The sequence below is a fragment of the Schistocerca serialis genome, unplaced genomic scaffold (genome assembly GCF_023864345.2).
Source record: "Schistocerca serialis cubense isolate TAMUIC-IGC-003099 unplaced genomic scaffold, iqSchSeri2.2 HiC_scaffold_1420, whole genome shotgun sequence".
Lineage (NCBI taxonomy): Eukaryota > Metazoa > Arthropoda > Insecta > Orthoptera > Acrididae > Schistocerca > Schistocerca serialis.
The window spans coordinates 5,976,067-6,048,155 of record NW_026047648.1 but is presented as its reverse complement, the minus strand read 5'-3'; positions in this window follow the sequence as shown (position 1 = coordinate 6,048,155).

Genomic DNA, 72,089 nt, shown 5'->3' with positions numbered 1-72,089 from the left:
TTTGTGATTTCTGATTTGTTTTTATGGTGCTTTCTAAGACCGTGTAATACTAAACATATGAACACATGTTAGTGTCCATTTGAGGATGAGTAAACAGTTGAATGTGATCAGCAATGCAAAAATATATTTTTTCTTCAAATTTGGTGACAGCTTTAGCAGAATAAATGGTTCTTTTACTGATCTGCTTTCTGTGGAAAACAATGTTTTTCTATGACAAGACATTTCCACACCTATCTGGCACCTTCTCTCTAGGCTTTATGCTATTTCTAGGTTTGTTTTTGTGTTATATTTACAGAATGGTGTTTGTTGGTTATTTATAGATTGGCAGTGGTTTATCACATGACTTAGTATTCTTCTCCTGAAATAAATTTAAATTTCCAGTTGTGCAGTTTCTTGGCTTCGCAGATCCTTACCAATTTTTTTTTATAAATTCTGAAATTGTCCTGAAATAACTTATTGTCTAGTTCTGGTGCATACAAATAATTGTATTTTATTATTTTTGCAACAAATTTGTGATCCTTCTTAGTGTATTTCTTGCATTGATGCTGCGAATATGTAAACCCGATTCAAAATATTACACTGTTGCCAACTGAAACCGTATGGATTGATATTAAACTTACAGTGCATGTCATGACATTATAATTGTGACAATTTATGGTAAATACATCGAAGACAAACCCAAATGTTGGATCCAGAAATAATTTCATTCAGAAATAAGTCAGGAGCCCCAGACACATTTTTTATGAAAGTAATGCTCGAAAATTAGAATGCCGTCTGCTGTGGCAACATAATGAACATCTGGCATGTAAATATCTGCAGACATGGCACTCTTCCAAGAATTTAGGATCTTAATTCATTTGTTGATGTGAGCATTTCAAGTAATTAATCTTTAGTGTTACAGCAGCTATTTCACACAAATAATCCACAACTTAGCCAGTGGCTCGTCTCAATTTAATGGCTCACTTTTTTCGCTACAAATTAACTTTATTTATCCACCCAACATCTTTGAAGATTGTGGGATAGGCCTACGTTAGTGGTTTGCGAATATTGCAGATGTGCCCCCCCCTCCCCTGCACACACACACTCACTCACTCACTCACTCACTCACTCTCTCTCTCTCTCTCTCTCTCTCTCTCTCTCTCTCTCTCTCTCTTCTGTGCTGCTGTTCTTGTTCCAGAAGCTGTGAAAGTGTACCTACTGGCCACTGTTCTCTAACATTTTTTTCAGTAATAAAATGGGAAAACATTGAAGTCAAATGAAGTACTTCATAATGGTTCCATGCAAACTGTGACAAAGCTTGTGTTTCGAAGTACAGCCTCCAGGGACCAGTGATAGAAGGAAGTTGGGGTAACAATGTACAACCAAGTTGAAATTTTTGTGGCACAAGAAAAGTTGCACCACAAAGTGGGAGTTTCCACTTGCAAGTGCAATATGTCACTAGCTGTCTCAACACTTGTGTTGCATGTGAATCCGGCTTTACTGTCAACAACCCAGGCACTGTAAACAGTGTTATGGGGTGACTGTGTGAAAGCTGCAATATTGGTCCTGTTGCCTACTGATGCATAATTTTTTTTATACATACTAGTATGTGTGTCCACATATTGTTGTTTGACACAATTACATTAAATATCTAACGATTATGAAAATCTGCTGATAGCAGCGGAACTAGTAGCAGTTATTTTTGTTGCTTAGTGCTCAGTTTCTGCCCATTTGAGGACACCAAAAAAAATCTGCTAAGTCACCACATAGAAAAATATTGAGATACTTTGAGGTGTAAATCTTCCGTTATTAGCCACCCACCTCCCTTTTTGGTAGTTCAGCAGAAATAATTAACACAGCGGCAGCCTGGAAGGGAAAAGTAGGCAACTTCATCTGTGAACTAGTGGTCTGCTACACAGAGAAACTCTACGTTTTCTGAGAATATTTGAAGGTCTAAACTTCTTTAATGTTTTTCAGCTTTTGGAAGAAAGCACAAAATTATAGTATTTTGTGTGTATGCAAGAGGAATTGTTTTGTGCTCTAATGCTGAAGTGACTTTGTTCAGTAAAACGCACATAGACCCGAAAAGTTCAAGTAATTTTTGTCCTAAATTTTCAGGGATATTAAAATCTAAACACCGCAGTAGTAGAAAAATGACTAACTTTGGAAACAGTGCTTAATTAACCAGTCCTAAAATGAGAATACAGATTCCTCAGCCCCTGCATATCCGTGCTGTGGGGACAGTGAAGACAGCTAATTGCAGCACACACAGTCATTTATACAGCCATTGTTCCCTGGGCACGGGGAGGAGACAAAATTCTGTTAGAACTATTGATAGCCTTGGGAGAGCCAACCATGACCAAACTCTTCCATGTGGTGGGCAAGATGTACGAGACAGACAAAATACCCTCAGACTTCAAGAAAACTATAATAATTCAAATTCTAAAGAAAGCAGGTGCTGAAAGGTGTGAAAAGTAATGAATTATCAGTTTAATAAGTCACAGTTGAAAAATACTAATATGAATTCTTTACAGACAAACGGAAAAACTGGTAGACGCTGACCCTGGGAAGATCAGTTTGGATTCCGTAGAAATGTAGGAACATGTGACGCAATACTGACCCCACAACTTACTGTAGAAGCTAGGTTAAGGGAAGGCAAACCTATGTCTATGGCATTTGCAGACTTAGAGGAAGCTTTTGGCAATGCTGACTGGAATACTCTCTTTAAAATTCTGAAGGTGGCTAGGGTAAAATACAAGGAGCAAAAGGTATGAAAGGGAAGCAGTGGTTGAGAAGGGAGTCAGACAGGCTTGTAGCCTATCCCCAATGTTATTCAATCTGTACATTAGAAAAGCAGTAAAGGAACAAAAAAATTGGAGTAGGAATGAAAATCCAGGGAAAGAAATAAAAACCTTAAGGTTTGCCAATGACATTGTAATTCTGTCAGGGACAGCAAAGGACTTGGAAGAGCAGTCGAACGGAATGGACAGAGGCTTGAAAGCAAAATGAGGATAATGGAATGTAGTTCAATTAAATCAGGTGATGCTGAGGGAATTAGATTAGGAAATGATTTGGGCAGTAAAATAACTGATGTTTGAAGTAGAGAGGATTTAAAATGTTGGCTGGTGATAGCAAGAAAAGCGTTTCTGAAGAATCAAAATTTGTTAACGAGTTTAGATTTGTCAGGAAGTGCTCTCTGAAAGTATTTGTATGGACTGTAGCCATGTATGGATGTGAAACATTGACGATAAACAGTTTAGACAAGAAGAGAAAGCAGCTTTCGAAATGTTATGCTACAGAAGAATGTTGAAGATTAGATCACATAACTAATGAGGAGGTACTGAATAGAATTGGGGAGAAGAGGAATTTGTGGCACAAATTGACTAGAAGAAGGGATAAGTTGGTAGAACATTCTGAGGCATCAAGGGATCACCAATTTAGTACTGAAGGGAAGCATGGAGGGTAAAAATTGTAGAGGGAGACAAAGTGACAAATACATTAAGCAGATTGAGAATAATGTAGAATGTAGTAATTACTCAGAGATGGGGAGGCTTGCATGGGATAGAGTAGCATGGAGAGCTGCATCAAACCAATCTTTAGATTGAAGAAAACAATGGGCTATAACAACTGACAGGAGTTTAAATTATGAAAAATATGGCAGTTTAAGGATCTTACTGTATCAATTAATGAAGTATGTGATCTGGTGCGTAAAATTCTGGCCTAAAGAAATGACGACAGAGGTTGGAGTTTTATAAGCCCCGAGGCAATGTCTGCAAGTGAAGATGCAGCTATTTCTGAGATAGAATATCTTGTGAATTAACGAGTCTATCAGAATGTGGAAAACATTATTTAGAAGTTGAACCACTAGTCCTTATACCTAATGTTATAGCTGTGCCCAGGAATACGTTAGTTTGTTTTTCTTATGTTACGTATTAGAATTTTCATCTGTTTAACTGAGGTCTCAGTAAAGCTATGACCAGTATTAGAATAAGCACATTGTAAATAATATTTTGAACAATGAATCTAAGAGGTAAATGATTTGATGTTTTGGAGAATCTGAACACCTTGCACATGTATACTATTTAGAGAAAGTACAAAATTTGAGAAATACACAAAGGGGGAAAAACCCAGATATTCTCAGGAGCTGAAGTCATAACAGATGGAATTGTTCCAGCTTGCTAGCCGGCCGCTGTGGCCGAGCAGTTCTAGGCGCTTCAGTCCGAAACCGCGCTGTTGCTACGGTCGCAGGTTCGAATCCTGCCTCGGGCACGGATGTGTGCGATGTCCTTAGGTTAGATAGGTTTAAGTAGTTCTAAGTCTAGGGGACTGATGACCTCAGAAGTTAAGTCCCATAGTGCTCAAAGCCATTTGAACCATTTTTGTGCCAGTTTGCTATCTCTCACTGGCTTTCCTAAGGCTGCCAATAATTCAGAGGGGACGTGATCTACTCCTGTGCACTTACTTCATCTTAGGTCTTCCAGTGCTCTGTGAAATTCTTGAAGTATCAAGGTTCCTCCTTCATGCTTACCTACTTCCTCTATCGGGTTAACAGTATTATCTTGTAGTTTTGTCTCCTGACATAAACTGTGTATATATGCCCTGCACTGTCCAGTCTTCCCCTCTTTGACTGGTAATAATTTGCTGTCTGAGCTGTTAATATTTATACAGATGCTTCTATTTTCTCAATTTTGCAATTTTTGGGATCTTCCAGATTTCTGTAGGTGGAATTTATCATTTCCCTAGACAAGCATGTTTCTACACAATTGCATCTGTCCTCTAGCCATTCCTTCTTAGTTGTTTTGCATTTTCTGTCTTTTTTTCCCTTTCATTTGCTTTACTTCTGTGTTTTTCCTTTCGTGAATTAAATTCAGTACCCCCTGTGTTATTCAGCTATCCACTGTGTACCGTAAACACAAACCAGGTAGTCCCTGGTGCAGGCTACTGGCTGTTTGTGGAAGTCATTCCCACTTTCTGCAGGCAATGTTTCTTCACATCTCCCTGTTTGCTACTGGTCTATACAAATACAATTTGTCACGGTCTACTGTAGTACATTGCATCACTTCAGTTACGCGAGTACTGAGAGGTTTTACTGGGTCCAAGGTACAAGTGGACATTTTATTGACTTTATGTTCACTTTGTTAGAACAATTCATGTGCTTGCTGGTTGAGAATATGGCTCCTTTTATAATATTTGGGATATATCTGTTCAATCTGATAAAAGTTACCTGTAACTGTTAAAATTTCATTCCATTCTGAGTTGTGTTATTCAGGATTGACAGACCGGATGTTAAGTTTTACTACCGACTAGTTTGTGTGAGGCGAGGTACAGTATTCTCCTCTCCAGTACCAGTTAGGAGTACAGCTTTGTAGACATCTCAAGTATGTTATATAGTTTGTTGTTGAGCTGTGTGTGTTTGACAGGAATCAAAATACTCTACAGGGACTTGTCTAATATGTAATACAATTTACTTGTATTGTGCAGTTATTTGTAATGTAAATTGTATTATAAATGGAATTCATCCACGTGTGGTTTGTGTAATTCACCAAGATGGAAAACCTTCGGAGATGTAACAATAGTGAAAGCATATACGGAGGCTGTTCGTGGGACACCTCTTAATATCGTGTCGGACCTTTTGCCGAGCACAGTGCAGCAACTCGGAAAGTGTTGTCGTTGCAGAATTGTGCGCGAACTGACCTCTCGAATAGATTCCATAAATGTCTGATGGAATTCATACTGGACAGTCTGAATGGTCAAATTAGTTTCTCGTATTGTCCAGAACAACGACGCATTGTCATCCATAAAGATTCCACTGTTTGGGATTATGAACAGGGTTACCACAAGTTCTAGAAATCGGGGAATTTCAAATGTCAGGAAAATCAGTGAAATTTGAGAAGAGGGAAAAAAACATGGGAAAATTTAGTTTTTGTCTCAGTAGATGAAATGATTTGTGTACTGAGATATCGTGCACTGTCACTGCCTGGGTGCCACTTGCCTTCTCCCTCATTCTTACAGCTTCTTCCCTCCTTACAGCTTCTTCCCTGCTTACAGCTTCTTCCCTCCTTACAGCTTCTTCCCTCCTTACAGCTTCTTCCCTCCTTACAGCTTCTTCCCTCCTTACAGCTTCTTCCCTCCTTACAGCTTCTTCCCTCCTTACAGCTTCTTCCCCCCTTACAGCTTCTTCCCCCCTTACAGCTTCTTCCCTCCTTACAGCTTCTTCCCCCCTTACAGCTTCTTCCCTCCTTACAGCTTCTTCCCTCCTTACAGCTTCTTCCCTCCTTACAGCTTCTTCCCTCCTTACAGCTTCTTCCCTCCTTACAGCTTCTTCCCTCCTTACAGCTTCTTCCCTCCTTACAGCTTCTTCCCTCCTTACAGCTTCTTCCCTCCTTACAGCTTCTTCCCTCCTTACAGCTTCTTCCCTCCTTACAGCTTCTTCCCTCCTTACAGCTTCTTCCCTCCTTACAGCTTCTTCCCTCCTTACAGCTTCTTCCCTCCTTACAGCTTCTTCCCTCCTTACAGCTTCTTCCCTCCTTACAGCTTCTTCCCTCCTTACAGCTTCTTCCCTCCTTACAGCTTCTTCCCTCCTTACAGCTTCTTCCCTCCTTACAGCTTCTTCCCTCCTTACAGCTTCTTCCCTCCTTACAGCTTCTTCCCTCCTTACAGCTTCTTCCCCCCTTACAGCTTCTTCCCCCCTTACAGCTTCTTCCCTCCTTACAGCTTCTTCCCCCCTTACAGCTTCTTCCCTCCTTACAGCTTCTTCCCTCCTTACAGCTTCTTCCCTCCTTACAGCTTCTTCCCTCCTTACAGCTTCTTCCCTCCTTACAGCTTCTTCCCTCCTTACAGCTTCTTCCCTCCTTACAGCTTCTTCCCTCCTTACAGCTTCTTCCCTCCTTACAGCTTCTTCCCCCCTTACAGCTTCTTCCCTCCTTACAGCTTCTTCCCCCCTTACAGCTTCTTCCCTCCTTACAGCTTCTTCCCCCCTTACAGCTTCTTCCCTCCTTACAGCTTCTTCCCTCCTTACAGCTTCTTCCCTCCTTACAGCTTCTTCCCTCCTTACAGCTTCTTCCCTCCTTACAGCTTCTTCCCTCCTTACAGCTTCTTCCCTCCTTACAGCTTCTTCCCTCCTTACAGCTTCTTCCCTCCTTACAGCTTCTTCCCTCCTTACAGCTTCTTCCCTCCTTACAGCTTCTTCCCTCCTTACAGCTTCTTCCCTCCTTACAGCTTCTTCCCTCCTTACAGCTTCTTCCCTCCTTACAGCTTCTTCCCTCCTTACAGTCTCTTCCCTTTGGCTTGCAATCAGTGATGGCACCACTTGTTGCCACTAGCCTAGCAGCTGCCAATGAGAGGCAGGGAAGTATGAGGAGGGCTTCGTTTCAATCTGATTTTCAGATTGTCGATTCAGTGGCCATGTAAGATGGATGTGTGTGGACGAGTTGTCTGAGTGATTGTCTGAATGTGTGTGCGCTCTCGTTTCTGAAAAAGTATATGGTTAAAAATTTAATTGAGAGGGTGTGGTTGTCTTTTCTACGTGACTGTAAGCGGCTCAGCAGTCGTCTTTACGGTGAGTTCCCCCTATCCTCATTAGTACTGATTCTGAGTATTTGTGCAAGTTCTGCTGCACGGGTTGACCACTGCAGTCTCACTTCGACACGGTGTCTGTGACGTGTGAATAGTTGGCCACATGAGTGGACTTTGACAACGGGCCAAAACTGCAGGACGTTTCGGCGGGTATCTCTAACGGGTCGGGGCTGCCGCTCTGAAGCCCACCGTTTCCCCGTAATGTGCGAGCCCTGGCTGTCGGATCTGGTCTCGCCGATCCACGCACAGGCTGGGTCTGTTCGTGTGTGGCATAATGTGGTGGATTTTCGTGGTTCATCTGTGGACCTAGAACTGCGGTGCTCCTCGGCAGGCCGGAGGCCGTGGGCGATGGAGTTCGGGAATTGAGGCGCTCTCACCCCGAGTGCATTGTACAGTGCAGTGTTTCGTAGATATTTTATTTATTATAGTACATTTTGGCACCTCAAAAGTAGTTTAAATATTAGAAAATATGGATGGTAAGAAAAAGAAAATGTGGCAGTCACTGGAAGTTTGTATGCTATTTACTCATTTATTTCTCGAAAAAATCGCACAATCCCTGTAAAATAATAGACATAACAGTGTGTAATAACTGACAATTGTTGGTTTACACAACTCTTCCCCATGTTATACACTTCTTTAGACACGTGAGGTTCTTTCTGAAATCAGTGAAAGTATTTTAAATCTATTTTGCAATTCCAAGGAAATGTCTATTTTTCTCACCAAATGTATTTCATGTCATTGAAATAAAATAAGTGGTCTTAATGAAACACACATACCATTTGGCTTGCTTTCTGCATCTAAAAGTAGTTCATTACAAAAGATTTTGATGTTAGTACTTAAGATATTTGCAGGAGAAATACAGAAGTCCTAAAACTTTTTGTCAACTTAGGTCTTTACTTACCATTGAGATCTCAGAATTTGTCAGGGGTAAAACCCCCCGTGAACCATGGACCTTGCCGTTGGGGGGGAGGCTTGCGTGCCTCAGCGATACAGATGGCCGTACCGTAGGTGCAACCACAACGGAGGGGTGTCTGTTGAGAGGCCAGACAAACGTGTGGTTCCTGAAGAGGGGCAGCAGCCATTTCAGTAGTTGCAAGGGCAACAGTCTGGATGATTGACTGATCTGGCCTTGTAACAATAACCAAAACGGCCTTGCTGTGCTGGTACTGCGAACGGCTGAAAGCAAGGGGAAACTACAGCTGTAATTCTTCCCGAGGACATGCAGCTTTACTGTATGATTAAATGATGATGGCGTCCTCTTGGGTAAAATATTCCAGAGGTAAAATAGTCCCCCATTCGGATCTCCGGGCGGGGAATACTCAAGAGGATGTCGTTATCAGGAGAAAGAAAACGCGTTCTACGGATTGGAGCGTGGAGTGTCAGATCACTTAATCGGGCAGGTAGGTTAGAAAATTTAAAAAGGGAAATGGATAGGTTAAAGTTAAGTTAGGTATAGTGGGAATTAGTGAAGTTCGGTGGCAGGAGGAACAAGACTTTTGGTCAGGTGATTACAGGGTTATAAATACAGAATCAAATAGGGGTAATGCAGGAGTAGGTTTAATAATGAATAAAAAAATAGGAGTGCGGGTTAGCTGCTACAAACAGCATAGTGAACGCATTATTGTGGCCAAGATAGACACAAAGCCCATGCCTACTACAGTAGTAAAAGTTTATATGCCAACTAGCTCTGCAGATGATGAAGAAATAAATGAAATGTATGACGAGATAAAAGAAATTATTCAGGTAGTGAAGGGAGATGAAAATTTAATAGTCATGGGTGACTGGAATTCGTCAGTAGGAAAAGGGAAAGAAGGCAACATAGTAGGTGAATATGGGTTGGGGGGAAGAAATGAAAGAGGAAGCCGCCTTGTAGAATTTTGCACAGAGCATAACTTAATCATAGCTAACACTTGGTTCAAGAATCATAAAAGAAGGTTGTATACCTGGAAGAATCCTGGAGATACTAAAAGGTATCAGATAGATTACATAATGGTAAAACAGAGATTTAGGAACCAGGTTTTAAATTGTAAGACATTTCCAGGGGCAGATGTGGATTCTGACCACAATCTATTGGTTATGACCTGTAGATTAAAACTGAAGAAACTGCAAAAAGGTGGGAATCTAAGGAGATGGGACCTGGATAAACTGAAAGAACCAGAGGTTGTAGAGAGTTTCAGGGAGAGCATAAGGGAACAATTGACGGGAATGGGGGAAAGAAATACAGTAGAAGAAGAATGGGTAGCTCTGAGAGATGAAGTAGTGAAGGCAGCAGACGATCAAATAGGTAAAAAAACGAGGGCTAGTAGAAAACTTGGGTAACAGAAGAAATATTGAATTTAAATGATGAAAGGAGAAAATATAAAAACGCACTAAATGAGGCAGGCAAAAAGGAATACAAATGTCTCAAAAATGAGATCGACAGGAAGTGCAAAATGGCTAAGCAGGGATGGCTAGAGGACAAATGTAAGGATGTAGAGGCTTGTCTCACTAGGGGTAAGATAGATACTGCCTACAGGAAAATTAAAGAGACCTTTGGAGAAAACAGAGCCACTTGTATGAATATCAAAAGCTCAGATGGAAACCCAGTTCTAAGCAAAGAAGGGAAAGCAGAAAGGTGGAAGGAGTATATAGAGCATCTATACAAGGGCGATGTACTCGAGGACAATATTATGGAAATGGAAGAGGATGTAGATGAAGATGAAATAGGAGATAAGATACTGCGTGAAGTTTGACAGAGCACTGAAAGACCTGAGTCGAAACAAGGCCCCGGGAGTAGACAACATTCCATTGGAACTACTGACGGCCTTGGGAGAGCCAGTCCTGACAAAACTCTACCATCTGGTGAGCAAGATGTATGAGACAGGCGAAATACCCTCAGACTTCAAGAAGAATATAATAATTCCAATCCCAAAGAAAGCAGGTGTTGACAGATGTGAAAATTACCGAACTATCAGTTTAATAAGTCACAGCTGCAAAATACTAACGCGAATTCCTTAGAGACGAATGGAAAAACTGGTAGAAGCGGACCTCGGGGAAGATCAGTTTGGATTCCGTAGAAATGTTGGAACACATGAGGCAACACTAACCTTACGACTTATCTTGGAAGAAAGATTAAGAAAAGGCAAACCTACGTTTCTAGCATTTGTAGATTTAGAGAAAGCTTTTGACAATGTTAACTGGAATACTCACTTTCAAATTCTGAAGGTGGCAGGTATAAAATACAGGGAGCGAAAGGCTATTTACAATTTGTACAGAAATCAGATGGCAGTTATAAGAGTCGAGGGGCATGAAAGGGAAGCAGTGGTTGGGAAAGGAGTGAGACAGGGTTGTAGCCTCTCCCCGATGTTATTCAATCTGTATATTGAGCAAGCAGTAAAAGAAACAAAAGAAAAATTCGGAGTAGGTATTAAAATTCATGGAGAAGAAGTAAAAACTTTGAGGTTCGCCGATGACATTGTAATTCTGTCAGAGACAGCAAAGGACTTGGAAGAGCAGTTGAACGGAATGGACAGTGTCTTGAAAGGAGGATATAAGATTAACATCAACAAAAGCAAAATGAGGATAATGGAATGTAGTCGAATTAAGTCGGGTGATGCTGAGGGAATTAGATTAGGAAATGAGACACTTAAAGTAGTAATGGCGTTTTGCTATTTGGGGAGAAAAATAACTGATGATGGTCGAAGTAGAGAAGATATAAAATGTAGACTGGCAATGGCAAGGAAAGCGTTTCTGAAGAAGAGAAATTTGTTGACATAGAGTATAGATTTAAGTGTCAGGAAGTCGTTTCTGAAAGTATTTGTACGGAGTGTAGCCATGTATGGAAGTGAAACGTGGATGATAAATAGTTTGGACAAGAAGAGAATAGAAGCTTTCGAAATGTGGTGCTTCAGAAGAATGCTGAAGATAAGGTGGGTAGATCACGTAACTAATGAGGAGGTATTGAATAGGATTGGGGAGAAGAGAAGTTTGTGGCACAACTTGACCAGAAGAAGGGATCGGTGGGTAGGACATGTTCTGAGGCATCAAGGGATCATCAATTTAGTATTGGAGGGCAGCGTGGAGGGTAAAAATCGTAGAGGGAGACCGAGAGATGAATACACTAAACAGATTCAGAAGGATGTAGGTTGCAGTAGGTACTGGGAGATGAAGAAGCTTGCACAGGATAGAGTAGCATGGAGAGCTGCATCAAACCAGTCTCAGGACTGAAGACCACAACAACAAATGCTAAAACTTGTGTGGAAGTCGGGGAAATATCAGGGAATTTCACTTGTGGCAACTATGAAGTCCACAAATGGCTGCAATGATGTAAGTATCCAAACATAAGTATTTTTAATGATTGGTTCCATCTTATGAAAATACAGCCCACACCACTATGCAGCCACCACCAGGTTGCTCGGGTCCACGGCTTCGTGGGGTGTGTGCCACATTCGAACCCTACTGTCAGCTTTTACCAACAGAAAGCTGGACCCATGTGACGAGGCTAGTCCGCCAGTCTAGGGTCCAACTGATACGGACACGAGCCCAGCAGAAGTGCTGCAGGCGACGTCACGCTGTCAGCAAAGGAACTCGTGTCGGTTGTCTGCTGCTGTACCCATTAATGCCAAATTTCACAGCACTGTCATAACGGATGTGTTCAGTCATATGTTCTGTATTGGCTCCTGCAGTTATTTCACGCGGTGTAGCTTGTCTGTTACCATTGACAACTGTACGCAAATGCCACTGCTCTGTTACTAAGTGAAGTCCGTTGGCTGCTGTGTTGTCTCTGATAGCGGTAATGCCAGAAACTTGATAATCTCGGCACTGTAGATCTCAGAATATGTAATTACTTAACAATATCGAAAATAGAATGTTCCACTTGTCTAGCTCTGACTAGAGAGCCTGTATAGGGAGAGAGTGACCATAGGTGAAGTTGCCCGTGATGGGTTGATTAGCTTTGGCACCATTTTTCTGCCAAACATCTCTCACGCTTCCTACGTTCGCCGTGCTTTTGAGTTGAATTGAAGTCCAGAGGACTTTTGGAAATGATTAAAAGGTATTTGAATTATTGAGAGACTTATGCTCTGTGCATGCATGTTAGATTTAGTTGTATATCGTTTTTAGTACATAATTAGTGTTTGTGTGCATACTAGTAGCATCACAAGCTTTTCTCAAGCCAATATCTGACAGTGCTTGCTGGAAACTGAAAGTTCCTTTAATTGTTGTGCCGTGCTCATTCGACTTTATAGCGTCAAACTTTATTTTGTTCCGAAACAGAACACTAGGCATTATTTTGGTTTCGGTATTATCGCCCGACTGTTGACGCAGGCAAGTTGTAAGCACGTTTTCCGCGGTAGTCGTGGTTGCTGAAACATTATTCGTAGTACATAATTGTAGGTACTCTTGAAGACAGTTTTTAATAGGCCTACTTACTGTGGGGTATAAGGGATAATGTTATATTTGGTCGTTATTACAGTAGCCTACATTTAACATTACCTGATTTTTGTAATCTTTTTCGTTAGTTATCTAAGAGAGGTATTCCGGTTGTTTACTTGTGTCTTGCACTTTTTGCATGTCACAAGTAAACAACTCCTTATGACTTTCATTAACGTTAAATCGTTAGCGTTATGCACTTCCGATACAAAACAAATGCTATACACTATATTTTTTTATTTACGTTACTTTCATTGCTATATGTCTAGTAAACGAATTTTAAAGGAGATAGATGCAAGTAACGAATAATTTTTACAATCACTGTATCAAATTTTCCTGTGCTGTACGTAGTTGGCTACTACGAGTACATTATAGCTGTAAAGAAAGGCATTTAACGAATGATTTCGCCATATTGTCTTTGTCTTGTGCTTTTGATTTGGTGAGTGTGTACTCCAGTACTCCACTACGGGCCATTCAAAAGTCCCGCCTGCAGTTTGGCAGAAAAATGGCCGCCGTATCGTCCGGTTGGCCACTCTCTGCATATACAGGCTCTCTAGCTCTGACTACCCCTCCACATTCAGAGTCTGTCAATTCTCATTGTATACAGTAATGAGACAAGCAAATCATAGAAAGTTGAGTATGTACTGCATTAATAACACTCACTGTTCGCAGTCTTTCTTCTCGCTTTCTCTACCGGTCGGCAGGGTTAAGTACGGATTTGGCACGGTTAAGGGGTGGCTGGATGCCCCCCCTGCCACCACCCCGTACCGCCAGAGACGGAAGTAGTGGACCCCGGCTGTCTGCTTCTAGTGTAAATCGTGAAATAGTGTGAATGTGTTTCAAATGTCTGCGAGTCGTGTAACTGAGGGGGGACGTGGAGACCGGCCCGGTATTCACGTAGGAGGATGTGGAAAACCGCCTAAAAACCACATCCGGGCTGGCCTGCACACCGTAATCTGCCGGGCGGATTCGATCCGGGGCCGGCGTGCCTCCCCGAGCCGAGGAAGCAGCGAGTTAGCGCTCTCGGCTATCCTGGCAGGTAACACTCACTGTTCGCAGTATGCCGACTAAATATGAATGAGTGAACTGGACAGAAAGCTGCTACTGCTGTCTGCTCACTTCCGTTAAATAGCAGCCATTCCATGTGCTGTTGGCGGCTTAGTATTTACTTCATTACAATGGTATTCATTGAAGTAAGTATGTACCTGTATCAGTAAACAGTCCTTTCCACAATACGTTGTTACTGGTTGAGAAGGTTTACAGTGAACACTGCTACTTGCCGTGCAGCTAACAGAACTTTCCAGTCCCTCACTCTAGATATTTGGGTAATTTGTGTGAAGAGTGATGAGGCACGTATCTGGTGTTCGTCTGAACCGGTAGGGATTCCAAATTGCTTGCTTTGTGTGTGATGGGAGTGTGTCTGAGGTCTTTCTGCACTGTGAACATTAGAAACAGGCACGGCCTCTGTGGAAATTGTCTTGCACTGTGATTTCGACCATCATTGTTAAGCAGAAAATTACTGTCAGTGGTAACAAACAGCATTACGGAGTAAATGTGATGGGAACAGAGATGTATCTAAGTTTGGAACAGCCTGTACCAAAGTGCTTGGTAAGTTTGTGCAGAATCAAGATCAGTGTAGACCTGCAATGCTGTTACCATAAAATAGACTTGCTTAGCTCACAAGGAATATTGGGGACCCTGTTTCTGATTCTTAATTTCTTGACATATTGATTTACACGAAATACGATAAGTTGTTAATGTAACATTTATTTTCCGTGTCGACCCATTACGAATGGGTGTGAAGAATGCTGTACGAGAGCCAGACAGTTAAGTTTCTGCTCGGTGAACGAGTGTGTGTTCTATCACAGGCCGTTCTCAAACAATCTTTTCAAAAGACTTATAGGTGGCTGTCATTACATGATACTATGGCCTGTTAGTTATGCCTACAGTCATACTGGACACACCTTAACATTAGTCCTAGCAACCTCCACAACATTTTAAATCTGCTACGAACTCCATTACGACTGTCAGAATTGCAATACTTTAGTTGCTCAATGTCATTTTGAGATTAACTGTTGACAGTGCATGCCCTGTGTCAAAAGTAAAACTAATGCATCAACACATCTGCAATTGTCAGTTTATTACTGGGTCCATTGCTTGCCACCATGTTGAAGTAATCGTGTCTTTTTTGGCCAGTCATTTGAATTTTCACTGTTTTTGGCCGAGCTATTGTCTTTGTGTCAGTTTTATTTGCTTTGCTGTTTCCATTTCTTGTTTAATAACGTTCTGAACGGCTTGTGCCTTAAACTGGAGAATTATACATGTTGAATATGGTATGTACATTTACCTTTCTTGTAAAACTGGAGGATTTTTAGATTTGTGGTGACAGTGGTCTTTACAGTGGATTGTCATCTAGCTCCAGAATCATCAGGACCTGTGTAATTTGCTTTGTGACTTTAATTTAACTTGTATGAAGAATATCATACGTGTAAAATTGAAGTGTAATCATCGTAAATAAAGTCGGTGGCTGTACCGAGTAGTGTGAAGTGACTGTATCGGAAATTGGGCAGCTTTTAATGTGTTTTTTTTTTCTTTTTCCCCTTGTAATTTCAGGTGCCTGAGTGTGGCAGAGGGGAAAGGGAACTCGATCGGTGCGGTGTCGGAGCTCCTCGCGTGGGGCACAGGTGCCGATGTTAATGCTGTGTACCGGAGGTGGTAAAATAGAGCCACACGGTGTAATACTGGCTGCCATAAACCCTGTTGTCACAGCTGTGCTGGTGTGGCATGACACAGCAGAAACTGCCAGTGACTGTGTCCACATACTGGACATAGAGACCACCGCTGTGAACCACCTTGTCCGTTACGTGTCTGTGGTACAACTACTGGCAGCTGCAGACAAATATAACCTCCATCTCCTTAAGGAGCCTCGTAAAGACAGGTTGGTACAGGAACTGACACTGGAGAATGTGGTGGAGTGTGCGGCGTTGCTGCTCGTGCCTGCCGGACGCTGCCGTCGAGCTGCTGGCGGGACGGAACGGAGTAAAGTTTTGAGAGAAGCTAAGATTGAAACAAACCTTCATGTTTGATAAAGAAATCGAACAGCATAATCCTGGCACATTGGATCAGTGAGCACAGCTGTCGGTTAAAAATTTACAGCGATCGGCAGAAATTTTATTTGCACCCGATTTCGTCACGGTAAATATGAAATGCCAACTACCTTTAGTGCATCAAAATATTTGAGGGCTTCGAAGTAAAATTAATGAACTACTTATGTGCATTGATGAATTAGTCATCAAACCCAATTTTTTATTTATTTATTTGTTTTCTGTCCATATAACAGTTTTCGGACATTGTCAGGAAAATTTAGATTACATTACACATATACAGTAAAATATTTACATTCTTTCATAACAACATATTGAAATACGGCAATCCAGGCTACAGTCCCCAGTTGAAATACGGTCACTATTTTTTATAAACTTAAATTTGCCATATTTCGTGACAGTACCTTTTCCATTAGACTTTTGCAAGGCGAAATAAGTCTTGGCTTCAGTTGTCTAAGTACGATTCCACAATGCATCGTTGTTGGCTGCAGGAAAGACGTGGTTCAAAGTGTTTCTCTCATTTTGGTGTTTCAAATACAGCTTCTTCAAATGTAGTTTCTTCCTTTTTTAATCAATACAAAAAATAATAGTATAATTCCAAATTGTTTACGACTTCGACCTTCACAATGTTCTTCCATCAACACACACACAGAGAGTTAGCTGCCGACTGCCTGTAGTCAAAGACGACTCTAGCGTCAAAGATACTTTACACTACACACAAGCTTACACTTGTAATCAGTCTCTTTGCTATTCTTTGATATATTTTCTAATAGTAATCAATATGCTTTAACTCTTAAAAACAGAAGTAAATTAACATATAATAAGACAAATTATAATAAATTCTGACAAAAATATAAGAAAACATTTACACTTCGGTATCGAAAAATATGGTAAAAAAAATAACATTTCCCAGATCCATTACAACTGCTCCCCAGGGCTTTTGTTGTTGTGGACATATACAACAAAATCCCGACCACTCTCAGTAATGGATCTGTATTACACAATTAGTACATTAATGATGCAGTCTGATAACCTCTTCCAAATTTGGACTCTTTGAATCTGTGGACTTGTTACTGGTTGTTGTTGCAATGATACTTCCCCATCAATCTCATACACAAAAAAAATTTAAGTAAAGAAATTATTTGACATGATAAATATACATGGTATAAAACATACATGAAAAATATTCTAACATACAGCATACAGATTGAAAATAATAGTAAGGTAAAACTCCTTTGCTAGAATAAGATTTAATTTTTTTTTTTTAAGTATTAATGCTATTTCATTATGCTTACATATTGTACAGTAAAATTAATACTGGACATATATAGTGTAGTGTGTTTTTTTATTTGCCTTTTATATATATATATATATATATATATATATATATATATATATATATATATATATGTTTTTTTAACCTCTGATTTTTTTTATTAGTCATGGTTTTTTGTTTTTGTTTATTTTTTTTGCTTGTGATTTTCTTTTTTTTTTTAAGTACAGCTAAAGATACATCAGTATTATCTAATTTTTTTTTCAATTATTTATGTACACTTGCCTCTCTACTACAATATTACTACAAGTCACATTCCTATGAAGAGTACTTTTGCTCCCCACAACATCAGTATAAACAACAATAAACTGCTCATATATCATGAGGCTTTATCTAAAATTGGTTTTGAAACTTATACCTTTGCATGCATGTCCTCACATGCATGCCTTCACCCACAGGGAAGACCTAGCTTCCAAAAATTAGAAAAATTCAGAAATGCTCACTAGGGAGACTTTTTTTTTGTAAAAAAAGTAAAAATAAATCTTTCTCTCATTCTTTGCTACAACAGTGTTTTTTTTATCAATTTCAATTAACATGTGACTTCAAATTATTAATTTATACATGCAAATATACATACTTGGTTGTACAGGTAGTTTTTGTCCTAACAAGCATATTCCAGTGGAGGACTTTTGTTTTTGATGATAATAGATTATTTAAATTTTGAAATTATGATTTCTGTTTATACAGTTTTAAAGAGACAACATTCCTGAGACCAAATAATTTCTTTGACTTAGGATACATCAAACGATAAGCATTAGGGTGTGGATTTTTTATGACTTCAAAAGGCCCAATATAGATATCAAAGAATTTTTTAATTTCTGAAGTTAACATTTTTGATTTTTCATGAGATTTGACCAAAACAAGATCCCCAATTTTAAAAGTGGTTAATCTTACCCTATTGTTATGTCTTTTATTCCTCTTTTCCCCTTGTTTCCTCATAGTTTCCCTGACAATATCTTCTCTTTCTTGCATAGTTAAAGGTGTACATTTAGGAAACTCAATAAATTCTGATATAAGATTTGGAGGTCTAATATTAAACATAATCTCATACGGTGAAAATCCTGTGGAACTATGTTGTAGGTTATTCATAATATCTTGAAAATTTCGAATGTGTTCAAACCAGGTTGGATGTTTATGGCTACAATAGGTTCTACAAAGTCTCCCAATTTCTCTCATATATCTTTCTGCAGGATTGGTGGACGGAGAATAAACAGATATAAGTATATGCTTCAATTTTGATCTTTCAATAAATTTTTTCCAAATTTTTGAGGTGAACTGTGAACCATTATCTGATAACATAGCTTTCGGTTTACCCACCTGTGCGAAATAATCTCTTTCAATTTTTATTATAATTTCATGGCTAGTAGCTTTTTTTCACTGGATATAGTTTAATTAATTTTGAAAATACATCTACCATAACAAATATGTAACAGTGACCACCTTTACTCTTTGGTAACATTCCATATAAGTCCATTGCGATAAGATCTAAAGGTTTTTCCGGAATAATGTTTTGCATCTCTCCACCACATCTTTGATTGCTCACTTTAACTCTCTGACATTTGTCACAGGTTGCCAATTCTTTTCTTACCTTCTTTCCAATATTGTAAAAATAAACATTTTCTTGTATCTTTTGAATGCACTTCTGTATCCCACAATGACCAAAACTTTCATGTATGTAAATGATCAGCTTATCAGCATCTGCCTCTGGCCAACACAGTTTCCAATTATCAGAATCTACATCTGTTCTCCGAAATAAAATCCCCTTATGCAATTTGTAAAATATATCAAGTTTCTCATACCCCTTCTTGCCTAAACATTCTTTGATTAATTTCCAACTCTGATCCAAATTTTGATTTTTTCTAATTTTGTTACACATAGCTCTAATTGTTTTCTCATTTTCCACCCCTTTCAAGTATCTAATTTTAAATTGCTTTTCCTCCTCTTGTTCAAAAATCTCCTTTTCTCCCCCAATTGGTAACCTTGAAAGTGAATCAGCTACTACATTCTCAGAACCTTTTATGTGTTTGATTTCAAAGTCAAACTGTTGCAGAAAAATTGCCCATCTGGTCAATCTACTGTGGTATAATTTGCACTCTTGTAAGTAACTCAAAGCTTTATGATCCGAAAATACTATGGTTTTATGTCCAATAAGGTAAATTCTAAATTTTTTAAAAGCCCAATGAATTGCCAAAAGTTCCTTCTCTGTGACTGTATAATTTTTCTCATGCTTGAGCAACATTCTGCTTGCAAATGCTATGGTACAATGTATCTTAACTCCATTCTCTACTCTTTCTTGAAATAACTCTGCTCCAAGCCCATAATTACTGCTATCAGTGTTCAAACAAAATGGTAAATTATAATCAGGTCTGTGTAATAAGTGTTGCTTCCTCAACTCTTGCTTAATTTTGTCAAACTCTTCCTGACAACTTTTATCCCAAACCCAAACAGTGTTTTTCTTAAGTAACTGACTTAAACATGGTGCATTCAGACTCTGATCACTTACATGTTTTCGGTAATAACCGCATAACCCAAAGAACGACTTTAATTGTTTTTTAGTCTTAGGAATAGGAATTTCTGAAATTGCTTTAATTTTTTCTGGATCTGCCAAAATTCCCTTGTCTGTGACAACATGACCCAAAAATTTTAATTTAGAAACTGCAAATTTACATTTCTCTAATTTCAATGTCATCCCCCCTTTTCTAAGTTTTTCACAAACTGACTTCAATATCAAAAAATGTTCCTCCCAATTTTGCCCTGTAACCAAAATGTCATCTACATAGATTATCAGTTTAGACGCAAGTTCTTGCCCCAGTACATGATCCAAAGCTCTTATAAATTCGGAAACAGAAGAATTTAACCCAAATGGCACAACACAATATTGGTAACTCTTACCATTGTACAAGAAAGCAGTATATTTTCTAGAATTAACCGAAAGTGGTACTTGATGAAAACCCGAAGTTAGATCCAAACTTGACATATATTTTATATCTGTAAATTTATAGAGTAACTCATCAATATTTTCAGGATGATCTGTCTGTCTGAACAAAATTTTGTTTAAGTGTCTAGAATCCAAAACCAATCTTACTCCACCATCTTTTTTCGAAACTACTACTAGAGGATTATTATATGCACTGATACTCCTTTCTATTATATTACATCCTTCCATCTTTTTCAGCTCTTTCTCAACGGCAGGTCTTTTTGATATTGCAATACTGTATGGTTTTACGAAAAATGGTTCATGAGGTTTTACCTGAAGCTCACACTGGTAACCCTTTACCCTACCAGGTATGTCACTAAAAACATCACTGTATTCCCACAGCAGATTTCCTAACTGTTGTTTTTGCTCCCCAGATAAATTTTGTGTTTCTGAAATTTTCAAATTTACTAAATTCTCAAATTCAACTTCATCAGTATCAAATCTATGAGTTTCAATATTCTCCAATCTATTTTCTTTTAGTAAATTGATACTGTCAAAATTTCCATTACTCTGATCACCAAGTGGGTTCACAAAATTTGTCTGAATGTATTCCCTTTCACTAGTTTCTATCAAAAGTTTTCTTCCAACCCAATCAAATGCTGTATTTACTTTTACTATCCAATTCATACCCAAAAGAAAATCCTCATTAAATTCCTGAATTACAAAACATCCATGTGTGAACAACTTGCCTTCAATTAAGAATGTCACTAAAGCCTGGCTTTTTACCAATTTACTACTCCTCCCAGTAGCACCTTTTATCTTTACCCCAACAACTGGCATTTCAACATAATCTTTCCCCACTTTCAATTTTTTGCTTAACCTTTCAGATATTCCCGAGATCTCACTTCCTGTATCGATTAAACATTTACCAATCCATGACCCAATTTGAACTTTTATATAAGGACTGCAAAATTGATCACTTTTCTCAGAACTTGTATCCTCATGTAATAAATCACTTTAAATTTCCCCAAACCTATACTTATCAGAATCATGTGGTATATCATTACATGTATTATTTGTCACAGTTATAAAATTTGCACAAGATACAAAATTGTCATTAGTACTCTCTATTATCTCAAATAGCCAAGAATTTTCATCCAGATCACATTGTATACTATTGAAGTACTTATCCTTCAGCTTTTCAAACATAAAATATCTCATCTTTTTCCACCACTCAGGACATACAGTTTCACATACATTAATAAGCATCTTTCTAAAGTTCTTGTCAAAAGAAACAGTTTCACTGTTCAGCCATATATTCATAAGAAATGTGTGTGTGTCATTACTATCTGTAAAAGTTTCACTTAGGCTAGAAGTTGTACATGTGTCATCATTATTTGTGTAGTCACATTCTTTACCAGCAACATCTAAATTCACACTTTTACATACACCCAACTTGTGAGCCTTATTCATCCTGGTAACATCCCTGGGAATTTCTATAATATTCTCACTATTTAATCCATTTCCAACCATGTGTATACCCAACTCCCTATTTAAACTAATAAAACACCTTTCCTCAACATCATCATCAATACCATTACCATCATTATCATTACACATATTCAGGTCATACACATTCGAATTATCCCCCAAAATATTATTTCCCCTTTCTAAAGTTACCAGATCCCTTTCACCAACATTTCCATTCTCACAGCATGCATTCTCTCTTTCATTCACATACATCTCTGAACTACTACAAATTACACCATCTGACAAAGTGTTGTTCTTTTCTGCCCAAGTGTAAAACTCTGTTAAATTAAATGAATCACAATTGCTTTTTTCTACTGTATGTTCTTGTGTATTGAAAATGTTATCTTTATCATCATTATTTTCCTCTTGAAATTTCTTCAATAAGTAACAACTAATGACCTCATGTGATAGCTTAGGTTTGTGGAACTGTCATGTTTGGGTTTATGATAGTCACATCCATTGGTCCTTTCATCATACCCACCTTCTGCCTCAACCTTGCGGACCTTCAAGGGGGCGTCTACTCGTTTTTATTTCCGGTTCCTGTTTGAACTGCTGATTATGGTTCTGCCAATGTCTTTGATCAACATTTCTGATCCCATTCCTATGCCAAACATTACCTGATTGTTGGTAGTTTCTATTGTACTGACCTCTATCAAAATTTCTGTGATTTTGATCCCTAAAGTGTTCTCTATTTTGTTGATTATTAGCGCGAAAATATTGTTCTTGTTTTGGATAAAAATTATGGTCCTTCTTTTCAAAATTGCTATATCCCCCTGAATTTTGACTGACGCCATGAAAATTGTTTTGTTCCCTTTTTTGAAAGTTGTCATTTCCCCAATTTTGACCATTACCTTTCTGAGTAAACCCACTGTGTGTTCTTGTTGTTACCCTATCCAACTTTTCAATATAATTGAGAAACTGCTCTACATTACTATCAGGACAATGAACTAAACTCAACTGCATTGCTGATGGCAATCTTCTCTTTAATGTATCAATTTTGATCAAGTCATCTAAAGGTTTTGTTAAATGAATAAGTTTTTGAAGTTCACTTTTGCAAAATTGTTTCATGTTCCCATCTGATTCTCTATAGTTTCTCCCATTCAAAAATTCACTTTTGATTCTAGTTTGTTTAAGATCATCCCAATAATATTCCAGAAATTTTGATTCAAATTCTGAAAAGGTCATCCCCAAAGTTACAATCTGGTTTGCCCAAGTCAAAGCTTCCCCTTCCAAGAATTTTTTCACAAATTTAATTTTTATTTCATCTGGTGAGTGAGGTAAAAAACAATCCTTACAATACTGTATAAAATCAACGGGATGTAAGGGTCCATCTGCCGAAAAGTGCTTCACTGGAATATTAGATACAAGATTACATGTGTTGACATTGTAATTTTTTCTTTGAAATTCAATGTCAAAATTTTCAATTTTTTCGCTAAGTTCTTTGACGGATTTTTTGTTTTCTAAATCATTGCATTCTACTTTTTCTTCTAGAGTAACCAAACGATTGTCAGTTTTTTGTTCTACATGTTTTACTAAAACTTTTGTATTCTCATCCAAATTTTTAATTTCCCCTTTTATCTCATTAAATTCAATTAAATTTCTTTCCCTATCTACCAGCAACTCATTTTTTACAGTATTAATGTCACCGCTCAATTTAACATCAATTTCATTTACTTTTGCTTCCACAGATTCAATTTTTTCCTCAACACTGCCAACTCTGTTCGAAAGCTCACCCACTTGGGTATTGACTGCTTGGACTTGCAACAAAATGTTATCAATTTTTTCATCCCAGTACGTCTTATTGTCGTCAACTGATTGTCTAATTTCATCCCAGTACGTCTTATTTTCGTCGACTGATTGTCTAATTTCTTTCGTGAAATTTACAAGAAAACTTTTCAAATCAAATTGATGGGTTTTTTCTGTTTCATTTGACCTGTCCTGATGTTCGAAGTCTATTAAATTACTACTTTCTACTTTAGGCACAATACTCTCGAAAATCTCGTAAGTCATTGTGAAGAACAAAAATTTATACACAACAATACAAAACAAGATAAAAATATTGTTTTACCAAAATACGAGGGTTTCGTCACTTATCTGGAACATTCTTCTACTGTTGCAAAACCACGTTTTCCATCCATGTGATTGTTGACCAAAATTCTTGAAGTATTTTCTTCTGTCGAAAATTATATTTTTTGCCGAAACATTTCTTCTCCAAAACTTTTACTTCCCGATGAACACAAACACTGTAACACACATTCTGAAGAAACTGGTATTAACACACAAAAATTTTCTTCCTCGTAGCACTGTTGAAGATCTCGTGAACACAATATCCTGGCTCTGAGCCCCCAGTTGAAATACGGCAATCCAGGCTACAGTCCCCAGTTGAAATACGGTCACTATTTTTTATAAACTTAAATTTGCCATATTTCGTGACAGTACCTTTTCCATTAGACTTTTGCAAGGCGAAATAAGTCTTGGCTTCAGTTGTCTAAGTACGATTCCACAATGCATCGTTGTTGGCTGCAGGAAAGACGTGGTTCAAAGTGTTTCTCTCATTTTGGTGTTTCAAATACAGCTTCTTCAAATGTAGTTTCTTCTTTTTTTAATCAATACAAAAAATAATAGTATAATTCAAAATTGTTTACGACTTCGACCTTCACAATGTTCTTCCATCAACACACACACACACACACACAGAGAGAGTTAGCTGCCGACTGCCTGTAGTCAAAGACGACTCTAGCGTCAAAGATACTTTACACTACACACAAGCTTACACTTGTAATCAGTCTCTTTGCTATTCTTTGATATATTTTCTAATAGTAATCAATATGCTTTAACTCTTAAAAACAGAAGTAAATTAACATATAATAAGACAAATTATAATAAATTCTGACAAAAATATGAGAAAACATTTACACTTCGGTATCGAAAAATATGGTAAAAAAAATAACATTTCCCAGATCCATTACAATATGGATCAGACACATGTCTGTACACATTATCTTTCAAAAGGGCACGACAAGTAGATTCTTCTATAGTGTAACACAATTTAGCTTATATTTATAATAGTACAGTACACGTAATACAGTGTACAATTACATTCTTTCATAACACTGATAGATCGGAGACATTGTCCATATACACTGTATTCCAAGATGGTACTACAACTTAGTCCTCTATAGAGTAACAACACTTCTCTATTAATAATTGCTTCAGTCTGCACTTTAGCATATTTAGATTTACTTTCTTGAGTTCACAGGGTAGTGCATTGTAGAAAATTGCTCCCATTCTGTGTGGGCTGTGGTCAGTTGCCTTTTTATTGGTCACAATTCTATGAAAATTTTCCCTTCCCTGTGTATCATAGTTGTGTACATTACTTTTTCTCATATTAAATTCAGGATTTTGTTTCACGAACATGACTGTCTGCAGTATATACATATAGTACACCGTAAGAATTTTATATTTTCTAAAGATGTCTCTACAAGGCTCTCTCTTCTTTACCTTGGCTACCATTCTTTCTTCCTTTTTTGTAATCTAAAAGGTCTATCTATATGAACTGCTGATGCCCCACCCCATATCTCAATACCATACTGAAGGTGCGGATGAATTAACCCAAAATATATTTGCCTTAAAGTGTCGTGGTCCAAGAAGGCTGAGACCTGTTTCAGTAGATACATTTCTACTGATTTTCTTGCAAATATTATCTACATGGTTTTTCCATGATAAGTGTTCATCAACAACGATGCCCAAAAATTTATGTGAATTTGCATATGCAAGACCCAATGGGGATGTAAATACAGTATCAGTTATGGCAGCATTATAACTGAGGGTGAACTTCATTATCACCGTTTTGTCTTTATTTACAAGAAGCTCGTTTGCTGTAAGGTATGCGGACAGAGTATTGAAACTGATCTCGCTACTGTTAGCTGCAGGCTGCATATCACTGCCACGGCTGATGAAGGATACGGCATCGGCATAGCTTACAACTGTGCAAGTTTGGGGTTCGAATAAGTTATTTACATATACGAGGACCAGAAAAGGCCCTCGTATGCTTCCTCGAGGCACGTCACATTGAATTGTCCTGAAGTTTGATTTGGTTGTTGGGAGCTCATCATTATTTTGATAAGTTAGCTTTACACTCTGTTTCCTGTCTTTCAAATAGGAGGTAAGTAGTTCCAAGGCTAGTCCTGTCAACCCGTACTCTTATAGCTTACACAGAAAAACGGTATGATTCACAGTGTCAAAGGTTTTACTCATATTTAGGAAAGTGCCTATTGCCTTGTTGATATAATCTGCCTCTCTGAACATTGTGTGACCACTGGTATAGATATGTTACACCTTACAGAATTTAAGTTAGCCTCCTACTTCTGTAGACAAAAGATGGAGAAAGGAGGAGTTACCATGTTTGTTAAAAAGTTTTAAATTTAAGAATATTGATGTTAATAAATTTTGTTTAGAGCAGCACTTAGAAGCATGTGCAACAGAGATAGAATTTCATAATATGTTCTTTATAATAGTAGCCATATACAGAGCACCTTCATGAAATTTCAACCTGTTTATAAATGGTCTTAAAGATTTATTATCTCATCTAAAATTGAAAAGCAAAGAACTTGTGGTTGCTGGTGATCCTAATATAGGTGTCCTGAAAAACATTGTCAGTGAACAGTTACTGAAATCAGTTACATTGTCATTCAGTTTAATTTCTACTGTAAATTTCCCAACTAGGGTATACAAATGTTCTAAGACTGCCATTGATAATATATTTATAGACAATTCTAGCCAACTAAACCACATTACAAAACCTGTAGTAAATGGGCTATCTGACCATGACATGCTACATGTAACATTAAATTTTGAAAATTGTCAGGGTAAAACATCTATCTGAACTGAGTACAGAAGGCCAACAAAACAGTCAAAAACTGAGAAATTTAAGAGATTGCTCAAAGAAATTAATTTGATGGATTTTTACAGCATCCAAGACGCAAATGGAAAATACAAAACATTCATTAATAAAGTTAGCACCTTATTTGAAAATTGTTTTCTCCTGAAGGTAACTCAAATTAAGCAGAAGTCTAATAGAAACCATGGATCACACAAGGGATAAAGATATCATGTGAGACAAAAAGCAAACTCTGATACGTAGGGACACCTTTGACACTAGCATTATAGCTCATTGCAAAAATTACTGCAAAATACTGAAGGTTATCCCGAAATCTAAACACCTGCATTATGAGAAGAAGATAAATACATCCAGCAATAAAATAAAAACAATATGGGATATAGTTAAGTCAGAGACAGGTAGAACCAGAAATAAGAAGGAACAAATAGCCCTAAAAATAAATGAAACTCTGGTAACATACGCATGTTGTGTTGCAAACCATCTAAACAAGTATTTTGTCTCTGTTACTGATAGCATGGGGTTGTCAGGTTCAGTAAATAATGCAAAGGAATACGAGACCAGTGCACACAAGCAATCTCAGTAAAATGGAATTGACACTTACTTCACCCAAAGAAATAGAATCCATCATAAAGTCTTTGAAATCAGAGCATTCTAGTGGTTATGATAACGTATTAACAAAGTTAATAAGTGCATTCATGTGAGCTTAGTCATATCTCAAGTTATTTGTGTAATCAATCACTTATCACAGGAACATTCCAGAATGGCTTAAATATGCTGAAGTTATACCTCTCCACAAGAAAGTGGACAAAGAAATTACTGACCGATCTCACTTCTGCCAGCTTTTTCAAAAGACTTTGAAAAGGTTATGTTAAAGTGTCTACTTAAGCACCTTAGCGAAAATCACACACTGTCAGTCACAGTTTGGGTTTCTTAAGGGTTCTGATATTGAGAAAGCTATTTACACTTACAGCAAAAATGTCCTTAGTTCATTGGACAACAAATTGGAGGCAACTGGCATATTCTGTGACCTGTCAAAGGCGTTTGACTGTGTGAATCTCAGCATTCTTTTAAGTAAATTAAAATAGTATGGCGTCACTGGTAGTGCTGCAAAGTGGTTTCAATCATATCTTACTAATAGAAAACAAAGGGTGTCATTACGTAACACTTCAGCAGTAGGCAATCAGACATCTGACTGGGAAGAAATTACATGTGGTGGTCTCAAAGATTCCATACTAGGTCCACTACCGTTTCTTGTGTATATCAATGACCTGTCATCTGTTACATTACCAGATGCCAAGTTGGTCTTATTTGCAGATGATACAAACATTGCAATAAATAGTTAATCAAATATAAATTTAGAAAGGGCAGCTAATCAAATTTTTACTGACATTAATAAGTGGTTCATAGCCAATTCACTGTCATTAAGCTTTGAAAAGACCCCCTATATGCAGTTAAGAACTTCCAAGAGATTTCCTTCTGGTGTGTGTATAAAATATGACAACATGGAAATAGAAGTTGAGAGTGTAAAATTCTTGGGATTACAACTTGATAATAAATTCAATTGGGAGCAACATACTAACAAACTGCTAAAGTGCCTAAACAAGTCTGTGTTTGCAATGCGAATGATGTCAGACATAGGAGATATCAATATAAAAATACGGGCATATTTTGCTTATTTTCACTCCATTATATCATATGGTATCATATTTTGGGGTATCTCCACAAACAGAAAAAAATTTTTGGAGTACAGGAGTGTGTAATAAGAGTAATTAGTTGTGTAAATACAAGAGCATCATGTCGAAAGCTATTCAAAGAATTGGGCATATTAACCACAGCTTCTCAGTATATTTATTCCTTAATGAAGTTTGTTGTAAATAATACATCACTTTTTCCAACCAACTGCTCAGTTCACAGCATAAATACTAGGTATAAGAACAATATACATAAAGATTTAAAATCACTTACTCTTGCCCAGAAAGCAGTCCAGTATTCAGCAACGCATATTTTGAGTAACTTACCAGCAACCATAAGGAGTTTAGTTTCAGACAAGGCACAATGTAAACATAATTTAAAAGAATTTTTGGTGGCCAACTCCTCCTTTTCCATCTGTGAGTTTCTCAACAAGTGCAGTAGACCATTTTAATGAAAATTTATTATACTTTAATTTTTGACAATACTTGTTTGTAATAGCTAAGTTACTACCTACTGTGTGAATGATGGATGTATGGAAAGCAGACGTAAGTCTTAAGTCTGTAAATAGTGGAAGTTTAATTTTAAATCTTGTACATAATCTGACTGTTCTTAACTGTAGATCACTGAAATGAATATTTTATTTTAATTTTTGACAGTACTTGGTTGTAATGGCCAACAAACTAGCAAATGTCTGAATGATGGATTTAATGAAAGCAGATGTAAGTACTAAACCTGCAAATATTAGAAGTTTAAATTGAATTCATGTACATAACTTTACTGTTTATTGCCTGAGGATCATTAAAATTAATAGAACTCAAGTTTTTCTAATTACATTTTTGTAATGTGTTTATCTGACATGTTCCACACCCAGGAGGATTCCCTCTTTTATGGGTCTACAGAATGAACAATTAATGTAATCTGATCTGATCTCGCGGGACTCTCTGGATGTGTGGAGGATGAAATACTGGTGAGACGGGGTGGCCAGCTGCCCAGAGGTTGTGGCAGAGGTGTTACAGTTAGTGGAAACAAAAATCAGGTTAGCATACAGTTCTACTTTCCTATCTCCTTGTAAGTAGCACCTTTCAAACACTTCTGTTAAGTAATAGTTTGATAAAACATTGAGGCTTCCTTCCATCGATATTTTACTAATGTAAATCTCACACGTCTCGCACAATCCATAAATTCCCTTTGTAATGCACCTCTTTCTCTGGGGGACAAATATTAATTATCAGTAGTAGTATATTAAGCTACAAATTATCATTTTAAACCTGTGTGGTCTCCCTGGTGTGCCTAGTCGACCACAAGTCCCCGTCACGCTGCTCACTCCGAGTACATACAGGGTTGAAGACATGGAGAAAGATAGGTGTATAATCACAATTTGAATTTAGAGTAATATAACTTTCTTACCTTTATTGGTCAGTGTTGCACGTCATCGTCCAGTGACGAATCTCGCCATCCACTGTTTGTTAAATCAATTTGAGGTCCAGGGTGTGTATTCGGCTGTGTAAGAACTGACACATAGTTAAACTTCCAACTTTTATTTTATAAATGCTGATTGTGATGATATTCAACAATTTTCAATGTAACAGCTTTTCCAATACATCATTTCGTTCCCTCTATCCTTGACCTTCTCAAAGCACGCGTATTAAGACGTCTCGACGCCAACTGCCCATTGTCTCTACACCCGTCAACCACTGGCTCCTGTTCGCAGAGCTTACAAACTGTGCAGTACTGACAGCCTCGGTTGTATATCGCACGTATACATATATGAAAAACATGGTATGAAGAATTAAGTGATCCTGACTTAGGTTTTCTGTGATTTCCCTAAATCACTCCAGGCAAATGCTGGAATGGTTCCTCTAAAAGGGCACAGCCGACTTCCTTCCCTAATCTGATAAGACCGATGACCTCGCTGTCTGGTCTCCTTCCCAAAAAAAAACAACAGTTTTGTAACAAAATATTATTTCACTTTATGTTTACGCGGTTAAAGTTCACTTGCTCCTTCAAGTTGATTGACAGCACCACACACCTCGCCAGCCGGTGGTATCGGTAGTTTCAGTAGTCCGTTACGTTACACCTCGTGGAGCTCGCCACTCTTTAGCGGGTTCGTGCTTGGTTACCAGTGGGCCCCAGCCTTTGCAGCATCTTTTCCCTTCCGTTCTGCATGTCTGTCCTCTTGTTGTTCCTTGTCCCCTCCTTTGGGGAACATGTCTGGGGTGTTTACGGGAATGTTCCTCATTGTCCATACCTGACATAAGCGCAGTCTCACCACTGTTTTTCGTTCCCTTTTCCTTTCTTCGTTCACCTTCTGTCCTTCCTTCACTTCGGTGTTTGAGACTCTGCTTTTTCTTGTTCATCCCTGTGCACTCCTGAAGTCTGACACGTAACATGTGATTGCGTAATGCATAATTCCAAACCCTGGATTGACAGGTGGGGTTCACATGTAGCAGGGTGTATACGACCCGGAAGATCCGGGATAAACCCGGGAAATTTTTGTTGTTTCAGTTTTCAGTTAAATTTTTGTGATTTTTGCCTGGTATGAATCTATACTCTAACAAAGGATATTGCCGTATCCAGCTACTGCAGAATAATACTGCAACAATAAACGTGAATGAGAAAAAAAGGGAAATAAAACATAAATTGCAAAGGAAACGTGCCATATACAACACAACACAGTGCTCGTATGAGCGTTTGCCAACAGCAAAATGTGTCAAAGGCTTTAGAAAGTCTATGCAATGCTTCATAACAAATTGCCTCTGACGAGGTGACGTCACGACTGTTTACATTAGATTCGTTTTAGCAGTTAAGAGTGGGCTCCTTGCGCACGTGCAGTTGAGTGGCGTTCGAGTAGCACCTTCTCCCATTTCTGGCTACAGAAATGTGGCTGTCAGCTGTGTAAGCAGTTGCAGCGAGCAGCTAGATGCTACTGGGAAACATTTTACTGCCGTGCCCAACCTGCCAGATTCACACATGCGCAGTGGGCCCAGCTCTGTGGGAGGGAGGGGGGGACGCCAAATTCATATTGTGGAGGAGAGCAACTTGTTTCACAAAGTGCGTAGCATCCAGCGCATGTTGGTCTATCGATTTACTCATTCGATTTTGATGCGCATCCCTGTCGGGTTTTTGAATACTCTGTAAGTGGATTTCTGACTGAATCATACGCCGCATGGGGTAGCCGTGCGGTCTCAGGCGATGTGTCGAGGTTTGCACGGAAAACGCGTGGTACGAACACGTAATGACACGTAACCCGAGAATAATCGGGGATAACTAAACTGGTGATTCTGGCAGGCTTAGTAAGTTCACCGGCGAATAAGTTTTGACAACGGCAGGAATAGTTCCAAAATTAGTGCTGACAAGATTGTTTGTTAGAACGAGGGAGGAGAAGAAACGGGGACATCACACAAATTAGGAAAGAATATGGCAATTCCAAATTCGTATAAAAATCTCTTACTAATACTTTTTCGGTCTCGCGCTCGAGAAACTGGAGCGTATAAATGAAATACGAAACTATTTTTTGCTTGTCGTAGGCGTAATAGGCATTTTATGTCGGTATTTGTGAATTATATTCTGCCGTGTTATAAAAATGACAATTTGTGCCTAAAGGGTCTCATTTGTTTGGTGTGTGTTACAATTTCTGCAGTGTTAGAAAAGCCTATTTTGTTTTACGTAGCAGACAGTGACAAGAGAGCTGTAATCAGATCGAGAAACCACACCAGTCTCGGGTACTATATGTATTAACAGGTTACGCGGTATTAGACAGCGATATTTTGATTTTTCGTGTAGAAAAGCGTTTGACGAACTTCGATGAGGTAATAGATTCTGTCGCAGAAAGGAAAGCGCGGTGTGTCAAGCTGTAGCAAGATCAGAGAAAAAAGAAATGCTAGGAGCACCCACATTCCTTTCAGCCTCCACGCACATGTATTCCCATTCGGACCTCTCCTCCTGCACGGCCCAGCTTGCCCGTCATCAATCGAGAGTGGTCCATTCGCTCTGACGCGTACTCGAACAACCGTTTCTCGTGTGCTACCCGTTTGCTGACTCCTACCCCACCTACATGCACACCCAAATGGCAGCTTTCTGAGGCCAACTGGAGACTTTTATTCCTCCCTGGCAACGCTCGACATACCACGTTTCTCCAGTTGTGATGACCGGGTAGAATATTGTGCAAACTTTATCCTTACCACTGCAGAATGTTCCATTCCTCACACTTTTTCTTTACTGCTCCGTGTCCCAGTACCTCGGTGGACTGAGGCATGTCGCATTGCAATTCGTGCGCAGAGAGGTGCTCTCCCTATTTTTAACCTTTTAAGTGGGCATGACGGATATATCCGTCCGTACTCTGCTATTGCACAGTGGGTTCGACAGATATATCGGTCCACTGCGTTCTGTGGCTAGTAGCTAGTGGGCATGACGAGTTATTGCCCTGCCGTTGACACCGTGGTATTAGTTGAGCTTCGTCCACTAGATGGCAGCTCTTGTCACGCAACGCAGCATGTTCTAGGCTAGTTATAACATTGTCCACCCGAGCGCGCATCGAGAAAATGCGTCCTGTGAAGCAGCCGCAAAAGCGTGCCTTTTTCGTCTGTGTTTACCGCAGCGTTAGTGAGTGATCTTTTGCAATGGTGTAAAGAAGTAGTTTATCAGATTCGGAGATTGAGAAGCTGCTTTTAGAAAGTGATGATAATTTCAGTGACAGTTCTGGAAGTTTTCAGGATACAGATGTTGAGGCTAGTGAAAGTGACTTCGATTCAGAAACATCTGACGACGAGACACTATTGCAGCAGACAGTACGTAGTGAATTTGTGCGTGCTAGTTCAGTTCGTATTCAATGTTTGTTCAGTGGTAATAGTGGTGCAGTTGTGCCTCTAAAACAAAACGATGTGATGAGTTGTTCTATGTGTTTTGTGGATGATGCTTTGTGCGCAATGATAGCTGAACAGACGAACTTGTATGCAGAGCAGTTCATAGCTTCTCATCCCAATTTAGCAGCACGCTCCAGGGTTCACAGCTGGCAGAATACTACACGCGATGAGGTAAAAACACTCATTGGAATGCTTGTACTTCAAGGAATTCTTCACAAACCAGACCACAAAGTGAACTTTTCAAAGAGGGAATCAGTTGACGCACTTTTTTTCAGGAAAGTGATGAGTGAAAAGCGGTTTCATCTTCTATTGAAATTCCTCCACTTTGCTGACAATACCTCATATGATCCACTAGGCACTATCAGCAGAAAAGTATTCAAAATTCACCCTACTATGGAGCATCTGCGACATAAATTCAGATCAGTTTACATGCCAGAAAGGAACTAAACCTTTGGCGAATCGTTGATGCTCTGGAAAGGACGGCTCGGATGGAAGCAATATATTCCATCAAAGCGTAGCAGATTTGGCATCAAATTGTACGAACTCTGTAAAAGCAGTTCCGGGTATGTATGGCACTTTATTGTTTACACTGGAAAGGACACTAATTGTGGTAGCCACTATCCAGACGAAAAAATAACCTCTCAAATTGTTTTGGAGCTTCCACACATTCTACTCGGGAAAGGCCACTGTATTTGTCTCGACAACTGGTACACCAGTACAGATTTGGTGGACAAACTAACCAGCAATAACACCGATGTTGTCGGCACAATGCAGTGAGACAGGAAGGGGTTCCCTGACTTTGTAAAACAGGAAAAACTGAAGAAAGGGAGTACATAACAGGGTACAAAGGCAAGCAGGTGGTAATGAAATGGAAAGACAAGAGACGTTGTTACGGTCAGCACCTTCCACGACTATACATTTGTAAATGTAAACTCGAAGAAGGGAATCGTTCAAAAGCCACAAGTTATCGTTGACTACAACAAGAATATAGGGGGCGTGGATAGGTGCAATTCTCAGTTACAAAGCTACCAGATGGCCAGAATCAGGCTGAAAAATTACTATCAGAAGCCTTTCCGCCACTTGTCGGACATTGCGTGCTACAATGCATACCTTCTGTACAGGAAGCACGGTGGTGAGCAAAGTAGACTGAGCTCCGTGATTAGTCTCGGTGAACACTATACCGTATCTTTACCACATCAGGGAACATCAGTAGGACGCCCACCTCGAACACCAAAAGCGACACACCTTACAGCCAGGCATTTTCCAGACCTTCTGCCACCCACAATGAAGAAAAGACCAACAAGGGCGTGTGTGGTGTGTACGAGAGAAGGCCTTCGCAAAGAGACTTCATACTGATGCGCAGAATGCGAAGTTTCCTTGTCTGCAGCACCTTGTTTTAAAACGTTTCACACTGAAAATGATATGTAATATTGTGAAAATACTGTTCTGTTAAGTTCTGCAATTTATTTTATTCATTTCCACCCAATATCAATTTAAATTCAACAATGAAAACGCGAAGGAAAACGTGAGAACAGTGCCCAGCACCACCGCGAACTGGCGCCCTGGCGTATATTACCCACTGTGGAAGAGGCGCGTGTGCACGCGCCAACTACCCACTTGGGAGGTTAACTGTCATCCTACGATGGCAAACTGCATTCATTATATACAAATGCACGCACAGTATTGTCGCGTTCTTCAGGATAGCAGAAAAGATAGCAGTGTTTTATTCACTAGTTCTTTTAACATTTCCCCCCTCCTACCCCCCGCTCCTGTTGTGTAAGCCGACCTCTCTGGGACCGAGATCCGTTTCCCAATTTCTGACGTGACAGTAGCAGACGATGTCATTGTGGACCCTATTGCTGTCTCCGACACCTCGGGCCGCCATTTTGCGGAAATTTTGAGCTCTTCCCTTTCGTCACCCTGTCTTTCTCCATCGGAAACGAGCAGAGGTGGTGGCTCGAGTGATACCCTTCTCTCCTCAGAATCGTGAGTGTTAAAATGCCGCCTTACTGTGAGAGAGCGAGATAATTCTCCCACTTCGTCCCGATCCTCCGCCCGAGGGCCAGACACTGTTAACATTCGGATGTGGGAGCAGCTTTCTGTTGCGGCAAGTACTTTCTGCTTAGTACGTACAACTGCATCTGGGTAGATGGCACGTTTCCCAGTCACCGGTGTGAAGTCACTATCGTATCCATACCAGAGCCTGGTGAGGACAAACGCTGTCCTTCTAGCTGCTGCCCCGTTTCTCTCACCAGCTGTATTTGCGAGGTGACGGAACGTACGGTTCGTGCCCGGCCGGTACGGTGGCTCAAGTCTCGCAATTTACCGACCTCTCACAGTGTGGATTTTGAGTGTGTCGTTCTGCAGGTGACCGTCTCGTCACTTTGTCCACCCGTGTCGTGAATGGTATTCTGTGCAAATCCGAGACACCGGTTTGGAAAAGGCGTACGACACCTGCCGGAGCTCTGGTATCCTCCGGTCACTCTACAAATGGGGCTTCTTTGCTCGCATGCCACATTTCCTTCAGGAATTTTTAAGACAGTTTTTGAGGTACGTGTGGGTTTTGCCTTGTCACACCTTTATCCAGGAAAATGTTATGCCTCAGGGGTCTGATCTGAACCTCTTTCTCTTTGCTATTTCCCATTACCCCTATTGTGAGCTGTCTCCCACTGGGTGTCTGTCGCAGTTCTCCACGGACTTTTCTTCTCGAGCAGCGTCTCGTGCGACATCTCAATTGTCTCGACTCGTGGAGCGTCAATAATGTCTTTCGCTTTTCCGCTGACAAACCCGTTCGTATAAATTTCTGGCAGTGCAATTGGTTTCTTCCTCCATCTTTACGTCTCGGGCCTGTCGCTCTTCCGTTCGTCGGAACTACGAAATTCCCGAGGCTCGTGCTCGATAGGAAACCTCGTCGGTCCTCCCTCACATCTTACCTGTCCACCTGCTATACCTCGGCCCTCAGTGCCCTACGTGTCTTCGGTGGTACTTCCCGAGGAGCGGATCGAACTGCCCTCCTCCATTTGTACAGCTTCCTTGTCTGTTCGAAACTAGACTAAGAATGTTTCATTTATGCATTTATGTTCATCTTAAGTCGTCTCAATACAATCCGCCATTGTGGCACATGTTGGGCCACTGGCATCTTTTACACTAGTCCAGGTGAGAGTCTGTAAGCTGCCAAACTACTGCCGTGACTTCCTCCTCGGCAGATAGGCGTGCCGTTCGTCTGCCATTCGTAGCGACCTGTCCTGTGCTTCCTTCTTTGGTGACTCCTTTGAGTGCCATTATGGGGTGCGTCCCTCTTCCGTTACCTCCTGGAGTTCACTTGTGACTCTTGCTCCGGCAGCTTAACTACACGCTACGTGCAATTTTCCCGGTGGGTGTAAACCCTTCACCACCTCGGCTTCGTGCGGCGGCTCGTGTTCGTTCTCTTCCTAAAGGTACTACTCCGGCCTTGCTCTTTCGCCTCCAGTTTCACGGCCTTCTCGAGTAACTTCTCAATAGTACCTTTGTGTACACTGGTGGCTCTGACTGGTGTCGGGTGTGCCTTCGTCATTGGCACAGACGTTTGTCAGTATCGGTGTCTGAAACACTGCCCTGTATGTACAGCAGAGCTCTTTGCCCTGTTTCGGGCCACGCAGTACATCTAGAGACGGGCTTTTCGATTGCATCTTCTGCTCCGACACTCTGCCCTTCGGAGCCTCAGTGTGCCGTACACCGTCCGTCCCTCGTCGTAACGGGTCGGGGAAAACTGTCGCTCGCTCGGTCTCGGTGGAGGCACGGCGGTGTCTGTGGGTTTCGGGTCGTGTCGGTCTGACGGGAAACGAGGCTGCTGCTCCCGAGGTTGCAGTCGCCGTGCCTCGGCCCGCCAGTTCTTACGTTCCCTCAGATGTCTGTGTTGCCGTGTCGCGGCAGGTGACGTCACTTCGACGTCACCACTGGTCTCCCCTTCGTGGGGACAAGCTCTAGGAAACTTAGCCTCTCGCAGCAGCTCGAACGACCTGCTCGAGGCCCTCTTGCTGTGAGATCGTCATTTTAGCTAGGTTGTGTATCGAGCACGGTGTTTTTAGCCATCGCTGTTTAAGTGGTACTTACACACCACTGTGCATTCGTTGCCCTCAACCTTTGACGGTCCGCTATTTCCTGTCGGAATGCCTTTTTTTAACGACTTTCGTTCCAATTTATTTTTACCACCTGAGTTATCGGCTGTTTCAGCGAACGATGCGTGGGCTGTCGATTGCTTTTTACTTCTTATCTGTCGTAGCAATTTGGTGAAGGATGTTTAATCTTTAGTTCAAGACCACTGTTTCTCTATGGTTCGTTTCATTTTATGGACCTTTCTCCAAGTACCTGTTTTTAGTTGGTTTTTTTTTCTATTGATTGGGCTTAATGTGTAGTTGCTTATAACTCTCTCTCTCTCTCTCTCTCTCTCTCTCTCTCTCTCTCTCACTCTCTCTCTCTCTCTCTCTCTCACCCCCCACCCCCTCTCCGTGTTCTCCGCTTCTGACATGGGCGCATGTGGCCCTTGTTGTTTTTGCACCCTAAAACAACACATTTTTTTCAGTAAGGAAACACTTTATCAGCATTTCTCTGCTTTGAAGATACACTGAAATTTTCATATCGTTTTGCTGTATTTTAGAAGGCAGTCCTGTGATCTACAGTCAGTTATGGAGACAGTTTAATATAGATACGGGATATAAATCATGCTTCCAGGAGAGAGTGAGAGTCCTACCTACCAGGTTCTTTGTAAATTATAGATGGACAGGTACCATTAGGTTCTGAGGAGTGCTCTTGCTCTTTCTAGGTCACTAATTGGGACACCATCCTTATTGTTACCCCTGTTGTTGTCTACTCAGGAAGAATGGTCAGCACAAACTGAAGCTGCTCATAATAGGGAAGTATGCTGAGAGTAGAGCTTTAAAAAATATAACTGCTCCTGCACGGCCTGTTACATATGTCCACCAAAAATCTGCTTAGATGCACAAAAATATTTTTAAGAAGTGGTTTCTTGAAGATTTTGTTCCAGAGACCAAAAGATACCTTAAGAAAGTGCTTCCCTTCCAAAGCAGTCTTAAGGCTTAACTCTGCATCATACCCTGATCAGGAAGTGTGATGGTATTTGTGTGTTGTTCTTACCCCCTGAGCTTAATACAGCCAATGGACAGACATTTTACAACACTTGGGAAAAAAAGGCATTGATGTTGTTTGCTTCAGACACTTTTACAAACAGGTGAAGGAACCATCAAAGAATTTAAAAGTGGTGGTGGTGGTCTCCGTCGTCGTAATGATTAGTGACTCTAACGGAGAAAGTGACAAGGAAATGCCTGAAGAAATTGTACCACTGATCACTTAAACCATGGGTTTGGCAATTCTAGACGTGACTTCTTATATTGAACAGAAGGTGGAAGCTTCTCCAACTGACACGATGCTTCTTAGATGATGGCACAACATTGCTGCTAAGAAAAGAGGTTCTGTTTTAAAATAAAGGACTATGAATGGTTTTTTTTAAAATGTAGCTTGTACACTCCTGGAAATGGAAAAAAGAACACATTGACACCGGTGTGTCAGACCCACCATACTTGCTCCGGACACTGCGAGAGGGCTGTACAAGCAATGATCACACGCACGGCACAGCGGACACACCAGGAACCGCGGTGTTGGCCGTCGAATGGCGCTAGCTGCGCAGCATTTGTGCACCGCCGCCGTCAGTGTCAGCCAGTTTGCCGTGGCATACGGAGCTCCATCGCAGTCTTTAACACTGGTAGCATGCCGCGACAGCGTGGACGTGAACTGTATGTGCAGTTGACGGACTTTGAGCGAGGGCGTATAGTGGGCATGCGGGAGGCCGGGTGGACGTACCGCCGAATTGCTCAACACGTGGGGTGTGAGGTCTCCACAGTACATCGATGTTGTCGCCAGTGGTCGGCGGAAGGTGCACGTGCCCGTCGACCTGGGACCGGACCGCAGCGACGCACAGATGCACGCCAAGACCGTAGGATCCTTCGCAGTGCCGTAGGGGACCGCACTGCCACTTCCCAGCAAATTAGGGACACTGTTGCTCCTGGGGTATCGGCGAGGACCATTCGCAACCGTCTCCATGAAGCTGGGCTACGGTCCCGCACACCGTTAGGCCGTCTTCCGCTCACGCCCCAACATCGTGCAGCCCGCCTCCAGTGGTGTCGCGACAGGCGTGAATAGAGGGACGAATGGAGACGTGTCGTCTTCAGCGATGAGAGTCGCTTCTGCCTTGGTCCCAATGATGGTCGTATGCGTGTTTGGCGCCGTGCAGGTGAGCGCCACAATCAGGACTGCATACGACCGAGGCACACAGGGCCAACACCCGGCATCATGGTGTGGGGAGCGATCTCCTACACTGGCCGTACACCACTGGTGATCGTCGAGGGGACACTGAATAGTGCACGGTACATCCAAACCGTCATCGAACCCATCGTTCTACCATTCCTAGACCGGCAAGGGAACTTGCTGTTCCAACAGGACAATGCACGTCCGCATGTATCCCGTGCCACCCAACGTGCTCTAGAAGGTGTAAGTCAACTACCCTGGCCAGCAAGATCTCCGGATCTGTCCCCCATTGAGCATGTTTGGGACTGGATGAAGCGTCGTCTCACGCGGTCTGCACGTCCAGCACGAACGCTGGTCCAACTGAGGCGCCAGGTGGAAATGGCATGGCAAGCCGTTCCACAGGACTACATCCAGCATCTCTACGATCGTCTCCATGGGAGAATAGCAGCCTGCCTTGCTGCGAAAGGTGGATATACACTGTACTAGTGCCGACATTGTGCATGCTCTGTTGCCTGTGTCTATGTGCCTGTGGTTCTGTCAGTGTGATCATGTGATGTATCTGACCCCAGGAATGTGTCAATAAAGTTTCCCCTTCCTGGGACAATGAATTCACGGTGTTCTTATTTCAATTTCCAGGAGTGTATTTTTGCAACTTGGAAATCCTTCCCCTTATATGTACATCACAGATATGTACTATATATTTTATTTATTTTTAACAATTATTGTTCTCATTAAAGATTTATTCATGATTTACCCATTGATTTAGTGGAATTTCCATATTATATGAGATTTTTGTAATTCAAGGTAGGCTAAGCCCCAATTACCTCAAATTATTTGGGCTCTACCCTAGCCTTAATCTGACTGCTATGGGTGGTAATATATCTTGCACGTTCACTGTTTTTCCATTTCTGTGTTTTAACTGAATTTAGCAATTGAAAATGGTTTAACATTTTTCATAGAAAACATTGTGCAAAATTTCACTGTGTTTGTAATTGAGATTTAATTGTGACTGATCTTAGCCCAAATTAACAATGCTCTAAAAAGCTTGCAAAGGTTTGGATATGTAAAGAATGCCTCCATATAAAATCAACCTGAGAGAATGATTTGTTCCTTTTCACAATTCCTGTTGCTTTATGCAGGCTGGTTACCTCTGATGTCTGTAGTTGGGGGATTGCCCACTACACTTGCATACACCAAATGGTACACTGATTCTGTTCATCTTCCAGCATTTTCAAGAAATAGTTTGCCAGGTTTCACGAGGAGCAGTATTGGCACAATTAGAGAAGGTGGCAGCCGACAAGCCTGACATTTTTTAGTTTTTTTCTGAGCTTTCATGAATGTCTTGCATTACTACGATTCACATTTCTTTGGAAAGGAACAAACATGGTACCTACAATCATTGTGGTATGTTGGGGGGAGATGTACGAATATTTGTTTGTCTATACAATATATAGTCACGTATAACTTCACTGCGATATGCTCAAGGGTGTATTGAGACATAAACGATACTTTTGTCACAATGTTTTATTAGATCTTGATTGAACCTTTCCACATATGTACCTCGATGATATTACGTGGTGGTGGTGGTGGTGGTGGTGGGTGTGATCACATCGTTATTGTTATTAGTATTTTTACACCCTACTTTGGGGTATAAAAAGTCAGTCACTTAATGTTCTGTGCCATTCTATTAGCTCAGTATTGTTTCATTCTTTCTAATCTTGCTTTACTTTCTTCTTCAAAGATTTGGATTGATTGTTTTGGTTTTTATTTTGACTTGGAACTTCTTTCTTGTGTTTGATTACTTTTTTACAATTTGTGATTTAGATGTCTTTTAAGACCTCCTTCATTTCCTTAAACCAATTTGGTTGTTTTTTTTTCCCCTGCAGTAGTAGTCAAAAAAATTCTATTTTAATCTGTTTGGTTTCATTGAGGATGTGTCCATAAACATTGCTTTCTTCTTTTTTTTTTATTGTGTGAGACTTCTCCCTTTCTTTGATCTCCAGACTTTCAGCTGGGCATGGTTAGTGTTGGACAATGTTTGGCTCCACTAAGGGCTTTTCATTTGATTATTGTATTGTAATGTCTTACATTTGGATTCCATGAGAGAGACTTTTTGTTACGTGTTCTTGGTGAGTTGGAAGGCCAGTTCAGCTTTACTTCTTCTAGCTTCCATTGCCTTTCCCTCGAGGGCATTCCAGACGATCCATTCTCAAAGATATTTGTATTCTTTGACAATCTCAATTTTTTTCATTCTCCTTCTTGGTGGGGTTTGTTATTATCCGGAGCTTTTCAAATGAGATTTTGAGACCTATTTTTTTAGCTTGTTTTTGTAGTTTGAGGGTCAGTTCCTCGTCTTCTTTCCAGGTCTCTGCTTAGTAGGGCCATATCACCTGCAAAATCTAGACAATTGACTTTGATGACTTTGCTGTTTGTTCCTAGTTGGATTCTACTATGGATGTAAGTTTTCCACACACTACTTCTTCGAGGGCACAGTTAAATAGGTTTGGAGAGAATCCTTCTCCTTTCCGTACACCTGCTTTTATTTCTAAGGGGTCAGAGTTCTCCTGAGAATTTGGCCACGGATTACGTTTGTAAGGATTTCTCTGATTTAGTGATTTTGTTGTCTAGGTTTAATTCTTTTAGTACAGTGATAAGGGATTCCTGATTTGAGTTGTGTGTTTTCTGATAGGCCATGAGGTTTTTTAGATTTAGGGTTTGTTCTGGGGAGGATCTCAGAACATGCTTGGTATTATCAAAGTTGATGGACTAGTTGGGGTTCTGCCCTGTTTAATGGTACTGTAGAGAATATCTTGTATGTTGTCTAGGAATCCAATCCCTCTGTAGTCGTTCTAGTTCTCTTCTGGATTGGGTGGATGAGAGCTGTGTTCCATTCGTGTGGGATGCTTCCATTTGTCAATATTTCTCAAAAGATAATTTGGAGAGAGTGTATGGCAGTTTTTTCATTTTCTCCAAAGTTGAGCTGTGATTTGGTCTTCTCTCGAGGCTCTATAGTTATCGAGACTTGAATCGAATGACTGTAATTCCTCAGTGGAGGGTGGTTCAGAGTTTGTATTGGTTATTGTTGTTGAGGTCTTAATAGTCCATTTTTTTTTCTGTGGGTTATTCACAGTTGAGGTGGTTCCTGAAATTTTGTCCTGCTGTTATGGGAAATATTTCTGTTTTTGTCTTGGAGCTGTAGAGCCAGTGGGCTATATTTGGTTATTTCTTGTTTAAAAGTCTTGTAAAAGATCTTCGTTTTTTATGAATTCTTCATTGATTTGAAAGAGGATCTGGGCTTCTTGTGCTTTCTTTATTCTTTTGATATTTTTGCTCACTAATTTTCGCATGTTTGAGAAGTTTTGTGTGCTATGTTCATTTCTGTGTGACTGACACTGTTTCCATGCTTCTCTTCCAGTTTCTCTGTCCACAGGTGAAGTGTGTTTTTTGGCTTTTGTTACGAGAGCTAAGTGTTTGATTTCACTTATTAGGCTTTTTTATATTTGATCCTAAGTTTGGTTTTACAGGTCTTCAGTTGCAAGGGGAAACTCCATGGGGTTTGTTACCTTTCTGGGTTTTATTTGTTCAAATGTTTTCATTCCAGTCTTCGATAACAATATCAATTCTTTAGACAATTATCAGTTTCAGTGCATTATGACCATCCTCAGATCTACAATCTACACCTAGTGAGCAGTGTATCTTTAAACATGATACAGCAATACGTATCACAATATACTATCATAGAACCAAGGAAATGTACAGATAAAATACGGCAAAAAATACTTTTTACACCATGTCCTAAAGTGATAAGGCCATAATGGCATTGTCAAAACATATAAATATAATCAGCACAGCATCGTCACATAGATCTAAAATAAGGTGTAGAATAGGCCACGTCATCCACACAGTCATTATTGCAACTGGCTGCTGAAGTGCAGTAGCCACCAGAAATCTTTACCTACATCCTCCCTAGATGCCACTACTGTTGTGTTAGATGTAGTCATCATTTACGTAAAAAACATAATCTGATAAAAACACATTGTGTAAAATACATGTAGCAGACTTTTAAAATTGATACTATCATAGAAATCAATTGTGATACATTACAAGATGAATACAGTTACCCGTATAAAATTATTAAAAGGAAATACATGAAGAGGATAGGTCCGACCCTTTTTATGGTGAATTTATGGTCAACAATATACGTAATACATTGCCTGTAGCAACCTATAACTTGCCTATGAAAGATAAAATGTCTATATGACAGCTGAAGGAAAGACAGATCAATGATCAGCGCCCTCTGTTGGGTCAGCCACCAGAACTTAACCACTAGAGGGCTTGACATACATCGTGTTATGTCTCCCACAGAAAACGTTTAAACAACATATTAACAGTCAATAAATAAAATTATATAGTCTGGCTATACATTCCATGAATAGGTAGGACATAATCAGTTACAGGATTAGAGGGACTAATGTATGCAAGTAAGGCAAATGCCTACTGTTCTCGACATAAATCATCAAGTAAGTCTAGGTATAAATATGCGAGGCATTATTTGGTTATCGTAGTACATTATCAAACAAAGCAGAGTAGGCGTTGGACACACAATCGCTTTGACCATTGAGTACCCTAGTGGGCTCATGCTTTTTGGCTTTGTGAATCTCCGACAAGTTATATTTCTTCTTTTGGGATTGTTGGTTCTGTTTTTCCTTTCTGGGAAAGGTAGGTGGGTTGTCACCTCTGAGGACTTTAACATTTCTTCATGGAACTCTAGTTTGATTGCCACATGATAAAGTTGAAATTCACATATGTGCTGGTTTGGTAAGATCCATGTTTGCTGTTTTTGAGGTAGCTTTCTAGATGCTATGGATTTCGGGTTCATGTTGTGTGCTTAGTGTAATTTTATCAGTCTTATGGCATTTTTATTAGTTCTGTTATGTGCTGGGTAGTTTCCAACAATTTTGCTGTATTTCTTGCCTCTGGGCATTGAAGTCTACCATAAGTAGGACCTTTTTTTTTTTTACCCCCCCCCCCCCCCCTCACCTCTGGGATTTTTGCACATCACCATTGAATTGGTCCCAGAAACATTCTACCTTTTCGTTGTCCTTTCAATTCTCTTCATTTATGGGGGCATGTGCATTCACTATGGTGTATATTTTGTTAGCAGTTTTAAAGGTAAAGTGTGGAGAGTCTTTAGGGTTGTGATTCCAAGTTGATAATGGAGTCCAAAATATTTTTGTCTATTATGAAGTGAGTTCCAAGGTACAATGTGTTTTTCAAATTTTTTTCCATACCTCTCATTTGTATATTCTGAAACCTCCAGATGAAAGTTATCATTAATGAATCTGGTTTCTTGTAGGACCATTACAAGAATTTTGTGGTTCTGAGGGTTTCTGTAAGACACTTTAATTTTCTGGTTTTTAGTAGAGGATTTACATTGAAATTAGCTGTGTAACCTGGTCTTCTATGCTTCATCTTGCTTAAGCTTCCAAGATGCTCTGGCTCATCTCTGTCTGATAAAGCTGCAGACTCCCCAGAATCTGATTGTCTGGTTGCACACTGTGGTGCTGTGGATTGTCCACCTTGAGTAATCTGTTTCACATCACATTCTTCCATAATTAATAATATTATGGGGTGGCTCCTATTGTTCCAGCTGGTCAAAGGCCATCTTTGGATTCTTGTGTTGGTCTGTGGGTGGTATTTTATTTTCAAAGGTCATTCCGTGTCAAATGCACAAGCTGATTAAGTTTGACGTTAACAGATTTTGGTGAAATTGTGTACCTAGTGTCCATACACAGTTAGGAAAACAACAAAAATTTTCGTGATTTTAATTAAAAGTTTACTAAGCCTTGGATTTTAGAATTTTTAGTTAAAAATTGCTACACCTTGGAGTAGTAAATTGCTATTTTCTCAGGAACCAGATGAGGTACAGACCTGGAAAAGTCATTTTAAGGCTCTTTAGATGAGCTTTCATTTGATATAAAACATGATTGCATTTAAAATTTTTTTTTTTTCAATTAAATACATTTTAATTTTCTAAAAAGCAATATTCTTAAAATTTTGAAAAAATCAGTTTTCTTGCACTGTACTCTCACACCTCTGAAAGTTTCATTTCGGGATCATCATGGCATCACATGTTGCAAAATTTTCAAGTTCCATGTGTTGTGTGAAACATGACTTTCATAGCGTTTCTACATGAAGAAATCATCAAATTAATTTAAAAAAATTAGTTACAACATGACATTTATTAGCAGCTGTCTCTCACAACTTCTTATAAATTGGAATTAACTATAAAGGCTCTGTTGGTTTTGACCATGCGATTTCCAGGCAAGGTGAATATTTGGCTTGTTGGAGTCACTGGGTTCTCCACACACAGAACATCCACCACACGAATCCACATAGCGTCTGGCTTCTCTGGGTATAAAAGAGGAGGAGATGGGCCACACAGAGGAAGAAATGTCACATTTATTTAATCTTGTTCGTCTTTTTCCGAAAATGTGTGCAAGCCACCACCTGTTGTACACTGTAGTCATGTACCTATTTATAACTCGGTGGCAGCATACCTTGAGGTTTGATGGTCAATTGTTGTAATGAACTTTGAGCATATGAGAATATCTCGACAAAGATTTTTGTCGCATCTGGAACTACAGAAGTGAATCCGTGAAACGTTGGAGTCCCTGGAATCGTTAACGCTTTGCTGAAGTGGCTGTTTAGAAATGTGGCTGTCTGTGTATTCATCCTGAGTTACAAATGTAAAATGTAGTCCAGAGATGTTTTCCACTGCCAAGTTGAAAAGCTGCTGGACTGTAAGAATTTGTCATACAAATGTTGCAAACTTTCTCATCCTGCCAACCTCTTGACTGTGTCACAAACTCCATCGCAAGGCCCTTTTCTGTGAGCTGTTGGTGAAAAATGTCATTCAGCTTCTATGCCAAAATCATCTTGATGGAAACATAGATCTAAAGTTTTTCTTGTTTTGTATTGATTGGCAGTAACAGAACAGCAGTAGTATATTTCTTTGGGTTCAGAGTGCTTTCTCAAGGATTCAGTGAGCTTTTTCTGGTAGCTGTTGATGGCCACAGTCTGGAATAACGACATAACTGACACACTCTGTTTCTCCTGTGTAGTACACAAGAAATGGGTGAACAGTGGCTTGCTGACTTGGACCTCATCCTGCATCAAAAATGAGTAGTTTTCTGAAAAATCACAGCACACAGCAAACTGTGAATCGTGTAGGCTGTCTGTAATATTTCATAAATGAACTTTGTTGTTTTTGTGATAAAGTCATGAGGACCAACATAGACAGCTTATTGCAAAATAAATTGATGATGTCTGTAGTTGATTTTTGAATGTTTCCAATTTAGACCTGTCCACAGAAATTCTGTCAGAAGGTGACATTATCTATCCACATTTCTTCCAATGCCTTCTCAAGTATGGTCTCGATTTCCTTATTCCCAGGGCACGAGTTAGTCTCCCAACTGACAGACTATTGATGGTGGCTTGCACAGAATGTTTGCAAGACAATGTTTATATGTCTTATTTCTCCACTTGTTACGGAGTTTAGCCTTGCATTTTCAGTTGTAAGTTTCAAATTTCGGCGAATGCTACTTATGTATCCCGTTAGTCACACAGGTGCCTGCTAGAATACAGTTTCTATGCCTCAACTCTGCAAATTTGGAAAAACTAACATGCATTTTAGGAAAATTTTCTTTAAACACTCTGTATGCCTCATTTAAATTACAAAGAACAAGTCTCTTTGAAACTTCAATTTTCTGATCACCTCTGTCCTTCATTGAACACAATCTTCTATTCTAGACATGGCCCTGTTTATGCCGCCACACTCATAAAATGACCAAATGGATTGGTCTTTTCCCTGGTATTTGATCTGGATTTTCCAAAATACCTATGTTCTATAATAGCTGCATCACTTAACGAACCATGTAGTTTGGGGTATTGAACACGCTGTGTTCTCTCCCTTACACTCTGGTTCAGGCAGGCAAGTTAAAATTATGATTTTCTCCTTCCTGCTGCTTAAATTTGTCTCAGATTGTTTAAAACTGCATTCTTTCACACCGCAGTGTCACTTTCAGAAGACACTGCTGATAGATTCCTTTTCGTAGCAGAATCAATTCTGTTTCTCTTTCCTGCAGAATGTCTCTTAGACGATATCTCTTTCACATGTGCAGTAGACTCTCCTACCTCTTGAAGACATGTTTTAAGGGGCTGCAAAACCTGTGCCTGAGAAGTAAAAATGGGATCTGATTTGAGTCTGACATCATATTGTGGTCAGCATCTATTGTAGCCTCCTGTTCTTTTCAAAGTATACAAGTTTTTTTTTTCCTACGGCTGTCACAAACTTTTGCAACTTTTGGCATTTCAGGAAAAAGTGTACACATTCATTCGGAAACATTTCTCAGTCCTTTTGTCTGCCAACTATGGTTCACTGTTCACAAGGAATTGAAACACTGCAAATTACACATCACATTTGTCCCTCCTTTTATGTTAATGTCTTAAATCAGCAACACCAGGGATTTCGAGAAAAAATTAAATAATTACAGCAGAAGTTGGATTTTACATTTATCACGATTCTACACCCAAAAATAGTCTCGATGGTTTTCATTAATAACTATGTAGAGGCACTAGGTATAAAAAGTTTCATCAAAATCTGAGAGCTTAAGGTAAATTTCCATTCAAAATTGTGTTTTGACACGGAATGACTCGCCACCTGCATATCTGCAGAGCCTTCGCCTACCTTCCCGGCAGGGGAACAGAAACTCTCCCTCTGTGACTGTTTATTATTGTGTGTTGAGGTAGCACTCCAATCTTGATAACGTGAGTGGACATGTGGCGTACTTTGTGTACATGTAAATACTCGTAATACTCTGTGTAGTACAAGATAAACATGCGTGAGCAGAGTCACAGTTAATCTTAATTTATTCAAACAATGATAAAATAAACTTTCATTATATAACTCTGTTGCCATGTGAAAGTGTTGCCCCACTGTAGTGAAAATGAACCACTCGAAGAATTAAACAGTGCAGTTGCATCAGGTTGCAGCCAAGAACTTATTTGATTACTAATTACCTCATAGACAACGTCCTCATTGTGGTATTGTGCTGTTAGCTCAGAATTTGGGACATTTTCTTGCACAGATCCTAAATTTTTTCTCACCTAGTTCACAATTTATGTAATATTACTGCTGCTCACTTGGACATGCAACAACACACTCCGTCAGGTGAAGCAATAATTGAGAAATAGGTATGGGCTCGCAGTTATAAATGCCGACCGAACGGTGAAAGATAGTGTCGTTTACGGTTGGCGCACTTCGTATGTAGGTGTGCCTTCTCCCAGGTGAACGTGAAACTTCATTCGTTGTAGCAATGTGTTTGGTGAAAGAGTAGCATAAAAAAGGACTAGGCTGATATGCAGTATGAGGAAATGCTGCCGTAACTGGGTGTGCTAATATGACTGTCAGACGGCTGACTTTCTTGTACTGTACCTGACTGGCTGGTGAAATTTTGAATGTCAGTTTCTAAAAAATGCTTGAGCAGTACTTTCTACTTCAGGAACATTTGTCACATCTATATGAACTAAGTCAGTGCAGAAGTTCGATAAAATTAGTGACCTGTTGCGTGTTGAAACATCCCCAACTCTCTTGCAGTTCCCTTTTTAGGTGCTCCACGCCGACGTCTGCTCGTAGATACGTATCGCCGGTAGGTTTTCCGGCTTCACTTCCCGACGTGACCGCGACGACTCTCCGATGGAGTGCGGGCCTCGTGTTTTGTTATTACTGCGAGTCTTGTAAATATCGCCTTTGTTTAGTAATTTGCCCGGCTAAAACTCTCCCCTCTTACGATTAAGACAGCCTGCGCCACCTTTCGGAGGGAGAGGGGACGTCAGAGAGTCACAAAAGTTCATATTAAGCAGTCCGTAAAACACGTAAACGGTTGGTGTGTTAGTTAATGCCTGCGCTTTCCGCTAGACGGTGCTGACTTACTGCTGTATAGCTTTGGTTGCGTAAAACCTTCACTGATTAGCACCAGGCAAATGGAATAAGTACAACACTCATGTATTTCACTTTCACTCTATATTCGAGGATTAAGATGGTGATGGATGAAGGTCTATTTAAAAGGTTCCTAGCCTGGAGGAATCTAAATAGTCCGCAAATGCCGATATGCACGCGCTCTACGTCCAGACTCGCAACTACCGGCACAAGACACTTTCGAAAGTCCACACGCCACTATCTGAATACCGGTACCTCTGAATTCACTCGTATCGGCAGATAATTTGAGTTTCTGTCGTCTATATGTCCGTAGACTTCCAATCTAGCACTAAAGTCCTAAAATCCCCTTAATACTCCGTTCCTACTGACAGTCAGAGATCGTACACTACATCACTTTTAATCTCCGTAACATTCTAACAGTTTATCGTGAATCTTAACACGATAAAGTCCAATCTAATTATTGTCTCGCCGACTGACACGGGTTCCCCGCCCTTTAACGAAACAATCGAGGAAAAAAAGGCGGCAATAATGACGATCGGGCCTTTTTATTGGTTTTTCATCACGAGAGTTTAACGTCACTGCTTCCTCCGTGATGGAGTTCCGTGGCTTTGCTTTACTTAGTCGTTAAACTACTTGCTGATATACTATAATTTTGATCTGAAATTACCGAACTCTGATTCTACACTATTTTCCCCTATTCTATTCTTAATTTTAAATTATTCTTTCTATAGCTTTTATCACTGTAAACTGAATCGAGGTGTTACAATGTCCCATGTCAGATCTAATGTAGTACTCCACCCTCTGACGATTTTCGCATGTAAAAATGTTGTCAAGTAATTGTGTGTAACCTCAAAATCTTCCCCCCCCCCCCCGCCCCCCCTCCTTACTGGAACAACTGTCAAGTCTTAGTTACACATTTCTTACTAATCATTGAGGTTTATTACATTCAACTGGTATAGTTGATGATTGTGTGTTTATCTACTGTGGCGGTAAATTTCTGTGGAAAATAATAAATCTCTACGCTCGCCACAGTGCCTCAAAGGAGTGCGCTGCCGAGAAGTGGACGCGGGAAAGTGCCGAGCGCGGAAATGTTGCCGAACTTTACGAGATCCTGGCGCGGGGAAAACACGTCGACAGCCGGTGCCAAAATAGCTGCACCGCATTGCACGGGGCTGCAAAGGGGGGCAACACCGTGGCCGTGAACTACTCGCCGGAGGCGGGTGCCGATGCCTTCAGTAAATTGATTCCTTAGGATGGATAGGATGTGTGACTGCTGTGTACGGACGCAGGAGGAGCTGGCCACTGTTCGCCAACAGCTGAGTGTGTTGATGGCCGCGGTCAACCGTCTTCGGGCTGCTGCCTCAGAGTGTAGCGGCGGTGGGGAGTCTGGTGCGTCGCATGGCACACCCCAGGTGTTACGTGCTTCACCCACTGTCCCTGCTGTCGAGACATCTTTGCGGGTGCCGGGCGCGGTTGGGCCACCCTCTCCCCGAGGGGAGTGCCGGGTTCAGCGGCGCACGAGGCAGAGGGTCAATGTGGAGGCTGGCCGTGTGGCATCGCCCGCTCTGCCTGTAAGTGGACATGTGGCTGCTCTTTCAGCAAGGTCCGAGCAGGCACACGGGGTGGGAGGGGTTTATTAGTTATTGGGAGCTCCAACGTTAGGCGGGTGATGGAGCCCCTTAGGAAAATAGCGGAAAGGTCGGGGAAGAAGGCCAGTGTTCACTCTGTCTGGTTGCCGGGGGTCTCATCCGAGATGTGGAGGAGGCGCTACCGGCGGCGATAGAGAGCACTGGCTGCACCTGACTGCAAATTGTTGCTCATGTCGGCACCAATGACTCCTGCCATCTGGGTTCAGAGGTCATCCTTAGTTTGTACAGGCGGTTGGCGGAATTGGTGAAGGCGGAAAGCCTCGCTCGCAGGGTGAAATCAGAGCTAACTATCTGTAGTATCGTTCCCAGAACCGATCGCGGTCCTGCGGTTTGGAGCCGAGTGGAAGGCTTAAACCAGAGGCTCAGACGATTCTGCAGAGATCTGGGGTGCAAATTTCTCGACCTCCGCTATCGGGTGGAGAAATGTGGGGTCCCCCTGAATAGGTCAGGCGTGCACTACACGCCGGAAGTGGCTACAAGGGTAGCGGAGTACATGTGGAGTGCACATGGGGGTTTTTTAGGTTAGAGAATTCCCTCCCTAGGCCCGACAAGACGCCTCCAGAGACGCGGCAAGGTAGGAGTAGGCAAAATGCAACAGAGAATAACAATATTAATGTGCTAATAGTAAACTGCAGGAGCGTCTATAGAAAGGTCCCAGAGCTGCTCTCATTAATAAACGGTCACAACGCCCATATAGTACTAGGGACAGAAAGTTGGCTGAAACCAGACGTAAACAGTAATGAAATCCTAAACTCGGATTGGAACGTATATCGCAGAGACAGGCTGGACAGTGAAGGGGGAGGCGTGTTTATAGCGATAAGAAGTGCAATACTACCTAAGGAAATTGACGGAGATCCGAAATGTGAAATGATTTGGGTGAAGGTCACGGTTAAAGCAGGCTCAGACATGGTAATTGGATGTCTCTATAGGCCCCCTGGCTCAGCAGCTGTTGTGGCTGAGCACCTGAAGGATAATTTAGAAAATATATCTAGAAGATTTCCCCACCATGTTATAGTTCTGGGTGGAGATTTTAATTTGCCAGATATAGACTGGGAGACTCAAACGTTCATAACAGGTGGCAGGGACAAAGAATCCAGTGAAATTTTTTTAAGTGCTTTATCTGAAAACTACCTTGAGCAGTTAAACAGAGAACCGACTCGTGGCGATAACATATTAGACCTTCTAGTGACAAACAGACCCGAACTATTTGGAACAGTTAACGCAGAACAGGGAATCAGCGATCATAAAGCGGTTACGGCATCGATGATTTCAGCCGTAAATAGAAATATTAAAAAGGGTAGAAAGATTTTTCTGTTTAGCAAAAGTGACAAAAAGCAGATTTCAGAGTACCTGATGGCTCAACACAAAAGTTTTGTCTCAAGTACAGATAGTGTTGAGGATCAGTGGACAAAGTTCAAAACCATCGTACAATATGCGTTAGATGAGTATGTGCCAAGCAAGATCGTAAGAGATGGAAAAGAGCCACCGTGGTACAACAACTGAGTTAGAAAACTGCTGCGGAAGCAAAGGGAACTTCACAGCAAACATAAACATAGCCAAAGCCTTGCACACAAACAAAAATTACGCGAATCCAAATGAAGTGTGAGGAGGGCTATGCGAGAGGCGTTCAATGAATTCGAAAGTAAAGTTCTATGTACTGACTTTGCAGAAAATCCTAAGAAATTTTGGTCTTATGTCAAAGCGGTAGGTGGATCAAAACAAAATGTCCAGACACTCTGTGACCAAAATGGTACTGAAACAGAGGATGACAGACTAAAGGCCGAAATACTAAATGTCTTTTTCCAAAGTTGTTTCACAGAGGAAGACTGCACTGTAGTTCTTTCTCTAGATTGTCGCACAGATGACACAATGGTAGATATCGAAACAGACGACAGAGGGATAGAGAAACAATTAAAATCCCTCAAAATAGGAAAGGCCGCTGGACCTGATGGGATACCAGTTTGATTTTACACAGAGTACGCGAAGGAACTTGCCCCCCTTCTTGCAGCGATGTACCGTAGGTCTCTAGAAGAGCGTAGCGTTCCAAAGGATTGGAAAAGGGCACAGGTCATCCCCGTTCTCAAGAAGGGACGTCGAACAGATGTGCAGAACTATAGACCTATATCTCTAACGTCGATCAGTTGTAGAATTTTGGAACACGTATTATGTTCGAGTATAATGACTTTTCTGGAGACTAGAAATCTACTCTGTAGGAATCAGCACGGGTTTCGAAAAAGACGGTCGTGTGAAACCCAGCTCGCGCTATTCGTCCACGAGACACAGAGGGCCATAGACACGGGTTCCCAGGTAGATGCCGTGTTTCTTGACTTCCGCAAGGCGTTCAATACAGTTCCCACAGTCGTTTAATGAACAAAGTAAGAGCATATGGACTATCAGACCAATTGTGTGATTGGATTGAGGAGTTCCTAGATAACAGAACGCAGCATGTCATTCTCAATGGAGAGAAGTCTTCCGAAGTAAGAGTGATTTCAGGTGTGCCGCAGGGGAATGTCATGGGACCGTTGCTATTCACAATATACATAAATGACCTTGTGGATGACATCGGAAGTTCACTGAGGCTTTTTGCAGATGATGCTGTGGTGTATCGAGAGGTTGTAACAATGGAAAATTGTACTGAAATGCAGGAGGATCTTCAGCGAATTTACGCATGGTGCAGGGAATGGCAATTGAATCTCAATGTAGACAAGTGTAATGTGCTGCGAATACATAGAAAGATAGATCCCTTGTCATTTAGCTACAAAATAGCAGGTCAGCAACTGGAAGCAGTTTCTTCCATAAATTATCTGGGAGTACGCATTAGGAGTGATTTAAAATGGAATGATAATATAAAGTTGATCGTCGGTAAAGCAGATGCCAGACTGAGATTCATTGGAAGAATTCTAAGGAAATGCAATCCGAAAACAAAGGAAGTAGGTTACAGTACGCTTGTTCGCCCACTGCTCAAATACTGCTCAGCAGTGTGGGATCCGTACCAGATAGGGTCGATAGAAGAGATAGAGAAGATCCAACGGAGAGCAGCGCGCTTCGTTACAGGATCATTTAGTAATCGCGAAAGCGTTACGGAGATGATAGATAAACTCCATTGGAAGACTCTGCAGGACAGACGCTCAGTAGCTCGGTACGGGCTTTTGTTGAAGTTTCGAGAACATACATTCACCGAGGAGTCAAGCGGTATATTGCTCCCTCCTATGTGTATCTCGTGAAGAGACCATGAGGATAAAATCAGAGAGATTAGAGCCCACGCAGAAGCATACCGACAATCCTTCTTTCCACGAACAATACGAGACTGGAATAGAAGGGAGAACCGATACAGGTACTCAAGGTACCCTCCGCCACACACCGTCAGGTGGCTTGCGGAGTATGGATGTAGATGTAGATGTAGACGTAGATGTAAGGAACAACTGGCAGCAGACGCCCCTCCACACGGCGGCAGGATTCGGCAGGCGGGGTGCCGCTGTCCTGTGGTGCGGGGCGGCAGTGGGCAGACAGCTCTGCACGTCGCTGCAGCGTGTGGCGAAGCGGCTGTGGTGAACCTGCTTTCGTGTGTGGGGGCGGACCGGTCTGCCGCCGGTTATGGCAGAACACCTCTCGAGCTTGGTCTGGCCTACAACAGGACAGTGGTCTCTGACAACCCTACCACAACAAAGGTCAAAATTTAATAAAGATTGTGGTGTTGCTCACGCTGCTACATACTGAATTTTCGGGGAACAACAAAGTTATTATGTGGCAGGTGTCATTAGAGCACAGTTAATAAAGTCATTTCATATAATAATGAATAAACTAGGCACTCATCTTTTCGTGTTTCCCACGCTGGTCTCGTTGTGAACTCGTGACTCAATCGTCGAAAATCTAGGTGGTGCTGATTCCGAGCTCGGATGCAAAGAGGCCTAGGTTTTATTAAGCTATATTCAAAAGTTTTGTAGATGCACTTCACAAACCATTCTTGATGATTAAACCTTTGAAAGTTAGCACAATGGTGATATAAAAAAAAAAAATTAAATCTGCACTCCGAATTTAAGTTACACTTCCTTTTTATTGCCTTTGTTGCAGTATTGCGTAACACACAAAACATCACTTCACAATACAAAACATACTTGAAAACATCTTCCTCACTGTTAAAGTTCACATTTTATAAGCTGACTATGTTATGCGTCTTTCCCGCATGACGTTAAAGACTTGATGTTTCCAAGGATCGACTCCAACTAATAATCACTTATGCGCCCAAAAATCAGAGTTACAAGTACGTCAAAGATCATAATAACAAAAGAAACAATATACATAAGAATAATATCATTCCAATATAAACATATCGATGAATCAAAGTACCTGTACATTAATCAAATCAAATCTGAATGTTGTCTTAGAAATATGTTAACCACTCTACAGAAACACAGTACAATATTGCTGGTATCGAGAGGTTCCGGTGAGCTGCCGTAATGGCTATGTAATTAAAGTACCATTACAGGTCGTAGACATACTGAGAGGAATTTGTCCCATGTAACGTGGATCTGTCATACAAAAATAAACCGATATAAAATCCTGGTATACCTCAAAACAAGTGCCAGCAAATTACTCAACTATTTACTCCCTCCATGTTTCTCCTCCTCCTCCTCATAATATTGGTCTCCCTTCTGCTTGTGAGACACCTGCCTTCAACTTTGTTCACAAGTTCTTTGACCTTTGCAATAGTAGTTCGTCTTCACACTTAGCCTGCTGGCAATACGTCCGGTGATTGGCCGGCAGAGGAGTGCGGAACTTTATTGAAAGCGCTGTCGTCGTCCTCATTTCCTCATTTGTTCTTACGTAGTTGAAAGTTCAGACAGCTGTCTCCATCCACAGCGATCTTTAGCCTTTCTTAATATGGTGTGAAGAGGCAGACTGGCAATCTTCTCTTAATCCAACCATGTGTTTGCTGCTCTCCCACTTCGTTTTCTGCCCTCAATTTTTCCCTTTGTGATGGTCTTCTCTAAATTATCCCCTTTCCCTCTCGAGACGTGCCCGAGGAACTGAAGGTATCTTTGGCTGACACGAGAAGATAACCTTCTTGTGATTTTAAGTTATTCTGTTATTGAAATATTTGTTCTTTTTGTGTCCACGGTACACGTAGCATCCTCCGCAGACACCACGTCTCTTACCGTTACCTTTCACGGTTCAGATCTCGCATCTGTATAAGAATACAGGAAACACCAGTGCTTCTAATGGGTGCATCTTCGTTGTCTCGGATATTGCCCGATTCTGCCATACCTTAGTGACTTTGACCATTGCGGCTCAGCCGAGAATAATTTGTCGCCTTACCTCTTTATCACATTTTCCTGTGATATTGATCAGAGAGCCTAGATATACATAATCACTATCTCCAGATTCCTTAAGCATCCTGTAAGCTGGTTTTGATGGATGCCTTGGCAATTTATAACCATTAGCTTGGTTTTTCATGTTTATCTCTAGGCCAAGGTTTAGACTAATATCTTCTACTCTCGAGAACAGGTTACCAAGTTCTTCCTTACTTCCTTCTATGACTGTAGTATCATCTCCGAAGCATAAATTGTCGATTTTCCTGCCGCCGATAGAAATACCACCGTCCCAGCCATCCGGCACTTACCTGATTACACACTCTGCATAGATATTGTAGAGCTGAGGTTACAGTACACAACCTTGTCTGACGCCGTTTGTTACGTCAAAAAATTCCGAGTATTCGCCGTCTACTTTTATGGTTTCAGTATGGCTGTTATAAAGACCTTTTAGTAAGGATACCAGGTGTTTTGGAACCACAGACTGGCTGAGCACATGCCACAACTTGTCCCACATGACACAATCGAAGGCCTTTTTATAATCTAGGAAGCAGATGTAGGCAGGGACACAGAACTCGTAACATTTTTCAATTATCTGCCTTAAATTAAAGACTGCCTCTCGAGTACCTTTACCTGACACGAAACCTGCTTGTTCTGCAGAAATCTGAGACTGCAGAAAAAATTTTAGGTGTTGATTTAATGCTACGGTACTATACTTGGAGCTGTCCCTAACTGATCCTTATTTGTGCAGAGGAATTAGGACAGATGTAGTCCAGTCTTAAGGCCATTCTCCCGTTTTACATACCTTACTACATATTAAATGTAGGGCATGCATGCCTTCCTCTCCCACCGCAGTCATCATTTCTCTGGAAGTACCATCTATACCTGGGGATTTGTTGTGTTTTAGGGGCTTGATGGCATTTTAGGTTTGACTGTATAGAATATCAGGTTCTTTATTTGATTCCATAAAAATGTTCTCTTCTTCGATGTTGTTTCCGTTGCAATACAGTGTTTCACAGTGTTGTTTCCATCTAGCTATTGCTAATTGCTCGTCACTAATAATAGTGCCATCTATATTTTCTACCATCCACGTGCGTGACTTGAACTCTCGGGTGATGCTGTTTATCTTCTTGAATAGGTCATGCGTTCCATTTAATTTTTGTTGTTGTTCTACGTCATCACAAATACTGGTGAGATACTGTGTCTCGTCAGTTTGGCAGCTGCGCTGTATTTTGCGGCAAAGTTCTTCGTATGCTTATTCGTCTTCAGCGGTTTGTATGCCACGTTCTAGTGTGCTTCCGTTCTTCAGTGAGCAGTTGAGTATTGTTCGAAATCCAGGGATTCTTTGTTTGAGGGGTCTTTGTAACCTGTTCAGGGAGAGATGAACTGATGATTTCTTTCATTTTGTACCATATTTTGGGAGCTACTGCTCTGTTAGTTTTTGGAATTTGGGTCTTATTCTTTCTCCAAATTCTTTGAGACTAGGTTTATCTGTGAGACGAATCTGCCTTACTCTTTTCTTTGTGGTCACTTTCAGTTTTATGTTCATTTTCATTTCCATATGCAGCATGATATGGTCACTGGCAAAGTCTGCTCCAGGATAGGTCTTGCAAACTAGTGCTGTAGAGTAGCAATGATTAACATTTGAAGTCATTTTAAAAAGTCCTACACCACATTCTCCTCCCCAAAAATGTCAGAGAAGTCTGTCAGCATGGCTTTGACATTTGACCTGACATGACAAGCTCTTTTTGGCCTCGGAGGAAATTTCCCAATCCACTGTGAAGATTGAATATCCACATCATAACTGTAGACCTATGGATAAATGATGATGGCATCCTCTTGGGTAAAATATTCCGGAGGTAAAATAGTCCCCCATTCGGATCTCCTGGCGGGGACTACTCAAAGGGACGTCATTATCAGGAAAAGAAAACTGGCATTCTACGGATCGGAATGTGGAATGTCTACCTGCCCTTAACCGGGCAGGTAGATCAGAAAATTTGAAAAGGGAAATGGATAGGTTAAAGTTAGACATAGTGGGAATTAGCGAAGTTCGGTGGCAGGAGGAACAAGACTTTTGGTCAGGTGAATACAGGGTTATAAATACAAAATCAATTAGGGGTAATGCAGGAGTAGGTTTAATAATGAATAAAAAAATAGGAGTGCGGGTAAGCTACTACAAACAGCATAGTGAACGCATTATTGTGGCAAAGATAGACACGAAGCCCACACCTACTACAGTAGTACAAGTTTATATACCAACTAGCTCTGCAGATGATGAAGAAATTGATGAAATGTATGATGAGATAAAAGAAATTATCCAGGTAGTGATTGCGCAGAGCACAACTTAATCATAGCTAACACTTGGTTTAAGAATCATGAAAGAAGGTTGTATATGTTGTGGATTGGCAAGACAGCCAACCCACTATGAGAGGAAGCCGAAAGGCACGCGTTTAAGCTCACGCAGGCTGGCGTGAGGTCTGGAACAGGTCAAGGAAATGAGACTAGCAAAAAACGTACGTAGCTGCTGGAATACTTAAACTTTAATTCATAATTGGTGAACATCGTTCTTGATGGTACATGTTTTACAGCATCAATAGTAACTGGTAATGGCGCCTTGCTAGGTCGTAGCAAATGACGTAGCTGAAGGCTATGCTAACCATCATCTCGGCAAATGAGAGCGTAATTTGTCAGTGAACCATCGCTAGCAAAGTCGGCTGTACAACGGGCGAGTGCTAGGGAGTCTCTCTAGACTAGACCTGCCGTGTGGCGGCGCTCAGTCTGCAATCACTGATAGTGGCGACACGCGGGTCCGACGTATACTAACGGACCGCGGCCGATTTAAAGGCTACCACCTAGCAAGTGTGGTGTCTGGCGGTGACACCACAGTATACATGGAAGAGTCCTGGAGATACTAGAAGATATCAGATAGATTATATAATGGTAAGACAGAGATTTAGGAACCAGGTTTTAAATTGTAAGACATTTCCAGGGGCATATATGGACTCTCACCACAATCTATTGGTTATGAACTGTAGATTAAACTGAAGAAACAGCAAAAAGGTGGGAATTTAAGGAGATGGGACCTGGATAAACTGACTAAACCAGAGGTTGTACAGAGTTTCAGGGGGAGCATAAGAGGACAATTGACAGGAATGGGGGAAAGAAATACAGTAGAAGAAGAATGGGTAGCTCTGAGGGATCAAGTAGTGAAGGCAGCAGAGGATCAAGTAGGTAAAAAGGCGAGGGCTGCTAGAAATCCTTGGGTAACAGAAGGAAATACTGAATTTAATTGAGGAAAGGAGAAAATATAAAAATGCAGTAAATGAAGCAGGGAAAAAGGAATACAGACATCTCAAAAATGAGATCGACAGGAAGTGCAAAATGGCTAAGCAGGCATGGCTAGAGGGCAAATGTAAGGATGTAGAGGCTTATCTCACTAGGGGTAAGATAGATACTGCCTACAGGAAAATTAAAAAGACCTTTGGAGAAAAGAGAATCACTTGTATGAATATCAAGAGCTCAGATGGAAACCCAGTTCTAAGCAAAGAAGGGCAAGCAGAAAGGTGGAGAGAGTATATAGAGGGTCTGTACAAGGGCGATGTACTTGAGGACAATATTATGGAAATGGAAGAGGATGTAGATGAAGATGAAATGAGAGATACGATACTGCGTGAAGAGTTTGACAAAGCACTGAAAGAACTGGAAACAGGTCCCCGGGAGTAGGAAACATTCCATTAGAACTACTGATGGCCCTGGGAGAGCCAATCCTGACAAAACTCTACCATCTGGTGAGCAAGATGTAGGAGACAGGCGAAATACCCTCAAACTTCAAGAAGAATATAATAATTCCAATCCCAAAGAAAGCAGGTGTTGACAGAAGTGAAAATCACGGAACTATCAGTTTAATAAGTCACTGCTGCAAAATACTAACGCGAATTCTTTACAGACGAATGGAAAAACTGGTAGAAGCCGACCTCGGGGAAGATCAGTTTGGATTCCGTAGAAATATTGGAACATGTGAGGCAATACTGACCTTACGACTTACCTTAGAAGAAAGATTAATGAAAGGCAAACCTATGTTTCTAGCATTAATGGACTTAGAGAAAGCTTTTGAAAATGTTGACTGGAATACTCTCTTTCAAATTCTAAAGGTGGCAGGGGTAAAATACAGGGAGCAAAAGGCTATTTACAATTTGTACAGAAACCAGACGGCAGTTATGAGTCGAGGGGCACGAAAGGGAAGCAGTGGTTGGGAAGGGAGTGAGACAGGGTTGTAGCCTCTCCCTGATGTTATTCAATCTGTATATTGAGCAAGCAGTAAAGGAAACAAAGAAAAATTCGGAGTAGGTATTAAAATCCATGGAGAAGAAATGAAAACTTTGAGGTTCGCCAATGACATTGTAATTCTATCAGAGACAGCGAAGGACTGGCAAGAGCAGTTGAACGGAATGGACAGTGTCTTGAAAGGAGGGTATAAGATGAACATCAACAAAAGCAAAACGAGGATAATGGAATGTAGTCGAATTAAGTTGAGTGATGTTGAGGGAATTAGATTAGGAAATGAGACACTTAAAGTAGTAAAGGAGTTTTGCTATTTGGGGAGCAAAATAACTGATGATGGTCGAAGTAGAGAGGATATAAAATGTAGACTGGCAATGGCAAGGAAATCGTTTCTGAAGAAGAGAAATTTGTTAACGTCGAGTATAGATTTAAGTGTCAGGAAGTCGTTTCTGAAAGTATTTGTATGGAGTGTAGCCATGTATGGAAGTGAAACATGGACGATAAACAGTTTGGGCAAGAAGAGAATAGAAGCTTTTGAAATGTGGTGCTACAGAAGAATGTTGAAGATTAGGTGGGTAGATCACATAACTAATGAGGAGGTATTGAATAGTATTGGGGAGAAGAGGAGTTTGTGGCACAACTTGACAAGAAGAAGGGATCGGTTGGTAGGACATGTTCTGAGGCATCAAGGGATCACCAATTTAGTATTGGAGGGCAGCGTGGAGGGTAAAAATCGTAGAGGGAGACCAAGAGATGAATACACTAAGGAGATTCAGAAGGATGTAGGCTGCAGTAGGTACTGGGAGATGAAGCAGCTTGCACTGAATAGAGTAGCATGGAGAGCTGCATCAAACCAGTCTCAGGACTGAAGACGACGACAACAACAACAACAACAACAACAACAACAACAACAACTGTAGACCCATGTCTCATCACTAGTTATGATTATCTTAAAGAACATCGTGTACTCATTTGCGTGATCCAAAAGCTCTTCACAGATTGCGAGGCGAAGGTCTTCGTGGTCTTGGCTCACGAGCCACGTAAAAACGAACTTGGCGGCAACACGATGCATTCAAAGATGCTGTCAGAATTTCATGACATGATCCAACTGCAAGCCTCACACATACAAATACTATCATAGTGAGCATACCACATCGACATGACTTGACAGAAGCTTCACGTGTAAACAAGTGTAATAGGTGTAAACAAATCTGTGATCATTTCAATAACGTGACACTAATAAATGTAAGCACTTTCAAAAGGGATCGTTATACAAAACATGGGCAGCACTTAAATTACTCTGGTAAATTAGCTTTATGCCAGGCTATTGAAGAAGTTGTCATTGATAAGATAAAACTGCTGAAAACAATCCACAGTCTTGAATATAAATGTCTCCAGCAGGGAAACTTGCAGTGATGACCAAGACATGCCTATTAAACTGCAACAAGCACCATTAACTACAAAGTCAGATGATTGTAACTCTGTGCTAAATCGAAAGTTAAAGATTGGGATTATCTGTCCTTCTTTCATATAAACATACAGTCAGTGAGAAATGAACTTCATGAACTTGAACTGCTATTAGAAGACTTGCATTGTGATATTCTGTGCCTAAATGAGCACTGGCTTAAAGAACATGAATCCAAGATGTATACTCCTGTTGGTTTGCAATTTTTAACTGGCTATTTTAGATCAGCTATGGAAAATGGAAGAGTGTCAATACTAATGAAAAGTGAACTAAACCATACAGTTAAGATAATAGATCTCAAGCACTTAGTCCACGAAGGAGAAATTGAAATTGCTGCCATTCACTTCCCTGAAAATGCAAGATTGTTGTAGTATCCGTGTACTGTGCCCCCAAGACTGGTGCCAGCGTTTTTGTCCAGCATGTAGATAACCTCTTAATGTACTTAGTTAGATATAAGAAGCATAAAATTTTAATATTTGGTGACGTCAGTACTGATGTGTTGGTGCAAAATCCTAAAAGTAGATTGCTGCTAGATACCCTCAAGTCATACAGTTATGCTTGCCTTAACTATGAGCCTACCAGGCAGAATGCCTGCGTAGACAATGTGATACCAAATATTTGCAAAGATGATGTAATCTTAAATGTTGTTAAACCAATGCTCTCTGACTATGATGGAATTTTCCAAAAATTAATGCCATTCAAAAAAGAACAGGCTCAACCAATAGAAGCCAGGACAGTGAGGCAGTTAAACCCATCAAATATAACAAATCTCACACAAAGACTTAACGATCGTGGACTGGTGTAATGCTGTCATGGAAAATGAGTCATTAAGTGTTGCTTTTGATTATTTCTTACACACCATTACTGCTATCTTAAATGAATATTGCCCCCTCATCATTAAACACAATAGACTAAATGCAAGGAGAAAACAGAAAAGAAAAGTAACTTACTGGTATACACCTTACTTAAATAACTTCAGGATTCTGTTAAGAATTTACTATGATAAATCTTGCTCGAATAATGAGTATAGACACTCATATGCCAATTCAAAACAGCTGTACAGAAAAGAAATAATTTCTGCAAAGAAAAAAGCTAATGAAAACTATATTTCAGTCCAGCAACAAATATAAAGCAGCATGGAAAATAGTTAAAGCAGAAACAGGGCTAATAGCAGAAAATTTTCCTGTTCCTCTAAGTGCAGTTGAACTAAATAATAGTTTCATAAATTCTGGAGAATTAGCTATGACAGATGAAAGTAATTTAGATGATAGTGACGACAGACTTCCCAAATTGCAGGAAACAGAGGTGACAGGCGACTTGCCAAAATTTCAATGGAGAACCATTTATGCTAAGGATATGCTGGATGTAGTCAGATCACTAAGCAACTCCAGAACTGAGGACATCCATGGTTTTTCTAATTTTACCATAAAGAAAATAAGACACTATATATGCATTCCACTGTCTTACTTAATCAATAGGATGTTTACAGAGGGAACATTTCCAGACTGCCTTAAACTGACAATTGTATTGCCCATATACAAAAAGGGAGGCAGAAATTCACCCCCAAAATTACAGACCTATAGCAATAGTACCAAAACTATCTAAAATTATTAAAAGTCCAATTAAACGATTTTTTTGAGTGTCACAACCTTCTCTATAAGGTTCAGTATGGATTCCGAACTGGGCTATCAACAATAAAAGCTGTTCAGGAAGTTGTCTTATCAATATTACAAGGTTTTGAAAATAGGGAACATACCTATACAACTTTAGTTGATTTAACCAAGGCATTTGACACTGCGTCACATAGCATTTTAATTAAGAAACTAGAAAAATATGGAATAACTGAAACAGAACTATTACTGCTGAAATCATATTTGACAAACAGAAACCAAATGGTCTATATAAATTCAAACAACAAATCTGACGTTCTCAAGGTAAAATACAGAGTCCCACAAGGATCTGTACTGGAACCTTTCTTATTCACTGTGGATGTGAATAACGTGCCCAACACATTACCATATAAATCTGTCATGTATGCTGATGACACAACTTTTATCACGTCACATAATGATGTAAATGTTGTCAAACAAATGAAGAAATCCATGATGGAAAAGGCGGCTCAGTGGTTCCATGAAAATAGGCTGTCGTTAAACAAAAATAAAACTGAACACATCCTTTCTTCCCTTAGAGATATTAATGATGGACCTAATGAAATCAGACATTCAGTAAAATTGCTAGGCATTTGTCTTGATACCAAATTGTGCTGGAATACCCACACAGAAAAGCTGTGCAGTAGGTTGGCAAGATTTCTATATCTCCTTAGGAAACTGAAGCATTCTGTCAGTAAGGAGTGCATACTTATGACATATCATGCCTATTTTCATACTCATCTGCATTATGGAATACTTCTTTGGGGAAACTCTGCTGGGGCAAAAGATGTTTTCCTCTGGCAGAAGAAAGCCATTAGATGTATTTTTGGTGTGAGCAATTTAACTTCCTGCAGACAGTACTTCATTGAGCACAAAATTCTTACAGTTCCCAGTCTATACATACATAAAGCACTTATGCATGCCAAATAGAAAGCCCACATGTATGAAAGCAGGTCAGATGTGCACTCGTATGAAACCAGACATAGGAACTTATTAGACATTCCTTGGACACGTTTGAGTTAAATCCAAAATAATTTTTTACATGCTGGCAAAACATTTTACAAAAATACATCACATGGAACGAGGGAATTGCATGAGAATAGATTTAAAATGGTGGTAGGGACATGGTTGAAAGAGAGAGCATTCTATAGCATAAGTGAATTCCTACATGATGAAAAAATGATTCTCTATTATTATAAATGTGATTGTGATCAAAGGAACTGTAATTTATGTCATACAACCATACTGACCTTTTGTGTAATCATTTGTACCACAATCTGTACAACTATGAAACTACTGACCTAATGTATAATCATTTGTGTAACCATCTGATGATGCCTGTACAACACAACAGTTGTCTACAGGCAAATAAATAAATAAAAATAAAAAAATAGATAAAATAAACTGAAATGTTACATTCTTCTGCAATCTCTATCTGAGTCACTCATTGATTGGCACGCACAGTTTCGCCGAGGTTCCCGACACGAATGCTGTCACTAGGTGTTGAAGGCCTCCTTAACGTGGCTCATCTCTATCTTCCATGCAGCCATTTTTAAACTGTGTGAACCATTTGTAACACCGAGTATGGCTTAAGCGCTCATCATTGTAGGCTTCCTGCATTATTTGTTGTGTTTCTGTAAAGGTTTGCTCAAGTTTCAAAATTTAATGCAGGCACAATGCTCTTCTAACTCTGCCATCTCAAAATTCACAAAGAGAGAGACAATGTTCTACTCAATAAAGCACGAAAAAAGAAACTAATCAGGTATACAGTGACAAAACTTCCAACACTTAGATTTTTAAACGCAGGCATGTTCAGGGATGCCAATCGCATTTTGCTCCAACAAACCGTAGCTGCGAAATTACAAATGTTCTGGAATTTTTGAACAGATCTCGTATTTGCCATGATAGACTGGTTTTCAAAATGTATAAAACTATATCCTTAGAAGAATGCAGTCAGCAAGAAAATAGTTACTAAATCACAAAGGGCTGATTTCATGCTGTAGGCATACAAAAAGATATTTTTCTCATACTGGAAGGCAATTCACATCAAAAATATGTAAAGAATTTTTTGAAGGCTACAACAGAAAAAAACCATTTGTACTTATCACGCTGTAATCCAACTGAGTGATAAATGAGAGAAATAAGCCGTTTGTGTAGAATATACTGCAGCAAGGATCGTTCAGATGGGTTAGAATGTATCAGTAGTTTTGAAGATGTGTTAAATAGCTCACCATGTGAACTTTTGTACAACAAGAAACCTGCTTACCTCATTAGTGAACTGCTTGAACTCCCTGCATGCAAAAGCAGGTGTCACTTAGAGATGATATTGTAAGAGAAACTATGAGACAATGTTACAGGAGAAAGCAGGGACCTGACAGGAAAGTAAAAGCCACATGGTTTAAAATTGGAGTTTTAGTTCTAGCAAAGACAGTAAATAGTGAGATTAAGAATTTTTTTTTATATTTACATAGGGCCATTCAAAATTTTTGAATACTCCCACCCTACTGCTACTGGATCATTTACGTCAAATCAGAGAAACTTTATGGGCTCAGAAATGTAACACAATGGAAACCATACAGGAATTCAGACTAGGCTGATACTATTTACTCACCAATTTGTTTATTCAGACATTATACCAATTTGAAATTGGTTTCAGGCACATATGATAATTACATACACCCTGTAGAGAAAGGAAAAGTACTTTCAGGGAGATGCACGCTCTTTATGGATTGTGTGTGGCAAGAGCAGGACTCTAGTCATGTGACACTGTCTTCAACATAAACACAGTTTCTGATGTCACATTCCTTTATTCTTTTATTTATAGCTTTTCTATACACAAACAGTACACATTGCGTACAAAACTTGCAATATATGATTTACATACACTTATTTTTATCATTCACATACGTATTTGAAACTCCTAATATTCATTTTGCACCTATACTATCAGCCTATTATTGCACCAAACTATGTATTCCTGTTGGATGTAAACTGCTGGTATGCTGTTTGTGTCAAGAATGAAAACAATTCCTGATGTATTTCCCTTTAGACATAAGAAAACTTACAATAAATCATTTATACTTACCTATCTGAGTGTCTGGTAGACAGTTTGCGACATCTGTTGCTCACATGCTTATATAAATTTACACTGGTCACTTTGTTTATTGTCAGTCAATTTATTACAAGCATGGCTGTACGGATTCAACACTGCGTGTTCCTTACATTGTCTGTATGAACCAACACTTGCCACTTTGCTTATTGTTAGTCAATTTATTACACCTGTGGTTAAATGAATTCACTAGCTATTTTCTTATTTTTCACAGGCTTATGAGAACTTACTCAAACAATGAAAAATCCAGGATGGAATGTAACAGTATTACGAAAAGGAAAGTTGTTACCTTATAGCAGAGATGCTGAGTCGCAGAGAGGCACAACAAAAAAAAACTGTCACAAAGCTTTCGGCCAGTAAGGCCTTTGTCAAACACACACACACACACACACACACACACACACACACACACACACTGCCAGCAGCAGCAGCACCAGTGTATGATGGGAGTGGCGACGGGGAGGGGGGGGGGAGGGGGAGGGGAGTAAGGAGGAGGCTAGGACAGGTGTGACGGTACGTCACATTAATGGACATTAGGAGAAAGGGAAAGGAAGTTTTTGTTATGAGACGTGTGAACTATAAATTTTCAAGACTGTGTATGTGTGTGCGATGTATAACAAATAATAATGTAAGTTGTTATCAAAACACAAATATTAATTGATGTAATTAACAAAACAGTTTTTCTGGTATAATCTCTGTGTAACATAAGACATGAAGATCAGAGAAAATGCTTTGATTGAACTAGCTCTCAGTTTTGTTTCGTCTGGCAGTAGGCCACCATTCTAGTGCTGTCTGATAATTGACGTAAGTTGTATCTGTATTTTTGAAAAATATGATAGAAATTGTAATTAGAAAGTGTGTATTATTGACTTTGTTGTCACCTCTCATGATCGCAACCATTCATTATAATTAACAAAGTTTTTACAGAACTTCGTAGTGCAGAGAGCTCATCTGCCCTAAGCAGGATTTATTCGGCCATTACTCTGATGATTCATGTTATTAAATGTAAATGCGAGAGACTTCTCAATTTTGAACTTTCATTAATTTAGAAGTTACCAAAATTCACAGCTCTGAATGAGTTCAATGTGTTCCATTTTGGCCGCCTAACGGCAGACGAGATTCTCTCCGGTTTTGCCTTGCAAATAATGAACAAGAAATACTGAAAATCATTACATTCCGCAATATTTCAGTTAATCTTTATGTAATTTGGTACATAAATAACCAGTACCCCGGAGACCCATATTAATAATTACAGTCTGCGTAAGAATATGCATATTTTCTTTTCTAAATAGCAGCACACACGCAAACTATTTATTAGAAGGCGGTGAGTTGTGTGCTGTGTTTAAAAAAATATTATGACATATGTACTTCAGGGCAGCCGATGTCCGTAAGAGTGTTATTGCGGTGTAAGTTAATTAAGTCTCATGCTAGCCCACAGTATTTAAAGCCAACCCAAACCAAATTCATAAAATACATAATTATAAAAATATATAATTATCCCATGATAAAGTGCACCCAGACACACACACATCCACTTATACCGTGATACAGGGAGGGGGAGGGATAGTATGGTGGATAGTGAAGTGCTGCAGGTTAGACGGAGGACAGGGGAGAGAAGTAAAAGAACTGGATGTGATGGTGGAAGGGGGGATGGGAGAGGACAACGACTGACGAAGGTTGCGGCCAGGAGTATTATGGGAATGTACGATGTATTACAGGGAAAGTTCCCACCTGCAAAATTCGGAAAAGCTGGTGTCGGTGGGAAGGATCTGTATGGCACAGACGGTGAAGCAGTCATCGAAATGAAGGATATCGTGTTTGGCAGCACGCTCAGCAACAGGGTGGTCCACTTGTTTCTCGGCCACAGTTTATCGGTGGCCATTCGTGCAGACAGACAGCTTGTCAGTTGTCGTGCCCACATAGAATGCAGCACAGTGGTTGCAGCTTAGATTCTAGATCACAGGACTGGTTCCACAGATAGCCCTGCCTTTAACGGGACAGGTGATGTTTGTGACGGACTGGAGTAGGTGGTGGTGGTGGGAGGATGTATGGGACAGGCCTTGCATCTATGTCTATTACAGGGGTATGAGCCATGAGATAAGGAGTTGAATCCTAAATCCCTCACTTCATTCAGATTCACTGATGACATCTCTGCCATCTGGATCGACGGTGAGGACGCCCTATCCCCACTCCTCCAGAACGTCAACAACTTCTGCCCCATCTGCATCACCTGGCCCTAGTCAACCCAGTGCCTCTGTCCACATCAAACCTACCAGCCACCAGCAGTGCCTCACTTGGACAGCTACCACCTGTAATAGTATGAAACCAGCAGTGTTCCCAATAAAGGGCTAAACAACAGCTAAAGCAGTTTGAAGAGTTTTCATACGATGTGAATCCCATCAACTTGTAAGAACTTTATTAGTAAAAGAAAAAGGTTTGAAGGTTATTAAATATTAACAAATTTCTTTCAAAATACAGCATTTTGCAACTGCTGCATTGAATAGGTGCGGGGTAGTTGACTTGATCATACTGCATATCTGTGCCATGTGCTAAGACTGAATAGCATAGAATACTGATACCTTCTGGTTCATAGCAGACACAAGTCATGTATGTATGTATGTATGTATGTATGTTTGAGACTTCATAGAATACCTGCAATGTGCACATTTGTAATGATAGTGACATGCCACTGTACAGGGTGGTTTTGCTAAATGGTGACGAACTGGAGGAAATGATCCCTGAGAGAATATGGAGAAAAAACATCATACGAACATATGTACATCTACATACATACTCTGCAAGCCACCATACAGCGGAATGTATCCTGTACTACTAGTCATTTCCTTTCCTGTTCCACTCGCAAATAGAGCGAGGGAAAAAAGACTGTGTGTATACCTCCGTATGGCTCTAATTTCTTGAATCTTGTCCTTGTGGCACTTATGCAAAATATGTTGGTTTGCAGTAGAATAGTGCTGCTGTCAGCTTCAGATGTCAGTTCTCTAAATTTTCTCAATAGCGTTGCACAAAAGAATGTCGCCTTCCCGCCAGGGATTCCCATTTGAATTCCCGATGCCTCGTGTTGTTTGAACCTACCGTAACAAATCTAGCAGCCTGCCTTCGAATTGCTTCAGTCTTTTTAATGCCACCTGGTACGGATCCCAAACACTCGAGCAGTACTGAAGAATAGGTTGCACTAGCATCCTTTATGCACAGATGAACTGCACTTCCCAAAATTCTCCCAATAAACTGAAGTTGACCATTCACGGTCCTTTCTGCAATACTCACACGGTCATTCCGTTTCCTATCACACTACAGCATTACACCCACATATTTAAATTAATTGACTGTCCCAAATGGGACACTACTAATGCTGTAGCTGAGTGTTACAGGTTTGTTCCCCATACTCGTCCACATTAACACACATTTTTCTACATTTAGAGCCATCTGCCATCCATCACACCAACTAGAATTTTGTCTAAGTCCCCTTACATCTTCCTACAGTCACTCAACTTTTACACCTTACCGTACCCCACAGCATCATCAGCAAATGACCACAGGTCGCTGCCCACCCTGTCATCAATCATTTATGTATATAGAAAATAATAGCAGCCCCATCACACTTTCCTTGGGCACTCCTGATGATACCTTTGCCTCTGACAAACACTCACTGCTGAGGACAACTTGAGGTTGGAAATGCACGGTGTCTGCACTACAAGGTATTTATTAATTGATCATGCCTGCACAGTAACAGTGCAGCACACAACACGCTGTTAGGAGACTGCCATTAGACGAGGTGTTTGCAGTGGCCCCCATAGGCCTCTTAGCTTGTGTGAACACAGTGCAGCGGCGAGTGACAAACGTTCTCAAATGTGCCCTCTTGCAAACAAATGGCATCACAGGCAGCAAAAGTGCATTGTTCCAGTGTCTGCATGTCTAACATGGGCTCCACATACAAAACTTCTGTCAGATACCCCCACCGGTAGAAATTCAAAGGCTCGAGATCACGCAGTAGCCACATTACCATTCACACTACAAAAGGCATATCTTCCAGAAGTGGAGGGGGGGTCAGGCTTTCCTGTAGGAAAAGCAGATGTGCCTTGCTTGTGAAGCATTTTGGGGGGGACGACTGGTCACACGAGTCGGACAGTATTAGTACCCTTGTGGGTCACTGATACAAACAGTACATTGCCAGTTGCCCGGTCTGCTCTCGTGTGTGGTCCACCTTCGTGTGGGTGTACCTCACTCGAAGTGCAATTCTGACTGTATCTCCGTAGGACCTCTTTTGCTCATTATTCTCTCAGCAACCATTTCTTGTAGTCTCTTCCCATTCACCAAAATCATCCTGTATAAATACTAATCTGTAACATACAGCCCAACCCACACACACTCTCAACCCATATTACTGCAGGGAATTAGCAGGGTTTAAAGAAATGCAGTCTCATTTTTTGTGTGAATTTGTGATCACCATAGCTATAAACTGTTGAAGTGAAACTTTTTTGTACACGCCTAGTACGACAAGGGTGGGATAGGCAGTGGGCTGCGCCCTCGTCAGGGGAACCGTGCCGGCACTCGTCCGAGGTAACTTAGCAAAGCCACAGAAATCGGGACGGCTGGATGGAGACGGCAGCCTCCACACTCCCAAACACGGGGCCACTCTGTGTAAAACCGTGCTACCTCTTACAGTTTACGAACTGTGTACTTTACTGTTTGTGAAGACGTTCTTTAATAGTGTGAGAGGCTGGTGCTACACTGTTCATTTATTTCTCTCAGTCATGGCACACAGTCCTCTCTTAACACTACACACACTGTCAGCAGATGATGGGATCGTAGTGACTATGTTTGGCTGCAGTTTGGCATTTCCTAGCCTGAAAAACTAAGTCAGATCAGTAAGTTGTGCCAGTTAGAAAACATTCTCACAGTTCACGGGTGACAGTTTAACATACCGCGTTACACAACTCGGAGAGGCGTAGTAACTCCTTTTTTAACAGTTCAGCTCTAACTTACTCACGTAGACATACACGTGTAG